This window comes from Lycium barbarum, chromosome 2 (assembly GCF_019175385.1).
Source record: "Lycium barbarum isolate Lr01 chromosome 2, ASM1917538v2, whole genome shotgun sequence".
Classification (NCBI taxonomy): Eukaryota; Viridiplantae; Streptophyta; class Magnoliopsida; order Solanales; family Solanaceae; genus Lycium; species Lycium barbarum.
Genome location: NC_083338.1, coordinates 21,641,456 through 21,713,544, shown reverse-complemented (window position 1 = coordinate 21,713,544; position 72,089 = coordinate 21,641,456). Strand labels below are relative to the sequence as shown.

Below are 72,089 nucleotides of genomic sequence, written 5' to 3'. Positions count from 1 at the left end.
CATTAAACGAATCAATTACCGAAATACTCTCGTAAGCACTTGGTAACTTCATCCCTTTGCTAGCCTAAAACGTCACTGCTTCATCGTTGACTCGGAACTTGATTTCATTTTTCTCCGAATCCATCAGAGTTCTCCCTGTAGCAAGGAAAGGTCTCCCTAGAATAATAGGAATGTCCCGATCGACATCACAGTCAAGAATCACAAAATCAGCGGGCAACATAAAGTCACCAACCCGCACAAGTACATCATCAACCACCCCAACAAGTCTTTTGATAGATCTATCAGCCATTTGTAACCTCATTGTAGTCGTCCTTGGCATTCTCAAACCTGATTGTTTGTATATATCAAGGGGCATCAAATTAATACTCGCCCCATTATCACACAAAGCACGAGCAAAATCATGGTGCCCAACAGAACAAGGAATGGTAAACGCCCCAGGATCTCCCTTTTTCTGAATAGTGGTAGTTGAAATGATGGAACTCACAGTGTGAGTCAAACTAACGGTTTCATGGTGAACCGTTTTCTTCTGGATCAACAGATCCTTCAAATATTTAGCAAAACCGGGCATCTCCTTGATAGCTTCCAAGAAGGGAAAATTTAGAGATAACTGCTTCAACTGATCATATAATTTCTCGAACTTAGCATCTTCCTTCTTCTTTACCAACCTCTGAGGAAAGGGAGGTTTAGATTTGAAAAGCTCTCTCAGAGGGCGGAGAACCCCTTTTACAGTCTGCTTGCTTGTGTTATCAGCTTCCTTCACCATCTCTGGAATATCAGCAACCTTCTTGTCAGTAGGATTCTCATCAACAATAATGGGTGCTTCAGACTGCACCTCATCCTCTTCATCTATCGGCTCAAGATCAATCACCTTCTCATCTGCCCCCTGGAGTATTTTAACAATCCTAGTAGTGATGGCAAACACACAGTCTACACCGCCTCCCCCATTCTTTGGATTTGGAATAGTGTCACTCGGAAGTCCTCCCTTTTTAGGAGGGTGCTGCTCTCTAGAAATATCCCTCATCTGTGACTCAAGTTTCTGAATAGCCACTGTATGGGAACCCACTGTTTCTGTCAGCCCAGATAAAGTCCTTTCAGACTTAGATTGATTGGCTAGAATCTTCTCAAGCATTGATTCAACCTTCGAACTACCTTACTCTGTTGACTTCCCTTTCGGTGGTATATAAGGATTGGAACTCTTGTTCCCGAAATTGTTACTGTTGTTGTATCTCCCTTGGTTCGCACCACCAAAATTATTGTTGTAGTTCTTAGAGTTATTATAAGCACCTTGACCTTGCTGAGGTCTCTATTGATTCTGATTCTGATAACCACCTTTGTAGTTCTGTCTTTGGTAACCCCCTTGAGAGTTATTAACATAATTAGCATCTTCAACCTGCATAGGTGGCCCATCATGAAACGGACCATCTTGAGTATGGTACATCCCTTTTGGAAAAACTGTATCATCCTCACAATCATTTGCCTTCTTTATCTGGGATTCATCAAACTTCTTCGTTAGCAAGGAAATATTTGTTGCAAGTTCTGCTAATGTTTGTTTGGTGTCTTGATTCTCCTTTACTATATTCTGGATCATAGCACTACCATACGGTACCACATCAGCATTGTTTGAGTGCCAAGCCTGATTATGAGTCGTCAGCTTGTTAAGTACGTTGGTAAATCGTCGATAAGTTTTGTTCATGAAACAGCCATCAGCTGTATTATTAGCAACTGACCGTGTCACTGGATCTAACCCTCGGTAGAACTTCTCCATTAATATGTGTTCCGGAAAACCATGATTCGGGCTCTTATACAAATACTCCATGAATCTCTCCCAGGATTCATATAGTTGTTCCCCCGATCGCTGCTTAAATTCATATATCTTGTCACGAATTTCAGCCTTCTTGCTAGGGGTACCATTTTGTGAGAAAAGCAGTCACCATCTTTGCCCATGAAGTAATCGAATTTCGAGGCAGCTTCTCAAATCATGTTCTTGCCTCCCCGGTTAAGGAATATTTGAATAACCTCAATGGAATAGCATCTTGTGGAACATTGTTCTGGAACTGATTAGCACACACATCCATAAAATTCTGCAAATGACGTTGAGGGTCATTCTCGGTAGAGTTCCGAAAGTATCCCTCAAGCTTCAACAACTGGTATAGAGAGGAGTCAATTTTCACGCTAGCAGCTGCAACTCGAGGCTGAACAATAGCAGATGCATAGTCCTCATCTGCAACAAGATCAGCGAAAATATTCTCATCATCTGATTCATTCGCCTGATTGTTCAACCGATTCCCCTGGTTGCCGGCACGTTGATTTTGCTGATTCTGATTCATGTTCACCTTGTTTATACATAGTAGCAAACAAGGTGTGATGGAATAAGCAAAAGACTTCAATATAGAAAACACTATTTAGTAATTTCAAAACTGTATTCCCCGGCAGCGGCGCCAAAATTTGATATGCTCAAATTACACCTATTAATGGTATAACGCGGACGTTGTCAAATATAGTAACCCAACAAGGTTGGGGTCGAATCCCCCAGGGAATATGGTGTGAAAAGGTTACTAAAGTCGTAGGATGCTAAGCTTAGGTCTAATGTCTTAATCCGATGATTTTGGTAATAGTTGGTTTTTCTATGACTAATTGCTATCTACTTGCTTTGGCGAAAATTTATGGTAAAAGAAACTATGGTTGTGTCCCCGTTAGATAGAGTGTATGATCATGAGTATTGATCTTCATATACTTATAATGGATCATCATATGAATGCACTTAATCTCTATATGAATCTCTACTATTTCCCAATAAATAAAGATTATCTCTTTCTATGATTTTTCCAAATATAAGAAAGTAACTATGAAGAACGATTAATCATGCCAAGTAAATTCTTCTTATTCCTAAGTGAATTTATTAAACAAATTTTAAAGCTTTGAGTCCTTGTTATTTATTCTTACCAACCCTAATTATTTTCCCAAATAAATCAAGGTTTATGGCTTTAATCAATGTTTGCAACTATTTATTATGAATGAAGAATGAAGAATAAATAAACCCTAATAATCCATTATGTGTATATCAATTACAACCCAATCACACAACACCCATCATTGGGTTCACAGCCCTAGTAATGGAATTTAGCTACTCATGACAAAGAACAAGAAATAAGAAATTGAAGAATTTATAATTGCTTTCTTTGTAAGAAAAAAGGAATTGATAATACTTGAATTGATGTTTGAATCTTAAAAAACTAGAGAGTATTTAATGTCCTAAGCCAAGAGTCAAAATATAATAACTGATAACTATTAAAACCCTACAATGACTATTTATAGGTTCTGAAAACGTGAAAGTTGCAGATTTGCACTTTGGTCCCCGTCGATACGAAATACGGTCCGTAAAGTGAAATACGGACCGTAAACCAGCTTACGACCAGGTCTTCCTTCCAATTTTGAGAAACTTTAATCTCTTGAAATACGGCCGTAAATTGGTTTACGGTTCGTAAATTGCCCAGTCGTCTTTCAACTTTCAAAACTTCGACTTTCTGCCAGATGCTCGAATGGTTAAATACGCTTTGAAATACGGACCGTAAAGTGGAATACGGTCCGTAAAAGTTGTTCGTAAATCACCATTTCCTCAGCCTGCCTTTATGGTTCTTATTATTCTTTAATACGCCCATGGAATACGGCCCGTGTTTGAGAATATGGACCGTAAACTGAGTTTACGACCACTTCTACACTTTTAACTGTTTTCATTCCGAATCTATTCCGTTTCCTGAAAAACACTAAAAACCACGTTAAATCACATAGACTTGTTTAAAAACAAGTAAAACTTATAGCAGAAAAGCATCGATTGTGGCGTAAAATCACGCCACATCAAGGGATGCGTAATATAAGATAAAGGTAGTAGCGGACTTCCAGATGTGAACCATTCCCTAGGTGCATCGCATTGTAGTAAGTAAAATTGGGTAGGTGAACTTTCTGGAAAATTAAGGGTAGGAATTAAAGGGTATGATAAGCATGGAGACGAAAGTTAATAGGTTGAATGAGAGGAAGAGAATGGTTGTGATTAAGTAGAATACCCGTAATTCTTGAAAATAAAAGGTGTGAACAGCTGAGAGTGGAAAGGTAAGTGGTGAGGGTATAATCATCTTTATTGAGAATCTTGAGGTTCATTGACTTACCTGTTTATCTTATTGATTTTATATTGTGTGGCATGAACTGAGATCAGTCGACCTATGATGCTTACCAGTATGTGTGGTGTACTAATACTACTCTTGCTACGCCTTTTTGTGGTGTAGATATGTTGCAGGTTTTAGTTAAAGTTTTGTCGTGTGGATTTATCAGGCATTCTCCTACAGCCTCGCTCATCTCACTCCAGGCAGAGGCTGTGTCAGTTATTTTATCTTTCTGTACTGTAGGAGCTCTCGTACCTGTCTAGACTAGATCCCGGAGATTTCTTTTTAGTTTTATTGTGTTTTAAAACAGAGTCTGTACAAAGCTTTTACTTTAATTTTATGATTTTTGAAAGATTGTTGTCGCAACTGTTTAATAGTTGGGTTTAGTTGGTAAGGGTTCGCCTTCTAGAGTAGTAATATGGTAGGTGCCCGTACGACCCGTGAGTTGGGTCGTGACAAGTTATTTGGTAATTGGGCTCTTCGATTCTTGCCATGTTTTTCTTGATTTCACTGACGAAGAGGATTGCAAAAACCTATACTACAGGGGATATATCCAATTTGGTACAGATGCAGTGATGAGACTTGAAAGATGGACGAAAGACTTTAAACCATCGAAGGAGACAACCCTTGCGCTGGTATAGGTGATCTTTCCAGGCCTAAATGACATTACTTTTATTGGGAGGCACTCTGCAGGTAGTCACACCAATTGGATACCCATTGGCACCGGATAAAGCTGCTATTGCAAAGACTAGACCAACCGTGGCCAAAGTAAGAGTAGAAATCGATTTAGCAAAACCTAGACTGGCTGAAATCAAGATTTCTACAATTAATCAAGAAACAAGGAAAAAAGAGGAAATTATACAACCTGTAGAGTATGAAGGGGTTCCAGTTTACTGCTTTAGGTGTATGATGCAAGGGCATAGGAATTGGAATTGTAGGAGGAATCAAATGGAATCTGGGAATGCCAAAAAAATGATACACCAGAAGGCTAATCCACAAGATGTTCCACAAAATGGCAAGAAGACAAGAGAAACAGGTCAAAATAACAACAATGGGAATAGAGCACAACAAAAGAATACAAGAACTGAAATTGGTACAAAAGAAAAGGATACAAGTAAGGCTAATACTCCAGATTTAGACAAGATGGACATAATTAAGGACAAAGCTGAAGAAGAGAAAATTTTAGAGTTGGGCAATACAGGAGAACCACAAGATATGCTAACAGAAAACTTAGGGCTAAAAGACCCAAACCAGAATGACAACAATGAGATTTGGGAAGACTGAAGAAACAAAATACAGAGATGGAAAGTGGAAAAGGGGGATCATGGCAAACAAAGTCAAGATTGTACAAACGTACACCTCCTGCCCCAACAAGAATGAGATCCCCTTATCATAAAAAGAAGAAGAAGAAGAAGAACCAAAAATCAAAGAATTAAAAAACAGTACACTTCCAACTGAACAATGAGGAGAAGCTTTGGCTCCAAACACAAAAAGAGATACAACGTTGACAGAAGTGACAATAGTAAATAAGTCACCAGCTATACAGGGGAGGAGAGCCAAAGAAAAAGATATTGAAACAAGCAATAAATTTGATATTCTTACTGATAACTCTCTTGTAGATGCAGGTGAAGGGAACACAGATGTCACGCCCCAATTCCATGGGACGTGATGGGCACCCGACCCCACATCCGGAGCCGAGCGAACCCACAGACTCCTTTCACGCAGATAATTTTTTTTTTTTCAAAATCTTTAATCCGAATAATCATGAAATACATATTAAAGTTCGTAAGTTAGACAAAATCTGTAATTATACAAAATTTAATACATAACACAAATTAACATATCGGTTGATGGAACCGCTGACAGACTGACATATCATACCCACGACACTGTCTGCAAAGTCTCTAACATAGATCCAGAAAACATATCATACCAACTCTGACTCGGCAACACTCCAGGAGCAAATGGAGCTGCCAATCCAACTGGAGCATCTTCAATCATAGCTACTAATCATCTGGGAGTACCTGCGCGGCATGAAACGCAGCCCCCGAAGAACAGGGGGTCAGTACGGAATGTGTACTGAGTATGTAAGGCATACAACATAAGTAACATAGCTATAACTGGAACAGACAGAACTAGCAGATAAATGCCCTACTTTGAATACCAGACACTTACCTTTCAGACTCAGCTCATACCTACCTGTCTCGTATACCAAAAGAGTACAGAAAGTAAGTCAGTCGGCCAGAGTACCCAAAAATACCTGTTTTGTAACCGCAGATCGCGTGTCCGAAGAGGTACAGAGAATACAGAGCGCACCGGTGATGTCACACGTCAGACGGAGTACAGCACATACAGAATATTCAGGTAAGATCATATATCGGACGAAAGGCCGAACGTACAGAGTAATCAGACGTCATCATACATCGAGCGGGATACAGAACGTACAGAATGTTCAGATACTGACATATATCGGACAGAGTACAGAGCGTACAGAAGGCTCAGAAGATGACATGTGTCGGACAGAATACAGAATACATGTCAAAATCATAAACCTCATATGTGTATGACGTGTCCCGGCCCTCCGATGAGGGACTCGGTGAATAGGATCATGTATAGCAGAATCAGATATCATATATGCAAATAGCGTGTCCTGGCCCTTTATTAAGGGACTCGGTAGATAAAATCATGCATCTCAGAATCATGTATACATAACGTGTCCCGGCCCTTTATTAAGGGACTCGGTAGATGAAATCATGCATCTCAGAACCATGTATACATAACGTGTCCCGGCCCTCTACTGCGGGTCTCGGTGAATAATAATCATGTGCCGTCCTGGCCACCATCCCCATATCATCACATCACAATCACATACAGATAACGTGTCCCGGCCCGCAAGTACGAGGGACTCGGTGAATAATGCAGAGAGGTTGCACGAGAACATGTCCTGGCCCGGGACTCAGTGAATCAGAATCGTATCGTGACGTACGCACGAGATCATAACGTGCCCTGGCCCGGGACTCAGTGAAAGATACATTGAGTCGCGCACGAGCAGAGTAGTGCAGAAACATATGCATGTGAAATCAGACTCGATGGATACATACGCTTACTATCCTAGGAAGATTCAGCACAAGTCTCGGATTCGTCCGAGTTAGTATTAGGAAGTCATGAACATTTAGAAAGCAGAAACCTCTTCGGACTTTTAAGCGATCCGAGATCGTACCAGAAGAACATTACTACTTACAGAACGTACTCATATCGGAATATTCGAATCAGAAAACACATATCCACACACTCATAGCAGAATGCTTATATCGGAATATTCGTATCAAAATACTTATATCAAACATTTATGTCAGAATGTTTATATCAAAATACTTATATTCGGGTACTTATTAGAACGCTTCCATCGAATTATTCAAACCAGATCATCCGTATCGGGTCACTTATATCGGACTAGTCAAATCAGAATACTCATATCGGAGTTACAGGATACTTATAGCAAACTCGAATAATTAGTCCAAAATTTCCATTGTTTAGCGAACAGAATTAATGCAAATAGTACTATACACTTAGGTCTTGAGGGATGCGGGCCCACCTCGGGTCGAGTCGGATAACGGACCTAAAAATGTGGTCATTATGTCCTAGTAGGTCATCCTTGAAGATTTCAAAACATTCTACTTTCGTTTTCAAAGGTTACGGACGCTTAACCATTTCTGGCACTGAAGTGTAACTAATTAGTTCAATTCTATTGAATGAATAGTAACTAAATCCGATCTCGGATTTCTAGATTTAGAGTGGCCCCCGAGGCACGTAATCAAGCCTAGTACATCTAAGACATGCCAAAGAAGGAAAAGGGAAGCCTTACATACCTTTTCTGCCGCTTACGCTACTCCAAATCCCCGTCCGAAGTTCGCCAAAATTTGTGATTTGGTCATGTTTACCAATTACTATTCATGAAGCTTTAAAACTCCAATCTTGAACTTGTTTTTGTCTGCCAAAATTTCGGCAGCACCTCCCCTGTAACTGCACCATCCCGAGAATATGGCTCGGCCCAAATCAACATCAACAACAATCCGGGAATTCAACCCGGCCAAACTATCATAAATAATGCCAATAACCAACCCAAATACATTCTAATATTCTCAATCTTTTATCATTTACATTCAATTCAATTCCAATGCTCATATATTCAATTTCTAATCCGCAACCATTCACACGTGATTTAGGAACTTTTCAAGTAACCCATACAATATTCAAAATAATCTATCCAATGTACAACACCACCCGACATCATCCAATTTTCATAGAAACATAATAGTATATTTCTTTCTTCCAAATTCACATACTACATCAATAATTCCATACGTTGATAACATTATTTTCATCAAAACAAAGAACTATATTCAAATTATGTTGGCTCCCAAAACAGCCCATAACCATTACAACTTCAACACGAATCCTTAAATATTCATTCTCATCATAGAATCTACAACGACAACCAACCAAAATGCTATATAATTTAGTTTACCATATTCTACCAAAACAGTCCCTACACACGGCCAACATCAACATGTGTAATTTCCTAAATTTCATTCATTTTCTACACATCACAACAACACACAAACATGTTACATTCAATTAATTCTCCATTCCTACACAACCACACACACTCACGGCCTCAACACCTCTCACACGGCCACACACCATATTTTACGAACTTCATTCACTTACACATTCCACAACATCCACAAAACATGCAAAACACCTATAAAATAAGGTGGAATCATACCTTTTCCTTCCACTTCTCCACACGGCTAGCATTGTTTCTTGCCAAACAATTAGTTTTCTTCTTCCAACAATCACTCCACGTCGACGAGGGCCTTCTAATTAGTAAGAAAACATGAAGCAACCAATTTTTCAAGATCAAATTGGAGGGGCTGGTTTCGGCCAGTCCCCTTGGCCGTCCCTCTCCTCTTTCTTTTCTTCACTTCTTTCTTTCTTTCTTTCCTCCCCTTTCTTAAAAGATGACAAGTATATATATATATATATATATATATATATGTAGCAAGCATGTGAGGGGCACATGCCCCTCTCTAGAATTTTCCTTTTCTTTTTCTTTATTTTTTTTTTCTAGAATTCTCTTGATTTCCTCCTTTCATAACTTTTTCTAGAGTTTTGTAAAATTACCATTTTGTCCCTCGTCTTTCCACAAAATTACCATAATGCCATTTTGCAAATTTCCCTTTTTGCCCTCAGTCTTTCTCAATATTTCCACACTACCAATGTCCATAAATATTATTCATAACCTACTTACACATTAAAATAATTGTGAAGATGGTCTCGCCCTTAACTTTCCGCGACGACCTCGAAATATCCGAAGGTATGAAATACGGGATATAACAACAGAGGAGACATAGAGAATGATCAATATACCATGAATAACAACAAGTAAACATAGGGAAAAAATTCAGCAATGGAGAGCCAAGACTATCATACTGCGGAACAGGACAACTTGACTCACAGTGACAATGGGATTGCCCCTGATGTAAATGTCACACCTCAAACCATGGCCTGGGAGTAACACAACACTCGATGCCTACTGCATGTGACCGAGCGAACCCATAGGTTGGTTGAATCAACATGTGATATCAAAACATACAAAAGAACAGAAATACTACACATGTGATATCAAAATATACAACAGTGCGAAAATAATGCTAACACATATTTATCTGCTAAAAGTCTAACTGCAATATCATAAATGCTAAAGTTCTGTAAAAATCTAAAATCTGAATAAATAGCTAATACATGAAAGACTGCTAACATCTGACTAATGGAACTATAGTCTATAAAGTCTGTAACGAATACTAAAAGGATAACTGTCTAATAGGGACAATGCCCCGGCATACCCAACTAATTGACATACTGTAATGGCTAAGATGTGATAAAGCCCCGAAGGAAATAGGGCTCGCCAAGCAGCTGATACGAGCTAGTCTTAGCTAGCATAATCGTCAACCTGTACGATGCAAGCCCCCAAGTAATAAAAGGGATGTCAGGACATTTGAATTGTATTGGTATATAAAGCAAACTGAAAGAAAGAACTGTAAATATTGAAACTGATACTGATATCTGATAACTGAACTAACATGAGAAGTAAAGATATGAATACTTCCCGTTTCTGTATGAAGAATCACCTATGTAGCTGATAATATAATCTATGGCCTGGGGCCCAATATATGTGCACAAAATCTGTGGCCTCGGGCCCAAGCCATAGTATGCGTAAACATGAACTGTCGCCTAGGGTCCATGATACAGATACAGGTGTTCAACATTAAGCAATTCATGATACTAAGACTGAGAGGTAACTAATAACATGATAGCTATTTCTGATTATAGAACATAAGCCAATACCTGATTATACACTGACTGAGACTCATGTGATGTCAATACTCAAGTATATAATGAGCATGTACTGGGTTCATAATATTCAAAATGATAACCATGAACGAATTATGAAACTACAACCCTAAAGGATAACAGTTCTACAATTATTCGTGAAACTAGGGCATAACTATGTTTAGAGTCAATTTACTGATAAACATGAAGAATGAGGTATAGGGAGAATCATGAACATTCCTTAACGTAGATATTTAGCCTCACATACCAGTATACGCTCCAAAACTTGTATCTATTAGTCTAAACTTGAGAAAAATCCCCAAAGCCTAAGTCTTGAACCCTTAGATGGGTTTTCTTGAAAACCCTAGGTTAAGAACAATGAATTCTTGCTTAACATACATTAATATATGTTAGAATCCACATGGAATAAGTTAGGATTACTTACCTTGATGTTCTTGGTGATTGGGGGAGGAGAAACTGTGTTCTAGGGCTTGGGAACTGTGAAAAGTGGGAAATAAAATTCAAGCCCCGTATTTATACTATTCACTAAAGCAGGAAAAGTACGGGCACAAAGTACATCCTGTAATTTGAAGTATGGTCATACTTGTAGCCCGTACCTGGATTGTCAAAATCTAGTAGCTAGGCTAGCTTGGAATGTATGGGATAAAAGTACGTCCCGCACAATTTGCCTATACCTCGATGGCAATAATGTCGTAGGAACATCATGAACCATAGGCTTCTAGTATTTATAGGAATAGGGACTTCATTGATATCATGTGAATGGGTGTGTATCAACAAGATCATGCTATAAGAAAGAAAGGGATAGCTTTACATACCTTGTTGCTTACTTAGCCACTCAAAGTCTACCTACTGAGCCTGCAAATCTACATCCAAGATGATTCATACAACAATCAGGCCATAGGAACACTTACACACTCAAACTTAGCTAGTTAATAAGTTAACAAAATTCAGACATCATTTCCCCTATATTATCTATGCCCAACCAATTCCAAAACTGCTCCCAAACACCAATAACAACATCAACAATAACATAATTAAGATACTACATGACAAACATATACAAATCCGTTCAGGACTTCCCTTCGAAAATCAGTCCATAAACCAACAACATCAACATATCAAACTACGACCTTTATACTATGTTTTCGTTCACTTTAAACCATTGAAATCCTCCAAAAACAACTTAATATCAAAGTAAAATGAAGAACATACCTTATACTTGAAGAAATTAGCTACACCAACTTATTTCAAAGCTTATTCATCACAACTTCATCTAGAAGCAAGAACCAACACTTTCTATGTACTAGTTTAGTGTAAATCTTGTTGAATTCTTGATCTAAAGGGCTATAAGTGATTAGGAGATGTATATGGAGGTTTCTAGAGCTCAAGAGAAGTGTAAATGATGATAAAACGGGGATACCCCTTGAAATTCTATTCCACCTCCTCACAATTGGCCTTTGCGATCGCGAGGCCTTTGGCTCGTGAATGGGAAGGTCTGCAAGCCTCTGGCAGTCTGTCTAGAAACTCCCATAACTTCCTACTCTGATGTCGTATCGATGAACGGTTTGTTGCGTTTGAAACTAGATTCAATGAAATTCAATTATATAGTTTATGCATTCCATAACTCCTCATATTCGAGGAGATACACCTGACTCAATTTGGACCAGAATTTCCTATCCAATATTCTGCCAAGTGTTTCCAAAATTTCAACAAACCTAATTTCTTATATTCGCTTGATCGCGAAACCTTTAGACATTTTCTTAGCACTTGTTAGAAGTATTTCTTAACCTTTATGTCAAAACCCAACAAGAGGGCCATGACAGGTACCCAGTATTACCTACTGAGCACCCCTTATCATACTATCTATCACTCGACCTGTGCAATTATAATTCCCAACATACTTGCGGTGAAATGCTCACTAAATATCTTCACAAAACATGCATATGTGCATAAGCTCTCGAGGTGTCAAAAGTGATATACAAAAATATACACTGAGGTGATCATAAGACATCTATTACCCACACATATGTATCTACGAGCCTCTATCTGGAATACTGAACATTAGGACGGGACAGGACCCCGCCGTGCCCCAAAATATGTACACAAAAGAATGTACCAATGTGCGGAAACTCCGGAGTAGTGGAGTGCTTCTGCAAAACTGCTGACAAGGCTCCTAGGGATCTGTACCGTCTTCCCGTCTACCTGTGGGCATGAACACAGCGTCCGCAAGAAGAGACGTCAGTACGAGTAATGTACCGAGTATGTAAGGCATGAACTATAATATAATAAGGGATACAAGTATGAATAATAACAGAATGGAAATATAGAGCATATCGTAAGATAAAAGAGTAACCTGTACATATGAGTGCCTCTTAGGGCGGATGCCATGCATGCTTAGCTTTCTTTGAAAAACATTTCTTGTTCATATATACAGAAAATATGCCGAGGCGTCGGTTCCGATCCATTTAGCCACATGTGTCCCGCGTCCGGGCATCTCGCGTTCGGGATCATATCATATTACGCCAACTGATCAGGTGGTCATGCGTCTATAGCGCCACTCTCTTTTTCCCATATTCCCCATATACATATACATATATCATATAACCAGCATGCAAGAGAGCCCAAGGAAAGTTATGTCTCTATCGAAGTGACGTAAGGTCGGTAACCTCCGATTATATTATGGAATAATCATCATGGCTTTGTTTCACCTTGAAGGAACAATTATTATAAGGTGAGACTATCAATGAAGAATAGCATTAACAGAACATAGAATAAGATCATAAATCCCATAAGGCGTCAATTCATATACTTTGGAATCTTTAAAAATAGTCATCATCCATGAATAAAATTGAGAAATCAAGAAATAGCTCAACATTCTTATATCGTCATTGAAATCGTAAACTTGGAACCTTTAAACCCGGAATCATCATCATCATAATCAAGTAGAAAAATATTCTCATCTTTGACATCATCATTATGATTGTGAAAACAGGTTCATCGTTGTTATCATAAGAGCTCACATAGCCATAAATCTCTGATTTAGAAAATACGAACATTTTGGAAAACAACTATGAATTATTAGGAAAGGAATTATGCCTTGGAGTCATAAACATCTAACTTTTGAAAATGAGGAAGATATGGAAACATTTATGTAGCCATAACATCGGAATCATGCCTTTGAAAGAAAGGGACGAGCCTTAACATACCTTTCGGTCGCCTTAGTCGTTCAACGTTTATCCTTCCAAGCTCGTAAATCTACATATAAACCATTCATACTATTATTAGGCTCAATGTCATACGCTCATCTTAAGCCTTCAATTTAATTCCGTTTAGAATCTGCCAAAATTCGGGCAGCACCTCCCTTGTTTATATGCCTAGCCCCAAATCACAATTCAGCAACCAACAACAACAACAACAATACCAACATCAATAACATCATTTCCAACACCAATATGTACCATAAAACAGCCCACACGCTGTTTTCCAACTTCCATAACTAACAAACTTACTACACGATTGTTTAGCGACTTTATTTCCGTAAATAAGCCTTAAATAATACCAAAAGAGAAAGATTCATACCTTTTTTTCTTGTTAAGACAGCAATATCCTCAATTTCCACACCAAAATCTCCCGCAAAACAATACTAGAATCACAACCATGCGTTACCCGGACCTAAACCACTACTTCGCGACTTAAAAATTGCACACTTTTGATTCCCTCACTTTCTCTCTTCCAATTTTCTAGAATTTTCTAGGAAAATCTGATGAAAAAAAGGGGGTCATTACCCTTTATATAGAGTCAAATTCGGGTCGGGTTCACTGTAGCATTTTACTGTAGCAATACTGTAGCAGTCGGTACTGCAGCAGTACTGTAGCACGCGTTTCTGCTCTGTCAGCCAAACTTGTAACGTCCATAATTCTCTACTCCGATGTCCTATCAACGAGCAGTTTGTTGCAATGGAAACTAGACTCGACGAACTTCATTTTAGGCTTTTGTTTCACCTTAAAACACTTCATATGCTCAGAGATATTCGTCCCCCAATTTGGACCAAAATTTTAACACAAAACATTACCCATCCTTTCTCCAAAGTCATACTACTTCATCTCTTCCACTCATTTCCTTATAAAACCTTCCGGTATACCTTATATACATCATTCACTCATTCCGTATACTTAATAATGCTTGTGCTCCTTATATTCCAAAGTGGTTTTACTTAACCCTCACTCAACGTACTTATGCTTCAAATTTGATAAGTGCTTCTTTGAAGATACGGGGTGTAACACTTTAAGAGTTCCATAATCTCTCCGGTATTACGTTAGTTTACGTATAACGCAAACGACGCAATTTTTTTTTATGGAGGTGTAACACAATTGGGGCCTAGCCACCACAATTTTGATTAAGCTTCAAGCATGAAAAGGTTAAAGGTTAAGAAAGACTTCCAAAACAGGTTTTGATGACCTAAGCTACGGGTTAAAGAGGGATTTGACTTGGAACCTACTTTGTTACACCTCTCGTTCTCGTCGTAGTAGAACCTATGGTTCTGTAGTCGGGTATGCCCTTAGAATTGAGACTCGTGTCCGAGTTTTGGACATAAAAAGTGCCTTACCCCGTGTACAAAGGTACCAGCAGGTATCCCTGGTGATTTACAGTGTTAGAAGTTGAACGGATCGAATCAACGCGATATGAGCTGAATCTGAGAATCCGCAGACACCAGTCCTCATCGACGGGTCGTCAACATGGTCGACGGACCGTCGTTGTGCAGCGTTGACAGGGTTACGCAGCCTGAAAAACTGCATGCGTAGGCCGACGGGAAAGTCGGCGGACCGTCGACACGTCAACGGGTCGTCGACTAGTCCGTCGAACCGTACCGCTCGGACTTTTTAATTCCAAGTACAAATATGTAATCGACAACCTTAATTCTCATTTTATCTCTTCCAAGTCAGAGAAAAGCCCTGGTATATCTACTCTCAACATTTTCTATCATTATGTGGTGATTTACCAAGATTCGAGCCCCGTGAACCCAAGCTTGTGAAGGAGAAGGTTATTTCTAGGGTTTCTTCAAGTTGTGGAGCTTAGGGAGTTGGAGTTGAAGTTGATGTTTGGAATCTTAGACCCCTCAAGGTATGTAAATGATTTCTACCCTTATATTTAAGTTGATTATCAAGAGTTTTAGTTGTTTTAAATGAAGAGAGGATACTTATGGAAGTGGTAAGTTGATGAAAGGCAAGATAGTGATTTGAGGCTATTTTTAAGAGATGATTGGGAGTGGATTTAAGTATATTTTGATATACAGATGTTGTCATTGTTGTTGTGTGTTTTGTGGTTGATATTGGATTGAATGGGAAGTCGAAGGGTTGTAAGCTTACAAGGAAGTTATTGCATACACTTTGTTAAACTCTCTATGTATTTAAAGATGGTTAGTAAGCGAGGTAAATAGTCTAATTAAGGCCTATGTTATCTTAATTGTAGACTTACAAGTTCGATAGGTAGAAGTTCGACGATTGGGTATACTTCAAGGTATGTTAAGGCTATCCTTTCTTTCTTTTAGCATGACCCTATGATATGAACTGAACGAGTAAGCGAGCTTCCATATTACTCTACTCTTAGAAGTATTAGGAGTTCTTCAGCCTTTGATGATCATGTACCTCGTTTATGATTGCTCCTTCTGTTCATGGGTCCAGTTTTATGTATACCATTATTCATGCATTGCATTCATTCATATATACATATATTGACTCGTGACTAGAAGGTGTTATATACGCAAGTATTATATGTATATGGGGTATGCAAAAATGGATAGGCGTTATATCCGCATTATCACCTGATCAGCTGGTGTATCATAATGATAAGATAAGTATCAGGCTGCACGTACCGCAGCAATGTATATGATGATGGCCACAGAAAGGCCCATATGATATGATGGGATGCCACAGAGGCTTGACAGGCGTTATATACGCATATACATATGTACGACCTATATTGATAGGCATGAGCATGCATATTATGCGCCCACAGAGGCATTGTTAGTTATACAAATTTATGCAGAGACATACAAATACTAGTTCATACAAGTACAGGCAGACAACTATTTCAGCTTATGAGTATAGATTTTATTCATGATTCTTACATATACATGATTGTTCTTACGCCTTTCATACTCAGTACATTATCCGTACTGACTCCCCGTTACTCGGGGGGGCCTGCGTACATGCCTGCATGTTCAGGTAGACCGACAGGTGGTCCAGCTTTGTGGGAGACATGGCGACGGGCTTCTATCTCTAATCGCAAGGTTTTCTGGTGGTCTCCGGGGAACCCCCGTCTCCTTAGCCTTCTTTGTTTTCTTACCCCTCTTTTCACCTGCCATCTATACAATAATATATGTAAGTATCGCAAATATAAATAAATAGAAAAGGGATTGCTTCAAAATTTGTTTAAATAATTCACCTATTTAACTAAAATCAATGAACTACGTAATACAGATTATTTGACAACATAGCAGTTACAAGTTTAATAATAATTCTATTAGAATTTACAAAGTGGAGCATTGCTTGGCAATGTTACAGATATTCTTGACCTGCATTTTCAATAGATTGTTACTTTAGGAAAACTTTAAAACTAGTTATGTTGGGTAACCAAGATGCAGTAAAAGTAATGTGCGAAATTTTAAGCAATACATCTGAAAGAGATGTGAATCCCTCTCATTATCCTCATCCACAAATCATATATCAAGGCAAGCAGATACAGAAAATTGTGCGTTAAAAACTCAGATATTTAACAATTCACATAGAGTAAATGTCATTGAAAGTAACCAAACATAATTTAGCAACTGATTGCTATAGCTAAAATGTGTGGCTAACCTACTGCCGATTGAAAGAAAGGATGGGGACATTAGAATTTTGCTTGGTAATTTCTGCAGTAGTTGTTTCTCCAACGGAAAGGATCGCATTGCTGACAAATTCTGCTACATCACTTGTAAGCATGGGACTCTCAAGTTTCCACCACTGATTGGTTAAATATAGACATGGTGCATAGCTTTTCATACAGGTTCTCAAGTCTAATGAATCAGTGCCCATGCTGAGATATTCAGCTGTTAAGCTTCATAGATCAGCAAGTGATAAAGAAAGATAGGTAGTAAGAGTATCAGTTTCTTTTGGGCTAAAAATAAAGTGGGGTGTTATATAACACAGCTTCTCTTAGCAAGCAAGCCATCTTTTTGGTTTATCTGCATGTCCTTTGCACTTATGCTAGAAGAATTACAAAGAATCCTTTCTTATGAAGTTTGTGTAGCGAAATTAAAAGTTATTATATTGACACTGCCCCAGAAAAAAAGGATGCAAACCACAGCAATTTGACCACTTGCACCTCAATATTTTTTCCTTATACTGTAATCTTTTATTTTTCTGGAATGGTTTATTTTTTATTAAAATTTATCATCACATATGGAATGGGGTTGCTAAGGGCAGAATAAACTAATGGAAGAATGGATTAGATATACACAACTTACATCTTGATTGTGGTGATATAGCCACGGCCTTTCAATACTTTGACAACAAGAGTGAGGGATCTGGTCTGCACACAAACAACAGATGGGATGGAAAATGGAAAGTTGCTTGTATCACTGATCTTACTATTGGAAATGATGTGTTACAAACTGTTCTCAACTCTACAAAAAAACTATGAGAATCAGCTTTGGGAAAGAAAAGGGAAAGACTTTGGTTGCTGGTTTTTAAGTGCTTGCAGGTGTGACAGAGATTAGGTGCAGCAGCAGATGGACTATACAAGGGAACTCACAAGGCAAAAGGTCACAAGTTTGAGGATCATTATTTCAGAAGACGCAGAGGTGCAATTGCTATTAACAAAAATTCTACTTGGTACTGCTTGATTAAATGCACATACGTCATTTATCTAAACCAGTTTCTTGGTTACTTCATGATCAACAATTGGTGTTTATCATTAGTTATAATTTCAGATTTCTACTTAGTTGGTTATTAACAATTTGTAGCATCAATTTAAGTAGTCATTTAAGGCTTAAATTGGTCACTAGTTTAATTTTTGCATTTTATTTGCTTTGTTTTGAGAAAAATAAATAAAATCAGCCCTAGGCCAAAAGCCTAGTGAACTTTATTTAAAAAAAAAAAATGAAAGTGGCAATCAAGTGGAAAACAGAATCCAAATCATCTTAGGACACAACAACAAAAGAGTAAGGTTGCTGCAGGGATTATGCAAAATGAGCCTAACAGCAATACAAACAAGCAACTTCCAATTGTACAAGGGCAGACAAATGCAGGAAATCAGCAAGCAGTTGTAGCAGATGATGATAGAAATAAAAAGATTATTGATGGGGATAAGCTGCCAGCAAAAACAGATGCTAATTCACAAGCAAATACTGGGTCTTACACTTCTGTCGAATATTCTTTGCTCGAGCGTCGCCGTTTTACACTTCGCCTCTTCTCGAACCATCAGTTCCTTTGTTCTTCTTAAATTCCTCTCTTCGACCCTCTTCCTTTCATATTCCCAAGATGTCCGAATCCACTTCCCATGATGCTCCACCGGTAGCGTCCCCGGGAGCCGAGCCTGCGTCCCCGGCTAAATTCGAGCCCAGAGCTTCGGATATCATACCGGCTAAATTTAATTTCAACAAAGACCTTGAGGTCGAAAAGCCTTCCTCCGTTTCAGACAGGGGGTTCGATGTGAGGCGGTATCCCTCGTCTATTACCGAGGAGAAGCTCGACATAGTCCAGGCCGATTGCGGGTGGGACACCCGTCCGGTTCAGATTTTCGCCCCCGGACCAGATGAATCCGTTACCGACCATTGTGAAGGGTTTATGTATGTTTACATGTACCCCTTCACCCTCAAACTCGACCCTCCGGTGGATCCGGTCATTCTCGACATGTGCCGTACTTACGGCGTCACGCTGGCTCAGATCGGCCCAAATGTTTGGAGGGTCGTAGCGTGTCTCTGATTGTTGGCCAACAACGCCGGGAAGGAGTTCACACTGGGCCATCTGATACGCCTATACTCCCCGAGGCTGTTCCGGGGCGGCGTAATGAAACTGGCCAAGCGCAGCCGGAATCCATTCTTCTCGAAAATGGATGAAGACAGAGACCGGGGATGGTTGGAGAGATACGTCCGGGTGAAGACTGAGGACATAATTCCAGTCGAGCACATGCCTTTCCCGGAGAAGTGGAATAACAAGCGTAAGTCCGAAGCCTCAAAAAATTACCTGAGTATTGCTTCGTCAAATTTTGATTCTGCTTCCTCACTGTTTCTTTCTTACATTTGCCAGCCAATGGGTACGTTCCTCCGGTCATCCAGAATCTGAATGACTGGGTCACTGTGCTCCTCGCCCAGCATACCTATGACGACCGGACATGGGCTCACCTGTCTCGTGGCCGATGGATCACCCAAAATCACGGTAGCCTCCTATTTTTATTCTGCTGCATTCTCCTTTACTTGTTCCGTCCTATGATCTGTGCTAACATCTTGTCTTTTTAGGTTTTCCTAAGAGCTCGGTAACCCTCAGATCGGAGTCGGGGACCGCCCCTCCAGCACCGGCGTCCGAATTTGACACAGCGGGTTCCTCCCGTGTCCTCACCGATGCCGCAAAAATAAAACGGCCCTCCGAAAAGGGGCAGACGCCAAAAAGGAAGAAAGCGAGGAGTGTTGCCCGTCCTTCGAGGGAAGAGACAGAGCCCGACATCATTGTTCGGAGAGTCGGCTCCATTCCCTCCGTGGCTCCAATACCGGAGAAGGCGGTCTCCGTTCCGCCCGTTCCTTCCATCGGCGAAGGTCTCTTGGTTCCCGCTCCACATTCAGGTGCGGAAGAAATACTTTCACCAGCTCCTCTTCGGTCGATTGACTTTGTCGACATTTCAGGTGAAACCTCTTCGGAAGACACCCCTCTGCAAAGGAAAAGGTCCGGGGAAGCGGCTGCTGTTGAAGCCGATAAAAGGACCGCCCCCGTACCAGAGGGCGGAGCCCCCGTAGGCACCCGTTCGTCTTCCGAGCATGAGCCTGTTGCAACTGTGGAGCCCACGGCCTTTGCCGAAAATATTAAGGCTATTCCAAGTTCATCTACCCCGGCTCTGCGGGTGGACGATTTTGACGACATGTTCTCGAGCACCCCCCTGCTACCTGCGAAGCAGCGGGCTTTGGTCATCTCCCTATTCCTCGGGCCACGAGGCCGGCCAGCCGGATCCCCGAATCAGGGGCCAGGGACAGTTTGGTAAATATCTTCCCGGCCCCGAGCGTGGAGCCAAGGAGAACCAGATCAGCCGTAGTCACCGTACCCGAGGACTGCAGCTTTCTATCGCGTCCGGTGGGCGTAGCGAGCTATTTTCGGCCCCTTATCTCTGACTCGGACAAGCGCAAAATGACCGGGCTCACTTGGCAGTGCCTCATTAACGAGGGTATACATGCAAGCAACCGGGTAAGCTCTTCTGTCATCCTTGTACGGTTTATCTGTGGATTTTATCCTTACTTCGCCTAAGCCTTCTGACTTGTTTCACCTATAGAGTGTGGTGCTGGTTAATGAAGCTTTCATCCGTGCCCAACATGAGATAGATGATCTCCGAGGCCAACTGGATGCCCAAGGTCGAGAAACGGAGAAATACCGGCATCTTCTTCAGGAGAAGGGGGAAGAGTTGAACCGGGCGGCTGTGTTGGCCAACCTCCGTCCTGAGCTCGATGCGGCTAAGGACGAGAACCGTCGCTTGAAGAGTGAACTGTCCGCTATGACCGATTATAACCGGAGCCTTAAGGCTGAAAAGATCGGCCTTAGCCGGGATAAAGCCCAGTTTTCCTCGAGGCTAGATGAGCTCGAGACCACGGTTTCCCGACTCTGGGGGGAGCTGGACTCAGTGAAGGCTGATGCAATGGGCCTGGCCGAGAGGAACCGGCAGCTCGAGTCCGAGGCCGCTTTGTCCAACGAGCGTAGGAGGGTGTTCGAAGAGAAAGCAGAGGAGCGATCTCGGATATGCCAAGGCCTAAGAACCGAGCTCGAGGAGGCGGTTATCGCCAACGACACCCTTAAGGCCGAGCTGGAGGCAGCCACTGGCAGGATAAGTGTCCTTGAGGAGTACCGGGCCAATCTGGAAGCGAAACTGGCCAAGGCTGAGGCCGAATTGGAGGAAACATGGAGAAGTGTTGAGGCGGCTGAGGCTCACACTGCTATTGTTGCCGAGTATGAGAAGTGGAAGTCTCGGCAGATCACCCTCGACCAAGCCGAGCATGGTCTTTCTGATCTTCCGGCCCTGATACTCGAGGCCAAGAGGATTGAGGAAGAATCCGATCGTGCCCTCGGGTCCGAGTCATACGACTCCGAGCGAACCGAGTCCGAGCACTCCTCCACCTCTAGTCATGCCGGATAGCATAGGGTTTGTGCCTTGCTTTCTGTTTTTTGTTTTTTGCCTTTGTAGGACTTTGTTTTTTCTTTTGATGTAAGAGACATTCGTTGTATAAATGAAAGGTGCATCTTTCTTTCTTCTTCGTTTGAATGTTTGTTTACTGCTTTTGCTATAATTGTTGGTCCGTTCTAGGACAAGTCGACTCGTAGTCGTTAATTAATCGTGCCCGTAGGTCTTATCCGATATTTGGGGCCGGTGGCTTATCAAATTTTGGGTTGGATCATTGTGATCTTGTTTCCTTTGTCGAATTTCGCCCAAGGTACGCGGCGTAGGGTATGCGAATGAGGCAGTATCGAGATACGATGGTTATCAACTGGGTATATTTAACCGAAAGTTGTTATCCCAACTTTTGATAACTTTGTGTTTGCAAAATGTTTGTACATATGAGAATTTTAACTCTTTCTTCCTTAGCCGTAGTAAATGAAAAATGGGACACGATTCATTATGATCGTTTGGTCCTTACATCGGAGGCTATGGCCGGTGGCCGGGCCTTAGTTTTGCCGTAGCAAATGTTGAATGGGACACGATTCATTATGATCGTTTGGTCCTTACATCGGAGGCTGTGGCCAGTGGTCGGGCCTCAGTTTTGCCATGGCAAATGTTGAGCTTCTCCGTCTGCTTTAATCGGGGTCATCTTCGGTGTGGCATAGTACTCCCCTAGCACTTATTCGATCTCTGAGGTCGGGTGAGTGCTATTATGTCCCCAATCGGAGGATGCGACACCGGGTATCCGGGTACTCGCCCTTCATATTTGTTAAGTAACACGTTGTACTCGTTGCCTCATTAAAAACCTTGTCGGAAAACCCATTTTGGGACAAAACCGTACTAAGGAAAAGAGTGCTACACGTGTTTTCAGATTTAGGTTCTAATTTTGTCCCGCTCTTGACTTCCTGCAAAAAAGAAAAGTTAACAAGAGGATACGGGGAGACCATACCTTAGCAGTAGTATCTCTTTAGATGGGCCACGTTCCAGTTATTACGCAGATGTTGCCCGTCTATGGACTCCAATTGATACGATCCTTTGCCCGTTATACCGGTTACCTTGTACGGACCTTCCCAGTTCGGACCCAGCTTTCCCTCGTTAGGGTTCTTGGTGTGCAAGGTAACTTTTCGAAGCACTAAATCCCCAACTTGGAAATGCCGAAAGTTGGCTCTTCGGTTGTAGTATCTTTCCATCCTCTGTTTTTGGGCCGCTATGCGGACCGACGCGTTTTCGCGTAGTTCATCTGCGAGGTCGAGCTTCATGGCCATGGCCTCCCCGTTTGACTCTCCGGTGGTATACCTGAAGCGGAGGGTCGGTTCACCGACTTCCACGGGGATAAGGGCTTCGGCTCCGTAAACCAATGAGAACGGGGTTTCCCCCGTGCTCGATCTGGATATGGTTCTGTAAGCCCACAACACCTCCGGCAATATCTCCCTCCAATGGTGCTTCGATGCTTCAAGCCTTTCCTCAGATTTTGGATTATCGTTTTGTTCGTGGATTCTGCCTGTCCGTTCGCGCATGGGTGATACGGGGTTGACACGATTTTCTTGATCTTCAATCCCTCGAGGAAATTGTTGACCTTGCCACCCACGAACTGAGGACCATTATCACAAGTTATCTCGGAGGGGATGCCGAAACGGCAGATGATGTGATCCCATATGAAGTCGATGACTTCCTTCTCTCTTATCTTTTCGAAGGCCTGTGCTTCAACCCATTTAGAAAAATAGTCAGTTCATAAACAAAATGAAACGGGCCTTACCTGGTGCCTGAGGTAACGGACCCACAATGTCCATTCCCTACTTCATGAAAGGCCAAGGTGAGATCACCGAATGCAGCAACTCCCCGGGCTGGTGAATCATCGGAGCATGCTTCTGACATCCGTCGCATTTTCGGACAAAACTTTTAGCGTCTTCATCCATCCGATTCCAGTAATAACCGGCCCTGATGATTTTTCGAACCAGAGCTTCCGCACCGGAGTGGTTGCCACAGGTTCCTTCGTGTACCTCTCTCATCACGTATTCCGTTTCTCCGGGGCCCAAACACTTAGCCAGGGGGGCGAGGAAAAAGCGTCGATACAATTGGCCGTCCACTAAGCAAAAACTGGCGGCCTTGGTCCGTAGTGACCGTGATTCCTTCGAGTCATTCGGGAGCTTTCCGTCACGCAAGTAGTCGATGTACTTATTGCGCCAATCCCAAGTTAAGCCCATTGTGTATATTTCGCATGTCCGCTTTCTATGGCCATGTTTGATAAGTGCATCGTTGCCCCGGGGTCAATTTCCTCCCCCTCGACCGAGGATCCCAAATTTGCCAATGCGTCGGCCTCACTGTTCTGCTCCCTCGGTATGTGCTGCAAGGTCCATTCTTTAAATAGATGAAGCACCACTTGGGTTTTTTCGAGGTACCTCTGCATCCGTTCGTCCTTTACTTCGAACACGCCGTTCACCTGGTTTGCGACCAAAAGCGAATCGCACTTTGCCTCGATTATCTCGGCTCCCATGCTTCGAGCCAATTCCAAACCTGCAATCATAGCCTCATACTCGGCTTCATTGTTAGTCAATTTAGTAGTTTTAACGGATTGTCGAATGACATCCCCGGCCGGGGTCCTAAGGACAATCCCTAGTCCGGAACCTCTAAGGTTCGAGGCCCCGTCCGTGTGTAGAGACCAAATGCCCGTGGTCTTTCCCGAGGTCAGCAAAAGTTTCTTTTCGACCTCGGGGACCATAGCCGGGGTAAAGTCTGCTACAAAATCGGCCAAGATTTGGGATTTGATGGTCGTTCGAGGTTTATACTCGATATCGTAACCGCTAATCTCTACAGTCCATTTTGTTAATCTACCTGACAACTCAGGTTTATGCATGATGTTTTTTAAAGGGTAAGTGGTTACTACACATATGGGGTGGCATTGGAAATAAGGTTTGAGCTTTCTGGAAGCGCTTACCAGTGCTAATGCCAACTTTTACAAATGGGGGTAACGGGTCTCTCTGCATCCCCCAAAGTTCTACTTACATAATAGATAGGGAATTGCGTACCTGATTCTTCTCGGACCAAAACTCCACTTACCGCCATTTCGGAGACAGCTAGGTAGAGGAAAAGTGGTTCATCGGCCTTTGGTGTGTGCAGCAACGGAGGGCTAGACAAGTACCTCTTCAACTCTCGTAGGGCTTCTTGGCACTCCGGTGTCCAAACGAAGTCGTTCTTCTTTCTGAGCATAGAGAAGAAACGATGACTCTTGTCCGAGGACCTCGATATGAAGCGACTCAGCGCCGCTACCCTCCCGGTGAGCTTCTGTACCCCCTTTATGTTGTTCACGACCACGATGGTTCCGCCTTGGGCCTTCTCTTTTGCTTCACCGGGGGAAACTTCCTGTCCAAGCTGAGTTTGTGTGATGCTATTTCTGGTGATATACCTGTCATATCTATATGCGACCATGCAAAGCAATCGGCGTTAGCTCGAAGAAACTCAATTAATTTTCTCCTGAGCTCCAGGGTAAGGCCCGTGCCCAGGTATACCTTTTTGTCCGGTAAGAACTCGAACAGGATGATCTGCTCCAGCTCCTCTACGGTTGATTTGGTCGCGTCCGAGTCATCCGGCATGACAAAGGATCTGGGTATCCCGAAGTCATCTTCTTCATGCACTGGATCTGGCCCGGTATACTTTGGTTGCTATTTGGGGACCTCCCCTCCGGTTACACCCTTCTTTTCCTGAGCCGGCTCCCTGGGCCGCGGCGCCGCCTCCTCTACTGCGAACATTTCCTTTGCTGCGGGCTGCTCACCTCGGATGCTCTTAACCCCCTCCGGGGTGGGGAATTTCAGCAACTGATGCAATGTTGAGGGAACTGCCCTCATGCTATGTATCCAAGGCCTGCCCAATAACGCATTATACTTCATGTCGCCTTCGATCACATAGAACACCGTTTGCTGAATGGTTCCATCCGTGTTCACGGGCAACGAGATCTCCCCCTTCGTAGTTTCGCTAGCCATATTGAACCCACTGAGTACCCGAGCAACCGATACAATCCGATCTAGCAGCCCTAGCTGTTCGACCACTCTCCATCGGATGATGTTGGCCGAGCTACCTGGGTCAACCAAAATACGTTTAACCTTAGTCTTAAAGATGAGTATAGAAATTACCAGTGCATCATTGTGCGGTTGAATGATGCCGTCCGCGTCTTCTTCATCGAAGGAAATAGAGCCCCGGGTTGAATGGTCTCGGATGCGTTTTTCGCGAAAAATAGAGACCTTGGTCCGTTTCATTATCGGCCCCCGGGGAATGTCAATACCCCCCACTATCATGTTGATTATATGCTGGTGCTCAACCGGTTCGACCCTTCGATGAGCTTCCCTTTCCTTGTAGTGATTTTTGGCTCGCTCGCTCAATAGATCTCGGAGGTGGCCGTTTTTCAATAACCGGGCTACCTCTTCTCTCAACTGGCGGCAATCCTTAGTTTTGTGACCATGGGTTCCGTGATATTCACACACCACGTCCGGATCCCGTTGTCCCGGATCTGACCTTAGTGGTTTCGGCCATCGCACATCCGGGACGCGGCCGATGGCCGAGACAAGGCCCGAGGTATTGATGTTGAAGTTGTACTCCGAAATCTTCGGTGGACCCTTATTGCTGGCAGAACTTCCGGCATCGCTCCTGAACGAGAGTCCCCGGCTGTTTGACGGGCGCTCGACCCGCTTGCTGCCTTGGCCTGAGAAGTGACTCGGGCTTTCCCTTGGCCCTTCCGACCTGAAATTTGATCTCTCCGAGTGGGAGTATGGCCGAAACCTTTCTTTTGATGATTCGGACATCGTTTCATAACCTTTCTTCGATTTCTCGGAACTTCTATTCACTTTTAACTTTACCGAAGAGAGCTCGAACTGATCATCCTCCACCCGAATCTTCGACTCATACTGATTGTGGACATCGGCCCATGTCACGGCCTCGTATTCCAGCAAATTTTCTTTCAATTTGGCCAAGGCAACTGAACTTAGCATGTTGAGCCCCTTTGTGAAAGCTTGCGCGGCCCATTCTTCTGGCACCGGGGGGAGTTCCATCTGTTCCCTCTGGAACCGGGTGACGAACTCCCATAGTAGCTCATCGTCCCTTTGAGTTATTCGGAATATATCGGCCTTACGGGCCTGCACCTTTATGGCACCGGCATGTGCCTTCACGAAGGCATCGGCGAGCATTTCGAAAGAAGTGATCGAATGCTCGGGTAGGTGGTCATACCACGTCAACGCTCCCTTCGACAGAGTTTCCCCAAATTTTTTCAGCAACACCGACTCGATCTCGTCTTCCTCCATATCATTACCCTTTACGGCATAGGTATATGAGGTCACGTGCTCGTGCGGGTCCGTTGTGCCGTCATACTTCTGTATATCGAGCATTTTGAACCTCTTCGGGATCAGTTTCGGGGCTGCACTCGGTGGAAAAGGCCTTTGAATGTACCTTTTCGAGTTCGGCCCCTTCAGCAAAGGTGGAGCCCCTGGTATCTGGTCCACCCGAGAATTATATGTCTCGACCCTCTTTTCGGTTGAATCTACCCGTTTTGCCAAAGTTTCGAGCATCTTCAGAACCTCGGTAGAGGAGCCGGCCCCTGAGCCGTCGCTCTCGACCATTCGTGCCTCATTTTTTCCGGTTTCAGCAATACCCTTTGCCTTTTCCAGCCCTGCTTCACCCTTTCCGTTCTGCAGCTGTGCAATTTCCATTCCTTGCTCGGCGATTGCCGCTCTTTGTTCCTGCAACATTTCAAAAATTAAACGTAAGTTAACACCGTCGTTTGGTGCGTCCGGTTCTCTCCGGCCCCGATCCCGGGACAATGTAACGGAATTGTGAGTATTTAGAGGATCAGTGGCCGGTAGGGCAGCATTCTCTTGATCCACAGTATTTTGCCGGTTGAGTCCCTCCTTTGAATCGACGGGGTTCGGGTCAGCGGGGTTCAGTAATGCCCATAGTCCGCTTCCTTCGTTTTCCGCCACAATCTCGGTGTTATTGACATGACCGGATTGTTCGATGTCAGCCATTTATCCTGTTTTCGCAGAGACGGGCAGGGACGTTTTTTATTTTGATGAATATAATAGAAATCAAGGCCAAAGACAACTATTATCCTAGTCCCACGGTGGGCGCCAAACTGTTTACCCCGGAATCGGATAATCAATTAAATTTGTATGTGGGTATAGGATATGTGCTTGGATCTTGATGTATGTTAGATAGGGAAAATGTATAGGTGGGGGTTCCTCAATAAAATGGCTAATGATGGCGATTCGCTATGAATACAAACGCTCATAAACAATGTGGGATAATTGATGGAATAAACACAACATGAATATAAATAAACGGCCTTGGCCGAATCAGATGTTGAAAGAGAGATTATATGTATGAACTCTTTTATTATAAATGTTCTTGGAAAGTAAAGGAGCCAACCCCCACAAAGGAGGAGGATATGCCCTATTTATAGTGTCACCTCCATGGGTCTCATACAATGGGAAACAATAAAATAATAATAACAAGGACAGCTCTGCACGGATTTGGTGGGATTAGACTGACGGCGCCGTCTGACACACGCATGGTAGGTAGTTGACTGTGGCAGGACGCTACTGGCGCGTGGCCCGCATGCAACGGCCACATGGACCAACGGCTACTCGGACAAACGGCCATGAATGCTTGGTCCTCGGGAAAATTAAGCATCTGCCAACTCTCACACCCACAGCAACAACATACCGACTAAAATCCCACAAAGTGAGGATCTGGGGAGGATAGAGTGTATGCAGACCTTACCCCTACCCCCAAGCAAATCAAAGCATTATAAAAAGTCATAGAAAAATACAATAAAAGCATAATAAAGCAGTCTGAAAATTCCTTTTGACCAAAAAAAAAACCCAGTAAACAATCATGTTTATACCTCAGATCTCTTACATGTCGAAATGGCTCGAAGAATGTCCTCGTTGAGGTATCTGAAAGGAAACCAAAGAGAAACAATCAACATAAGGATGTTTTTAAAAGGTTGAAGAGGAAGAGTAAAGACATACAAAAATGTAATTTCATAAAAGGAAGGAAACAATCAGCTACTAATTTCAAACATGTAAAGAAAATATGTAAGTATAAAACAAAAAACTTACTAATTGTTGTTAATCCTCATCCCCATCCCCATTTCCCTCTTCTGACCATTCTTCCTTATCAGTTGTTTCGTTTTCATTATTAGATTCATTCACCTCTGCATTAATTTCTTCTGTATTTATTTCTTCCAATATGTGTTCTGCATGCTCTAAATCATCTTCTAACTCATTTTCAACTGTTTGGTGAACAATTGATATGTCATCATCCTGGAATGCAACAGGCAACACATTCTCCACTTCCACTCTACCCATAGGCTTGACTTTAATTACCACCCACTAAGCAGACTGTTATATCCCGTATTTTTGCATATTCGGAAAATTCGAAATAATTTTGACTTGTAAGAAATAAGGCCATATTTTGATTTTATTTAACATATATGTGTTGTTCATGAAATGTTGATGTGGAAACATGGAGGAAGGCCAAGGGCAAAATTGGGAATTTTTGAATTAGTTTCGGGAATTACAAATAAGACCCATAAGTGAATTGGGCTAGAAAAAAAAGGCCCAATCTATGTAAGGTGGCCGGCCATATAGATCTATGGCCCAAGCCCATTGGACTTAAATTCAAGAAAAATAAATAGATAAGGGCCACCATTTGTCTTCATTCTAGAACAATCAAGAAAAACAAATTGAGAGCAAGAACAAAAGGAGGGGTTCGGCCAAAGGAGAAAGAAAAGAGAAAAAAATTTAAGCCATCAATCTTGGATCCAAAAATTATAAATTTCTAGTATTCCTACTAAGCTCAAGACCCCCTTCAACGTGGTACAATTATTTTAGCAAGAAAATCACTTTGGTGGCAAGTGAAGAATTTGAAGAAAAAGGTAAAAATTCTATCCTTTTTGTCATGGAAGAACTATATATATATTGTAGTTTATGGAAATGAATGTAAAGTATGAAATTTGTGTGTTGTGGGTGTGTGGCCGTGTGTGGGTGTAGTGAAGGGAGAGGAATGAAATTTATTTAGTATGTTAAATTATGTTGTTGTGGCCTTGTGATGTAAATAGAAGAATAATGGTTCAAGATTGGTTATGAAAATTAGTTGTAAGTTGTTGTAGGAAATTATGTGATATTATTGTAGTTTTATGTAATTATGGAAATGGAATTGCTAAAATATGAATTGTTGTTGTTGTTGATGAAATTGAAAGAAGAAAATGTGGCGTTGTGACCTTGTCGCATTTGTGGAGATTTCGAATGGGATACGGTGATAGTGGGATTGTAGAATATTTGGTAGAATTGTATGAAATGCTTTTGAATTGTAATTGGTTGATCTTGAATTAGTAATGAATATGTGAGCATTGGAATCGGCTTGAAAATACGTAGTTGAATTGAATAATGATGAACTATGTAGAAAGGGAGGTTACTAGTGTTGGAATGCGTTTTAAATTGGTTTTTGATGTTATTTGTATGGTTGTTGGTATTGTTGGTATGGTTGTTGATGAATTTGGCCGAGTTAAATTCTCGGGTATGTTGAATTTACAGGGGAGATGCTGCCAAAATTTTTGTAGACAAGTATTAAATAGAATCGGATTTCTAAGTACTTGTAGCTAATGTTTGGTAACTAATAACGTTATTGTAGATATTGGAGAGCCCGAGACTTGAGTCGGGATTTGGTTAGCGAGCGATCGAGGTATGTAAAGCTTACTTTTCCTTCTTTTGGCATGACCTTTTTGGAATGAACAAATAACGTATAAGTATGCCCCTAAAGAAAATCCTATTCTTAGAGCCACTAGGATGGCTAACATCTTTGACCTCCATAAGTTATTCCATATGGCTGGATACATATTTTATGATGTTCAAAGATTCTATTTGTTATGCTCCGAATGTTGTTCGAAAGAAAAACGAGAAGACTAAAGTCTTTGATGAATACTTCGATATGAAAATATGGTCTTAACGTCCCCATTTGATTTGATCCATAATGTTATCCGCAAGTTTCCTAATATGAAAATGTGATCCATAATGATGTTCGATAGTCTTCTAATATGAATGATACTTGAATTTCCAAGTTTGACTTATGAAATATTTTCGGAAGGTTTCGTACTTCGAAAGTTCGTAACTTTCTCATACTAATTCCGAATGACCCGAATCTTATTTTTGAGCCTTCAGATGTATGTATATATATTTGGCTCTCGAGTTTGAAATTTATTTATGTACTTATATGCATATGTTTCCGCACTACTCCGCTCGTATATGCATATGGTTTTCGCACTACTCCGCTCGTATATGCATATGGTTTCCGCACTACTCCGCTCGTGCATACTACTATTACATCGTTCGCCGGATCCCGGGCCGGTTTTGTAATCGTGCGCACTATGTTATATTCGGCAGTATGATGTGTTACGGTTCCCGAGACCTCGCCATAGGGCCGGGTACCGCTTATATACGGCGTTATGATGTGATATAGCATATGATATGTTCTGGTGTTGTGATATGTTATGGTGATACGATATGTTCGGGGATTGTACGGAGATATGAAACCTTCTGGAGTATGATGTGTTGTGGCGCCAGCGTCGGAGTGGCGACCACGTTCATATGTTTGTATATGTATGTATATTTGGGCGATGTGTATTCTGCCAGCCTACCGGTTTTGGTATGATATGTCTGTACAGGTGACCGCTTAAGATGATGTCTGTTTTCAGTATCTGTTCAGAATAACGTATGCTAAATTTGAATGAGTCTTTGATATGTCGATCTGGTAAGTAAGTTTGTATGGGTGTCCAGCTAGGGCACCAGTCGTGGCCCACGGGGCTGGGTCGTGACACAGACTTATCTGGACGCAAGGGTAAAGAGCATACTACACTTGTCTAACATTTTGTGCAATAATGAAAGGATCATAAGCCGCATACACCCTTGTATGGTTTACTTCTATGATGTTATACTGGTTGAGTACCCTTGTACCTCTATTTGGGGTTGGATCAAACTACTTGCACCGAAAAAGTACAATTCTTTTTTTGCCACCACCAGAATACTCTAGTTCTAGGATCTCCTTGATTACACCATAGTAATCGACCCCTGCTTGGTTTCCATCCCCACTTTAAACCAAACCCCGCTGTTGTTAGCTTTCATATGCTTAGATCGTTCTTCGGTAGTAAATTTGAAACCATTTACCACATATTTGTCCATAGAATAGACCATACAGGGTCCCTAAGATATGTCCTTTAAAAGTTGGTCATGGTAACCATATTCTGTACTGTAAACCTATTTAAGAAATCGTAAGTTAGCAATAACATAATGTGCACTTTTTAAATTATGTTAGCCTTGTGAAAAGGTTATAACACTTACATAATCGTTAAACCACTTCCCAAACTAGTCGTACACTTTTTCAACGCCATTTAAATGCACAAAGTAACTGTCCGATAAAATGGAGTTTGAGTTAGTTGTTATGCCTTGTACTTGGATATTTAGTGCAAAATAATAACAACTTACTCATAATATCGTTGAACTTCCGGGCAATTCAGCAAGACATGTATCGATGTAGATTTAGACTCCATATCATTAAATTCTCTTGTACGTTTTTTTGAACCCGAACCCGGTCGATTGAAGATTGATATCTGCTTCGCTAAAGCATCATTCTCACCTCCTTCAAAATGTCGATTGGGTCTGTTTCGCAAGCATGGCACAGCATCCCCAAAGTAGTAAGAACAGAAATGAGTTGTTTCCTTAGCAAGATAGGCTTCGCAAATTGAGCCTTCAACTCTATGTTTCTGCTTAATACCCCGTTTAGACTTGCTAATAGTTCTGCATAATATTATGTTAAGCGTGAATTTTTTTAAATAAATTGGTAGAGAGAAATAAATAAAAATTTACACCTATTACCTCTCGAAGGGATACATCCAACGACAATGAACTGGGCCTCCGAGTCGGGCTTCCTCCGCAAGGTGAATTGGAAGATGTTCCATCACATCGAAGAACTCCGGTGGAAGAATTTTCTCCAACTTACTTGTTATTACAGGAATATTCTGATGCATCCGATCCAGGTTGCCTACCCTCAACATGCTGGAACACAAGTCTTTAAAGAACAAACTAATTTCTGTCATAGGCTTCCAGATTCGGGTAGGCAAGCCACTAAATGCAATGGGGAGTAAAGTTTCCATGAAAACATGAAAATCATGGCTTTTCATCCCATGTAACTTTCCTTGCGTCATATCAACACGTTTTTCCAAATTTGATGCATACCCATCAGGCATCTTCATGTTCTGAACCCATTCACAAATCTTTCGCTTCTGATCCATTGTGAATGAATAACTAGCCTTAGGCTTGAAGACCCCGTTCCGTTTGTCTTGCAACTATAACTCTTTACGCCTACAATATTCCTGTAAGTCCAATCTAGCTTTTGGATTATCTTTTGTCTTGCCCTTGACATCCATCACTGTGTAGAACAAATTATCAAAGTATTTTTTGGCCATATTCATGACATCAAGATTATGCCGGAGAAGATTATCCTTCTAATATGGTAACTCCCAAAATATGCTCTATTTGGTCCAGTTATGTGCAAGCCCATACTCATCGAACTTGTACGGTGGTTCTTCAGTAACTTTCGGAAAATTCTCAACCCTCTCCCAAATTTCCTCTCCTGAAAGTCTTGGAGGTGGATAGTTTTGTTCAATTGTGTTCTTCCTAAATGCATTTTTCATACTCCTAAACTCATGATCCATTAGCAAGAACTAACGGTGACAATCAAACCATGAATTTTTTTTGTCGTGTTTTAAAGCGAACGATTTAGTATTCTCCATGTAGTAAGGACAGGCTAACTTTCCAGCAGTCATCCACCCAGACAACATCTCGTAGGCAGGAAAATCATTAATAGTCCACATTAAAGTGGCTCGCAAATTAAAATTCTGCTTAAGAGAAACGTTAAACGTCTCAACCCCTTCAACCACAACATTTTCAACTCATCAATCAAAGGTTGCAATTATACATCAATCAAAACTTTTGGATTACGTGGGCCAGGAATGATGCAATTAAGGAATATATATGGATTAGTCATACACAACTCAGGTGGAAGATTATATGGTGTTAATAAAACAGGCCAGCAAGAATATGGTGCAGCAGAAACAGAATGTGGAGTGAATCCATCTGAACATAAACCCAACCTAATGTTCTGTGGTTCAGCCACAAAGTCTGGATATGTTGTGTCAAAATGCTTCTAAGCCTCTCCGTCTGATGGATGGCACATAACACTAGGCGGCCTTCTATTTTCACTGTGCCATCTCATATGAGGAGCGGAGCTATTTGATGCGTACAACCTCTTTAACCTTGGTGTAAGAGGTAAGTAATGCATCACCTTAACAGCAACCCTCTTCCCTCTACGAGTCCGCTTAAAACGAGCTCTTTCACAAAGCTTACGAGATTCTAGACCTTCGTCATCTTATAGTATAACATGCATCCATTTTCACAACAATCAATTCTCATCAACAAGAGTCCTAACTTAGACACTAATCTTTTTGTCTTATAGTAATTTTCAGGTATCTCTAAATTCGGGTCAACTAATTCATGTATAAGGCCAATCACAGCATCCATTGCACCTTGAGGAACATTCCAATATGCTTTGATGCTTAATAATCTAACAGCAATAGATAATTGAGAGTGGGGACTCCGGTCATATAAAGGCCGACTAGCATTTTTCAACTGTTCAAAAAAAACGACTAGCTTCCTCATTTGGAGCTTCTTCATCATCATTACCGGATTCAAAATTGGAATGCATCCCTTAAGCATCTTGAACCATGTCGTGCATTCTAGAATTTTGGACATTAGGTTCCACCGCCCTACTACTTTCACCAACAATAAAGTCTTGAAATCTACCAAAACTACTATCCGTTTCTCCATGACTAATCCACACTGTGTAATCTTTTTCAAAGCCGTCTTTATAGAGATGAAGCCTAACAATCTCTGGTGTCTCATAATTCCTACATTTACATTTCACACAAGGGCACCTAACCAAACCATGACTTAGAAAAGTTTCAAGTGTCATTGCATAGTCAACAAAAGCATCGACACCATCTACAAATTCTTGCCTCATCCCCCCTCGGCCGTCATTTGTCCTATTATACATCCAACTACGAGATTCCATCTACACAAATAACACAAACTCATCAATGCTTAATAATTCATTTTTTGCTAATAAATACAAATCACTAGGTTTTTTTAGAGAACCAGTAGGTTTCTTAATAATTCTAGCTATTAGCACAATTTAATCTAAGAAAATTTCAAAATTAATTATCATTTATTTACGTTTTCCATTCTTTACTGACTAACCTTTTTGGAATAGTAAAGAACGTCATGATTCAGGACTTATTTTTGACTTTTCATAAAGAAAAGAATCATAGTCTGTAGACTACTTCAGTACTCCATTATTTTCTTTACAATTCAATAACTTTAATATCCTTCATTAATTATTTTATTTTTATATTTTATTTTTGTCAAAGTCCTACACCAACTTTACTAATATGACAAAAGGGTCTACTGTTTTGGCCAGTTAATGACACATAAATTCCAACGTACTATATAGTAAAGTGACAAATATTATGAGCCAAATGTAGACTTTATCATGTTATGAATTTTAGCAGCCTCATTGTTGACGGGCAGGAATTCAAGTACAGGTAATTTTATTCAAGATTTCACTTTGTAAAACTAAAACAATTACAGGAATGCAAACATCACAAGTACAGGAATTCACTTTACAAATCAGAAACAATATTAGGCAAACTTTTTTTAGATTGTCAAATCTGAAATAAGCTTTTTTCAGCTGGGCCTCCTACCAAATTTCTTAGCCAAGAAAAGAAAGAAATCGTACCTCAGATTGTCAGATAGGCCGGCGACGGCAATGGCAGATGGCGGCGACGGTGACTGGCAGGTGACGACGGTGACAGGCAACGCCGTTAATAGGTTTAGAGAAAGAAGGGGAAGATAGAGAAGGTGAGAGGAAAAGAGAGAGAAAGGGGAAAGATGAAGGGTCTGTATTTTTATTTTATTTGACTAATTACACCGACCTCACGAGGTCGGTATTCCTTTCAATTAAAAATAAAATTATAATATTTAGCATCAAATGAATTTCCGACCTACAGAGGTCGGTACTTTATTTTTTAAAATTTTGGTACAATATTACTGATCTCATGAGGTCGGTTTATTTTTAAAAATATCGAAAAATAAATATTACGACTTTACCGACCTCATGAGATCGGTTATTTTCCGACCTCAACTGAGGTCAGGTTTTTGAGGTCGGAAAATATTATTTTTTTAGTAGTGTTTTTAACCAAAATTACTTCTGACGCTTATGATTGCTTCTTCTAAAGCCGTAATTTTGGTGCAAAAATATTGCTCCAATTTATCTATTGGAGAAGCCTCCGGTGTTTCTCAACTAAAATAGTAAGTTACTATTCACATTCTTATTGCATGTGTGTTGACGTTGTTTATGATTGCTTCTTCTAAAGACGTAATATTTGTGCTGGAATCTTGCTCTAATTTATCTATTGGAGAAGTCTCTGACTTTTTCGAACAAAATAGTAAGTTATTGTTTACATCTTATTGCATGTATGTTGACGATGTTTATGATTGCTTCTTCGAAAGCCATAATTTTTGTGCATGAATCTTGATCCAATTTATCTATTGGTGAAGTCTATGGCGTTTATTAACCAAAATGGTAAGTTATTTTTCATATTCTTATAATTGCATGTATTTTTATAAATTTGCATCTTTTTTCCCCTTTAATTAATACATCTACAATTTCGGTAAAATTTAATTATAACGCATGAAGACCCTTAGCGTTCGTCTTTTTTATTTTTTAAAAATAGATTTGGTATGTTTTTTTCTTCTTTCTTTTACAAAATTGATTAAACAAAAGTCTATATTGTCATGTAATGTCAAATTGCTATTTCTTCACATTAATGATCATAAATTGGTTAAAACAAATCTTTTATAAAAACGTTTTTATATTTCTTATAAACTTTATCCACCTAATTAAAGCTTATAGATCTCAAGACATTTTCTCACCACCATAATAAAAGGACAGTAAAAGATTCTAAGTTGGCAACGAATGAAAAATTCTTTTTTAATTGTAGGAAGAAAAAAAGAGAGAAATAAAATTAAGTAAATATCAAAGCTTAAAAGTGTCATAAAAATCTGAACAATCACAGAATTTGGACATAAAATATAAAGCTTTAAATATAAAAATTCGTTTCTTGAATATGTTTAAATTTAATTTCTTAGGTATGTATTTTCATTAATGGAAATTATAACTCAAAATTACATATTTAAAGCGATCAGAAGAAAAATCTAAATACTTATCGCATATAATTCGACAACTAAGTCAATGTAGTAATACTATTTTGATATTTAAATGAATGTTGCATATATTTTAAAGGTCATTACTATTTTACATAATTTGTTATTTTTGTATAAAATTCTAAATTTATTGACACGTGCAGCGCACGTAGTCTAATACTAGTTTCCATAAAATCCTTTTGTATTTATTACCACAATCCTGTTAAAAAACAATCACTTTGTTACGATGACAGAGGAGACACAACCACCACTCTCCAGTCTCAACCATGGCAGAAAACTCCACACACCTGCCCATAATCACACTTTAATCTGAATATGGAAAAAAAAATCCGTCAACATTTTAATTACTCCTCTATCTAGTCTATATTATAAAGTGTTTTTAACTTCTTACAAAATTTAATAATTTCTAGAAAGTAAGAGATATTTTTATTTAATTATTCTTAATTAAATAATACTATTTATTTAATTTTATTTATTTTTGCATAGCAAAAATCCACTTATCTAAATAAGAAAAGAATTGAAAGAAAAATATTACTAACAACATCTTGATTATGTAGAAAAATTTATTACGAAATTAATTAAATTTAAAAGCTAAAACCATCATGTAATACGGATAGAAGGAGTATAACTATTTATGTAATTATTAACAAGTGAAGATAATTAGTATAAAATCCTTGTATTTATTGCCTTGCCAGAATCATTGGACGAAAAAAGATAACTATTGCCAGAAAACCCTCTTTGTATTTATTACCACAATCCCGTTCATAAACAATCATTTTGTTACAATGACAGAAGAGAAACAACCACCAGTCTCCACGATGGCAGCAAACTCCACACAACTGCCCATAACCACAACAAAAACTACCAAAAAGAGCAAAAACCTAAGCCTTATACCTCTAATATTCCTCATATACTTTGAAGTTGCTGGTGGTCCTTATGGTGAAGAACCAGCAGTTCAATCAGCAGGTCCACTTTTCGCGATTCTTGGTTTCTTGATTTTCCCATTTATTTGGAGTGTACCTGAAGCATTGATCACTGCTGAATTATCCACAACTTTTCCTGGTAATGGTGGTTTTGTTGTTTGGACTGATAGAGCTTTTGGACCTTTTTGGGGTTCAATTATGGGTACATGGAAATTCCTAAGTGGTGTGATCAACATTGCTTCTTTTCCAGTACTTAGTATTAGTTATATGGAAAAGCTTTTTCCTGTTTTCTCATCTGGTGTTCTAAGATATATGTCAATCTTGGTGTCTACATTGTTGTTGTCTTTTTTGAACTATACTGGTTTGACAATTGTGGGGTATGCAGCAGTGGTTCTTGGTGTTGTTTCACTTGCACCTTTTATTATAATGTCGTTGATCGCGATTCCCAAGATTCATGTTCATAGATGGATAAGTTTAGGACAAAGGGGTGTGAAAAAAGATTGGAACTTGTTCTTTAATTCCCTGTTTTGGAATTTGAACTTTTGGGATAATGTGAGTACTTTGGCGGGTGAAGTTGAGAACCCACAAAAGACTTTTCCTTTAGCACTTTTTTCATCAGTTATTTTCACTTGTTTGGGATACATTATTCCGCTTTTGGCAGTGACTGGAGCTGTATCAGTTGATCAAAAAGAGTGGGAAACAGGGTTTATGGCTATTGCTGTTGAGATGATTTGTGGTAAATGGTTGAAATTGGTGTTGTTTTGTCCGCTATTGGATTATTTGAGGCTCAGTTAAGTAGTTCTGCTTTTCAGCTTTTGGGTATGGCTGAATTAGCATTTTTGCCTAATTTCTTTAGTTTAAGGTCAAAATGGTTTAATACACCATGGGTTGGGATATTATTGTCAACAGCAATTTCACTAGGTATGTCTTATATGAACTTTACTGATATAATATCTTCAGCTAATTTCTTGTATAGTTTAGGTGTGTTGTTGGAATTTGCATCATTTGTTTGGTTGAGAAGGAAGTTTCCCAAGATTAATAGGCCATATAGAGTGCCAATGAAGCTGCCCGGATTGGTGATTGTGTGCTTGATTCCTTGTGTTTTCCTGGTGTTTATAATGGCTATTGCAACCAAGATTGTGTTTCTTATCAGTGGATTGATGACTGTTGGAGGGATTGGATGGTACTTTTTTATGAAGTTATGTAAATCCAAGAAGTGGCTTAAATTTCATGATGCTGATAGTTATGTGGAAGAGCCAATAGCGGGATGAGAGCTATGTTGCGCGACATCTTCAAAAATATCGACGGGTGCGTAGCTGATATTCCAAGATTAGTGAGTTTTTGAAGGATCAACACAGGTACGACGTGGCGGATTTAGAATTTATTACTTCCAATTATGTATATATATTAAAAAAATTAGAAAATTATTGTTGCTAAGGAAGTTACTTTGGGAAGAACTTTTTTAAGTTTATAGTATATCAAAAGATTAACTACATGTCCTTTATTTGATGTTTGTTTATTTTGCTTTCTGTTTCCTCACTCTATCGTGTATGCTCGCTCTTATATAGAAATCAAGGATAAAATAATTTGGGAATGTTTTAATGTTCTGAATAAATTTTAAAATCCAATAAATTTCCACTTTAGGAGAAACGGAATTAATTCGAGTTGATTTGGTATAACTTTTCAGGCAATGATTCGATTTTTGTCAAGACTTCAAAAACTAACTATTTTTATGCACTTATGCTATATATTGCTTAACAGTCTTTTATCGTGTGATGCTAAAAGAGTACATGTTTGTGGAAAGTTATCTGAAACTAGGATACCTTTGATAGGAACACTTCGGCGCAAATCTAAATTAATAGCCATATCTAGGTCGGATATAGATAGTTGTATCAAAAACTAATTATACCAAAAGAAGAAAACACGCAATTGCCATTAGTCAATTTGAAATTATCATCATTTAACCTTAATTTAGAGGCGATTAACTTTTCATTTCCTAATATTTTTGAGGTTGCAACTTAATAGATTAATATTTTTGAGGTTGCAACTTAATAGATTACCTGTTTCGGCCGCAGAACTTAATATTAATAAATTACTACTATAGGATCGAACTCTTGGAATAAAATTGAAACTGGAAGGTCTAGATTTTTATCTATGTAATATTTTCATAACTTGCCAAAGTTTCAAGAAATTGATATTTTACCATTAATATTCTATTGTACAACGCCCGTGGAGAAAGATTATAATTACATAAAAAGATTAAATGCATTGTGGTTTCAAATGCGATACGATTGTGGAACATTTTAGTAACTAGGTTTACATCGACAAGTCTCTCAGAGTCTTTCATGTACTCAACATTATTCTGAATTGGTTTTGATCAACTAATTTGTTCCCCGATTATGTCGAAATAAACGACATCATGGAAATACATACTTATAAAATAACATCATATAATAACGGACATTTTTTATTGATTTAAGCGTACGTGTATGCCAATACTTGGGGATCGTTTGGTAAGCGGGATGGGATAAACAAGGATATCACAAGTATTGGGATATCTACAACCAAATACGGGATAAAATAATCCAGCAACTTATCTCGAGATTATTATCTTCATCCCGCAGACCAAATAACCCCTTAATGTGCTAAGAAGCATTAGATTATGAAAACCAGAAATCAATTATTTTCTTGTGGAGATCTAGGAGGAGTTTGATATTCTTCTAAATGCCTCTGCTCATGTGTGGCAAAGGAGACTGAATCTCTAATACGCAAGAAATCACCTTTCTCATGTGCTCTGTTGTCCTTTGCTCGAGCGTGCTTCTTTCTTTTTTTCATTTATTTTTCCCATTTCCAACTCTAGAGAGACGTGTATACTCACAATCTATTTCTTTTAGTTTCTGCTCATAAGCCTTTAACGTAATAAGGTCCAAATGCGTGCCCAACGTAATTTAGGATTTCAATTTTAATATTATAAACAGGGTATGAGGATTACTAGTACTGGTGGGGGTACTCGTGTAAAGGAGTTGGCAAATTCGTCTAAATTTTTATCTTGCCAATCCTCTAAGAGTTACTTTGACATCAGTATTAAATGAACATTACTAGAGTTTGAGGCTATTTCTGTAAATAAGCTTACTCTTACCCATTTTCTAAAATTTACTTTGGCATCAAGTTGTACAATCCAGTTCGTTGCATAATCTTATTCCTCCAACGACTCAGATGTCAAATGACAACCGTCCTGAGCCTATCCCGTCGAGTAAACATCTCACTAGTTTTTCAGCATTGAACATCTCACTACTTTGAAAAGAACTCGATCCTTCTTATTTTTCAAAGTAGTTAGCCAATAAAAGGAACAACTTTTAACAAATGCAATCGAGGATACGAATAAGCAGATTTTTCTTTTAAAGTAAATTTTAACATCACATGGCTACTTTTTGTTATTGCTCCTGCATTGGTCCTTTGTTTTCTTTTAACAACTAATTATTAGCCAGACGAGCTAAAACTTAGATGCTGATGTTTAAAGCGAGCATCCCGCATTTCCCAGAATAGAAGATAGTAGAAAGCAAGTTTGCCTAAGCGTGGTAATTGACATAATAATATATTTACATTTATTCTTTTCAAGAATATACATGCACATCCTTAAAACACGGCCAATACTAACCTAATACACACACAAATATCATGCTATGAATAACATTAGACACAGTGATACCAGATCAGCTGCTTCTTCATGCTGATCGCTTGAAGCAGTGACCTCTGTGCTTGGCAATCCCAACAACTAAAGGATATTAAAACAACAATAGGATACCTATAAGTTTACTCACAGCAATCGTTAACTAACCAACTTGTTAAGATGGCCTCATGATTCAGTAGGATTCAGTTAAATCTGGGCATTGAGCTCCAGATTGGCCTCCGACATCATCCACCTATCACAGGAAAGGTTTGTTGGCATCTATTTATCCTTTGCAGGTAAGAAATAACGAGTAATACCCAAATCCCTTTTCACTGTATTAGATCGCTTCTGAGGCCTGAGCCATGCCTGTGCCTCTTCTTGAATTTGTTGTGGTAACTCGTTCAACACATCCTGGTCAATCTCATCAATGTCATAACTCCAGGAAGGCCTTTTCAGTTTATTCTGGCTACAAAGACGAGCATCGACGCTAGACTCACCTCTTGCAAGTGAATTTTGTTGAAGTAGTTCACTTTGACGGTCTGCACAAATATAAATACAAGTAAGAGGCCTAATACTCCCTGCTCTAGATATATCTGACATCCTTTTCCATTTTAGGACGTCCCACAATGTTTTGACTACATTTCACAAATAGTATTTATCTGATATTTTCTCCATTTCATCTTATATGATGGTATTTGATTGAACGAATTTTAAGATATTAGGTTGAGTTTTACATTAACTTAGTGATGGTAATAATGAAGTAATGGTTGAAAAGTTCGTTTGATACAGAAACATCACACCAAAGTTCAAAAGTTAAATAATTTAATTATTTGAATTCAAAAATGTGAAAGACGTATAAAATGGAACGACGTCCAAAAAGTGTCATAATTTGAACTGAGGGAGTACAACTCTTAAAGCTTCAAATTCATTTAATTATTCAGATTTAATATTTGGTGTGATATGCTAATTATTCGACTATTACTTGAATATATTCTACCACTACCACTAAGTCAAATAACATCTTAAACACCATGTTAAGCCAAACACGAGAACACGATCATGTAAAACGACAGGGGAGAGTAAAATGGAAAGAGAACGGAAAAAGATCACACTAGCTGGTGAATCTGTTACCTGACAAGCAGGATGATTCGCTTAGCTTACTAGTGCTAGCATGATCTCCTGTTAAGAGAGTCCCAGAATGTTGACTTTGAAAATATCGTGAGATTGTCAACATTCCCTGATATAGCAATAGCAAAAGAAGCTTAAAAACAGTTTTCTGAAGCAATCAAAACAAAGATTACTTATCAATATTTGTATGCTGGACATTTACTCCAAGACAATTTTGAGGCATCAACTCCAAACATGGTGCCTCACAATCTGAAAGGGGTATAGGTGAAACTGATACCACTGATTCAGTGGCTGAGATCATTGATGACTTCTTTCCAGTGCAGCAAAGGTGTGCATACCTTATATGACCTCTTTTTATATGTGAAGCATTTGCATAGCAAGGTATAGAAGGAGAGGAAAGATCTGTTTGATAACCTTTTTTGATAAAGTAAGATCTCTTTGATAAACATTCTGATGCTTATGTTCTCTAACTTGACCTAATGTTTAGATTATAGAAATTTCTAACTTGACCTAATGTTTAGATTATAGAAATATGATCTCTATCAACCAAAAGAGATCTATCAACCTCATGAAGATAAATCTATTAGATGTTCTTAGGCAGTTGCATATTGAGTCTTCTCCTTCATACATATTGTTGAAGGTATAAATAATTAAAAAACCTAAATCTTAGTACCCAAGTAATAAGCTTTACTACGACATATATACTACAGTAAAGTAAAACATACTTGAACAAGGAAAGTGCAGAGAGGAAACCTAAATCTGACTACTCAAACAATCTGTCATCGTAAAGTCATGGAATAGAAAAATGCACAGTTCATACAAAAAGTAAAAGAGCAACAATATTGAAAAGGACAATACAACAACAACAAGCCCAGTATAATCTCACTATGTGGGGTCTGGGGAGGGTAGAGCGTACGCAGACCTAACCCTCACCTTGAAAGGTAGGGCGGCTGTTTCCGAAAGACCCTCGGCTCAAGAGAGGAGAGAAAGAAAGACAAGACAAGACAAAAGGTTAGATATGCTCAAGCGTATCGAAAACAATATGAAAGCAAGGAATAACAAAGCAAGAAAGTCATGGTAAAAGGAGAATTAACTGCTATAAATAATTATGAAAATGAAAACAATGAAGGTAAATAAGTCATTATAAACCAACAGATACTCGCAGAAATCAAGAGACAAGGAACTATACAACAACATAACTACCCTCAAGGGAGGATAAACGCGACTACCTACTATCCTTCTACCCTAATATGAGTCCTCCATACCCTCCTATCTAAGGTCATGTCCTCCGTAAGCAGGAAATGTGCCATGTCCTGTCTAATCACTTCCCCCCAATACTTCTTCGGCCTACCTCTACCTCTTCTGAAGCCATCACTGGCCAACCTCTCGCACCTCCGCACTGGGGCATTTTCATCTCTCCGCATCACATGCCCAAACCATCTCAGCCTCGCTTCCCGCATCTTGTCTTCCACTGAGGCTATTCCAACCTTGTCTCGGATGACTTCATTCCTAATCCTATCACTCCTAGTGTGCCCACACATCCATCGCAACATTCTCATTTCCGCCACTTTCATCTTCTGAACATGAGATTTCTTGAGTGGCCAACACTCCGCCCCATACAACATAGTTGGTCTAACCACCACTTTGTAGAACTTGCCTTTAAGTTTCGGTGGCACCTTCTTGTCACACAACACTCCAGAGGCAAGCCTCCATTTCATCCATCCTGCACCAATACGATGTGTGACGTCATCATCAATCTCCCCATTTCCTTGTATAATAGACCCAAGATACTTGAAACTATCTTTCTTCTGTATGACCTGGGTGTCAAGCTTCACTTCCACGTCAGCCTCATGTACTTTATCACTGAACTTGCACTCCAAGTACTTTGTCTTGGTCCTACTCAACTTGAACCCTTTAGACTCCAGAGTTTGTCTCCAAACCTCCAGCTTAGCGTTAACCTCGCTGCGAGACTCGTCAATCAGGACTATGTCATCTGCAAATAACATACACCATGGCACCTCACCTTGAATTTGCCGCGTCAATCCATCGATCACCAAGGAGAAAAAATGGGCTAAGAGTTGATCCCTGATGCAACCCCATCACCACTGGGAAGTGCTCTGAGTCTCCTCCCAAAGTCCTTACCCTGGTCTTGGCCCCATCATACATGCCCTTGATCACCCTAATGTACGCCACAGGTACACCTCTAGCCTCCAAGCATCTCCATAGAACCTCTCTCGGCACTTTGTCGTATGCTTTTTCTAGGTCAATGAAAAGGACAATGGGGAATAAAAAAAGCCTACGCATTTAAAGAAAGCTAAATGGGTAAGGAGAAACTGGAAATACAGTCAATACACAGCTAGGATCCATGAGATAAGTACTTATACCAATGAAATAACAGAATGGATTTTGGAACCTTTCCTTTGTTTGACTTCTTCCCTTCCTCCGACTCTAAAGTATCTCTAATCTTTTCAGTAAGATAGTCTCCGCTTGATTCAGTCTGATCTTTCTCCCATCCCCGATACACTTCAGCATCTAAAGTAGCATTGAAAAGTAATAGTAAAACCAAAACGGGGAAGAAGCAAAAGATAAGGAAATATTTACCGAAATTTTAGCTATTAGAACGAATAGGAAGAAGTACCTGGTGAAGAGCATATCGAAGTCTCTTTATCTGGCAGCTGCTCAGATGGCCAAAAAAAAAAAAAAAAACAAAGCCCTGGTCAAGATGACCCTAGATTGTAACTGTGTTGCACCATAGAAGACCATCAAAATGGAAAATACAGAAAGCATGCATATCACTGTATCACTGAATGTTGAAAGACCAGGTCTATTAAGTAATTTATTATAGCATAAAATGGATTATGTCTGAATCAGGATTTGGAAACATTATGTTGTATGGATGATGTTCTTGTATTAAACCAACACAGATTCAAATAAATAAGAATGACATCAGACCTTTTCTTTATTCATCTCCTTGTCCTCTTCCTGCCTGTCCAGTGGCAAGGAATGTTTAGTCTCTGTATCTTCCTCACAATGTGCTATCCATGGCTCCGTTGACCGCAATGTCGCATGACCTCCACTTCCTAGACAGTTCTCTTGTAAATTTCAGTTCCAAAAGGTAATCAATTAAAAAAAGAAGGCCAACAGACAAATAAAGGTAATAACTAGCATCACGGCATACAACCTGAAGGTGACAAAAGCGGAGCATCTTGGATAAGCTTTTCGCCGGATAGTTTAACTTGAGGGCAGGTATCCTCTTGGTTATGAAAATAATTCATAATAGATCGTGTACCCTGCCAAAAGATTTAACTAGCAGAATTTAATACCATTACACTAAGCATTTGCAAGAAGTACTACACCAACCAAGAAATGTAATGAAAAAGAAATCTCAGTTAAAGCTAAACAACAGGAAAACTTAAGCAAGATTTGGGGTGTCGTAAGACATTTCAAGAAATTGTTTATCTGATTCACTTTCATGGGTCCAAGCTTTCTTAACTGAACTGTCAAATAACTAGAGGCAGAAACAACCGGCGAAAGAGAAAAATTGGAACAACCGGCGGGGATAAGAAGTTGTACAGAGTAGCCAAGAGGGAGAGGGAGGGCACGTGACCTAGATCAAGTGAAGTGCATCAAGGACGAGGACGGCAAAGTACTGGTGGATGAAGCTCTCATTAGACGAAGATGGCAGTCATACTTCCATAAACTCTTGAACGAAGAAGGAGACAGAGATATAGTGTTGGGAGAGTTGGAGCACTCCGAGAAGCACCGCGATTTTGGGTATTATAGGTGTATAAAGGTTGAGGAGGTTAAGGGTTAGGCTCGTAGGATGCGCAGCGGAAGAGTGACATGGCCAGATGAGATTCCGGGGGAATTTTGGAAGAGCGCAGGCAGGGCAAGTTTGGAGTGGCTGACTGGGCTGTTTAATGTCATTTTTAAGACGGTGAGGATGCCCGAAGAATGGAGAGGGAGTACGATGATTCCGTTGTACAAGAATAAGGGTGATATTCAGAGTTGCAATAACTATAGGGGTATCAAACTGCTAAGCCACACTATGAAAGTTTGGGAGAGAGTTGTGGAGATGAGGGTGAGGAAAGGCGTGTCTATTTTCGAGAATCAATTCGGATTCATGCCGGGGCGCTCAACTACAGAAGCAATCCATCTTGTAAAGAGACTAGTGGAGCAGTATAGGGAGAGGAAGCGGGACTTGCAAATGGTGTTCATTGACCTAGAAAAGTCATACGACAAAGTGCCAAGGGAGGTTCTTTGGACATGTTTGGAGCGTAGAGACGTTCCTGTGGGGTAAATTTGGGCAATCAAGGACATGTATGAAGGTGCCCAGACAAGGGTTCGAACAGTGGGAGGGGACTCGGAGCACTTTCCAGTTTTGATGGGGTTGCACAAGGGATCAGCTCTTAGCCCGTTTTTATTTGCTTTGGTGATGGATGGATTGACGCGGCAAATCCAAGGTCAAGTGCCATGGTGTAGGTTATTTGTGGACGACATAGTTCTGATTGACGAGACTCGCAACGGAGTTAATGCTAAGCTGGAGTTTGGAGACAAATCCTGAAGTCTAAAGGGTTCAAGTTGACTCACACCAAGACCGAGTACTTGGAGTGCAAGTTTAGTGGCGAGACGTCCGATGTTGGAGTCGAGTTGAAGCTCGGCACCCAGGCCATCCAAAAGAAAGGAAGTTTCAATTATCTTAGGTCTATTATTCAAGGAAATGGGGAGATTGATGATGATGTCACACATCGTATTAGTGCAGGGTGAATGAAGTGGAGACTAGCATCAGGAGTCTTATGTGACAAGAAGGTGCCACCGAAACTTAAAGGCAAGTTCTACAAAGTGGTGATTAGACCAACTATGTTATGGGGCAGAGTGTTGGCCAGTCAAGAATTATCACGTTCAGAAGATTAAAGTAGCGGAAATGAGGATGTTGCGATGGATGGGTGGCCATACTAGGAGGGATAGGATTAGAAATGATGATATTTGGAACAAGGTAGAAGTGGCATCGGTGGAGGACAAGGTGCAGGAAGTGGGATTGAGGTGGTTCGAACATGTGAAGAAGAGATGTCTGGATGCCCCAGTAAGGAAGTGTGAGAGGTTGGCTATGGAAGGTTTCAGGAAAGGTAGAGGTAGACCGAAACAGTACTGGGGAGAGGTGATTAGACAGGACTTGGCGCAGTCCCAGCTTACCGAGGACATGACATTAGATAGCGGGTTTTGGAGGCACGGATTAGAGTAGAAGATTAGTAGGTAGTTGAGTATGTCACACTTATCCTTCTATGCTAGTAGTCGTAGTATTACTCTTGTAGTTTCTTGCTCGTCGATTTCTGTTACTATTTGTTATTTCTTCTACTTTGACTATTGTATTACTCTGTTTTCATGATTGTTCGTTATTCCTTTATCATCTGGCTTTGAATTGCTTGTTCCTATGCCGAGGGTCTACCGGAAACAGCCTCTCTACCTTGGTAGAGATAAGGTCTGCGTACATTTTACCCTCCCCAGACCCCACTTTGTGGGATTTCACTGGGTATGTTGTTGTTGTCTTCTTCATTAGTAGCACCACTCAGCTGCACTTGACCCACTTAAACTACCTTATTTAGCAACAAAGAAACTAAGTTTTTCATCCTTTCCTCTTCAAATAAGCTTGAACTAAGTAAACTCCTTAGGTCATTTGGACGTTTCTTTTGGATTCTAATTCACCATAAATAGATTTCATGGCACTTCCTCTTGTTTATTTGATCCTCATAGGCTTTAATCCAAGATTATCTTTTTGTTTATCTTTGCTTCCGCACAACAACATTTATAGGTAACTCAGCCAGTACATGTAATACAGTTCACCTTAAAGGAACTTCTAGCACAGAAGATATAACTCATTGCATGAATATTCATTCTTTCAAGGTTATGTTTTAATAATAGTGCAATTTCACCCCATAGCTGCTTCAAAGATCTGAACATATTCAAACTGGGAAATAAACAACAAAAATAGAATATATATGGAAAATATAAAAGGCTGCTTCGAGTTAGAATAGAGTTTCATATTCACTTTCAACAAAGTAACCACCGTAATGTTATCAGCAGTCATAAACGTAATCCAGATTTGAAAAGCAAAAAAAAAAAACTCTATGAGGCATATACACCGCGATAGGATTTTTTTCAGCAACAACAACACTGCCATTATGCTGGAAACTCATTTGACCAAGTTTATTAACTCAAAAATAATTGCTTTTTGATATGATTCTCATTGGCTCGAGTGCATTTATAGAGCCTATGATTCGTGGTGGAGCTCAACTTAGAGTCTATGATCTTCATTGGAGTTTATTCACCACATTTGGAGCGTTTCAAAGGGTCTCAAGTGTGTATTTCCACACTACACACTTGATGATGATCATTGATGAGAGCCAAGTCTCTACGAGCTTCATAGAGGTGGAATCCTACAAGGTTTGGGAGATTGCTTGGTTGGGAGATTTAGAGCTCGAGGTGGCTATTTGCGCAAAGGGCTATTTGTGCAAGTGGCGACTTGGCGCAAGAAGGGTTATGCTTGCAAGAAGGCCATGCATGCAAGGTTGATTAGAGGGTCATCTATGCAAGGAGGGACGTGTTTGGCCATTGAAGGTCAATCCTTGAATTGAAGACTACACTAAGAAGACTAGCCAAACAAGGCCCTTGCCTCATTAATGGCATTTTTGTAATAACTTAGTCTTCTTTAGTCTAGGAGTATAAATACTAGATTTAGACATTTCATTACTCTGATGATGTTGAATGATGAATTGAGAAACTCCTTTGGAGATAGACTGTTTAGTTTAGTAGCTTTAATGGTGGATTCCATTGTTGGTCTTTGAACCTTTAATTCCATTGATTTCACGAAGGGTTGTTCATTTGTGGATTTCAATTGAATTTCTCTTGCCTTGATTTCAAATAGCTTAGGTTCTATTGATTGAATCCGATTGGAAGGGTCTAGGTTTCATAAACTTAGGTTTGTCCATAGATTCATTATCATTAGGGTCTAGTTTCTATCCCTCTATTTCTCATCCCTTTTCTTCAATTCTCATCCCCAATTTCTTGTTATCTTTAATTCCGCGTTTTTGTGATTGATTTGGTGTTTTCCCCAAATCGATTCGTATCACTTTTTGAAGCAGAGACCAGTTAAGAACCTATAAGACAAGTAGCAAAAATGTGATCAACAAGTTAATCCAATTTGAATGGAATCGCGGAGTTCAGGACAATCAATTAGAGAAAGAAAAGCATCACAGAATAAGCTGTAATAAGAAGTTAAGGCATTATTGATTATATCCAAACTGCAACCTGAAAGAGGCAATCAAGAAAAGGGATTTATCATATCAAGTATTAAGTAGCTGTGCAATCCCTTTCTCATATATCTTCTTGAGACAAACCAAAACCATCGCAATTAGCTTCCATTTGTTTGTCGGGTTTAACATCTCAGAGGCTTATACTGTTTCAGACGGGAAAAATAGTCCATGGAGATGTAAACATTGGATATATGTGAATAGTAAAGGATGAATGAAATACATTATAGTTACAAGCAACTTAGAACTTACTGATTGTATAGCTACTATTTTACTGGCTGAAACAGAAAGACCAGTTATTCCCCACCCACTGTTTTGATTTCCGGAAGTCTTCACATTGTACAGGCCAAGATATTCACGCAATCCTGCTTGAAACAGGCTTAGGGCATCTTCCTTAATCTTGGAAGTCCCGTACCTTAATGGACATGATTTTGATGGAAATTTCTTGAACGAATCTGCATCATTTGACTGCACGATAGCACAGATTTAAGTATGCAAGTTCAGGAAACTCTAAATTGCTTACATAAGGGACTTGCAAATAGTCATGTCATCGTGCTGGAGATATGACAAGAAAAGCCAACCTTGTATGCGTGAGCATGTAGAGTAAGAGTATGTGCAATGCGCTTATTCTGTTCTAAATCAGACTGAAGACGCTCACTAAGTTCTTCACATAGTTCACTAAGCCACTTTTCAACCTGGAAAAGGAATAGAGTAGAAGGGAAACATTTAGTAACTCAAAACGAAACTCCGATATAATATAAACAAATAAAGTATGTAAAAATCAGAACATCATTGCTTCTAATTTTTCCCTAGATAAGTTATTTCTAACTGATAAGAGTAAGATAGATCAGTGATCATGCAGAAGATAGGTGTTCAGTTTGAATAAAACTTACAGAAGCAACAGTTTTAAGAGCTCAAGGTCCAGGAAACGTCTTTCCTGAACCATGACTGTTGGGAAGAAGGCGTCCCTTGACCTCTTCCCCATTAATGCCCCTTGCTATATTCCATAACCAGGAACTGTGCAAGTTAAGCATAACAAAGTCAGTAGGTTACAGAGGGTTATCTGATAAGACTAACAGCAAAAGAATTAAATCAGAAGACCAAAACCTGTTGTCATTGGACACTTCAAATTTTAGTCAACCAATTGTAAGGGGAAATCTAAGTTGATCAATCGTAAACTAAATATTTTAGTTCACATTGTTGGAATCTTATAATTGAATACAAAATTGATTTATAGTTATTTTAGGTCACACGAGACTTATTATTTGGTACTCCTCCATTCAAAAAGAATGGCAGGTTCAAAGAAAAGTGTCATTCACCATATGTAATAAGCTAGACCATAATTTTAAAAAATATACATATATCAAAAGAACTACATAAAAACCATTCATTTCTTAATATTTTTGCAAAAAAGTATAAAAACCTATGTATTATGATTTTTATCGTTAAGAAATGTTTTTAAGATGTTAGAAAAATTATATTAAAAAAAGTAGTTTGACTCTACAAATAATAATAGAGGCATCCTCATTGGGATGGAGCGAGTAATATATAATTTCAACTAACGTCAAATGCTTACAGAAAAACTAACCTCTTGTACAACTCTTTTCTATTGGTGTGCATGTTATTAATATTTAATATCAAGCCTGTTCAACTTGTTAGTGGTAGAATCAATTTCTTTGACTTGCCATAGAATTTTAAACGGGACTTAATGTATTACTCTATCATTTTTCTATCTTATTAAACATCCAAATATCTGGTCTCTCAATAATTTTAATTTCGATGACTGAATAAGGTTATCGAGAAATGACATTTGCAGTATGATTTTCAATCAACTTCACTAGCTTTTATCAAGATATAAGAAGTACCTTATTGAAGAAATAAGAACTATTTTCAGGACAAAACATACTTGACCAATCTGATCACGAGTGTCCTACCCGTTTTCTACACACATCAAACAATTTAAGAAAAAGAATCAAAATTATAAAACTGAAGTAGGCGCATATATCAGCTCAGGAACAGAACAGAAGAAGAAGTAACAGAAATAATGATGGATTTAATTGGGAAAACGCAAAAGCAAGGTTATCAGTACAGCCGTGTTTCATTTTATCTTTACCATTCCAAAAAAGTATAGTTGTATTTCCTGTTTAACTTTATTGAGTTTTTTTGGTAAACTTTATTGAGTTATTCCATTAGAAGAGAGAGAGAACAATCTAAGAGGGTATTTGGGTTAGCTTAAAAACTGACCCAACTAGCTTTCAATTACTTTTTGATTTAACAGCTAGTTTGACCAGCTTTTAAGACCCGAACACCCTATAAGACCATATAAATAAATAATTCCACTTAAATTATAAGAATATTACTAAAGTATAGTGAGTTCAGCTATCTTGAGACGAATTGGTCATCAAATTCCTTAGTTTCTTTCTTTTTTTAATTCACAGTTGTAGTAATTCAACTAGTGGACTTTTTTCCTAAGACGAGTCATCCCCAACATTGCCAATGAGAGACGGACAAAGATTTACAAAGACTAACAACACATCTAAGACTGAGAATAGATTATAACCCAGTATTCACTCCATAATAGTCTGGTAGCTTTTCTTCTGAAAACTGGAGCAGATCCCCAACAGTGTTCACACCTAAGTCAATTTGCAAAGAAGTTCCAAGCTTTCCTCCAAGCTGTTTCCTGTGAACAAATTGTGCCCCAAGCCATTGTAAAAGGAATAAAGAAGCCAAAAACACCATTTACATTATAGAAACCATGTGCCACATCACCATAGAGCAGTCAACGGAAAAGACTGAGAATAAACATATAAAAAGTATAGAAAACAACCTCAATAAAATTAAGACATAACTAAGCATCCAACATACTATTAACTGCTCAATAGATGGTAACAAGGTGTCAACAAAGGATTTCTGTGCAAACCCCTACATTTTCTTTATAGGCAAAGTTCCAAGTAATTTGCTGATGGATGAGAAAGGCACCACAGTTTGCTGAGCAGGTTTATTCATTCCACTTGCAAGTTTGGCCAGCATCTGCTCACAATTTCATACTCAAGTTACTAAAAACATTCTTCCAAAACAAATCATCAAATATATATTTATGCATTTCTCATTTAACCGGAGAATTATATCCACCTTATTTTTGTTACAAAATATTAAATATTTCCACCTTATTATGAGCAAGTCTCTTCTAATACTTGCAGCCGAAGTTCTGCAACAATAAAGGCTCCACATGCTAATAACTTATCACGGCGAGTAGCGTCACATATTTTTTGTATGTAAAGTTCATATTAAGTTTCTAGAAAATAATACAACTACAACAATATTGTAACAACTTTCATAAAATATTCAAGGCTTAAAGTTTTCGCTCACAATTTTGTGTGTGAAAATTATATTAAACATTTTGTTCACACATACACATTTCATACATTTTTCATACAACTTTCATATACAAAAATTTGAGGTAATTTTTTAAGCCTTAGAGCAAAAAAAAAAAATTAAAAAATATATATATAATTTTTTTAAAAAAAATATTTAAAAATTATTTTTAAGAAAAATTAAAATATAGAATGGAAATTTTGTTTGCTATTTTACTAGTTATAACTCTCTTCATTTTGTTTTATGTAGCATTATTTTTTATTCATTTGTTTTAAAACAAAGTTATTTTATCTGTTGGGGATTAGAGTCCACTCATAACGGATGCTCTAAAGGTCCACTATAAAAAATAGGGCAAAAATGTTTGTCAAAATAATAAACAAGAGAACCCACAGTATTGTTGCTAACACTTTCACGATTAATGTACAATGTTCTAGACTAGGAATTGAAAAGTATGTGTGTCAAGTAGCTGCTTGTCTTGTATTTTTGCTAGGCCAGTCAATATGTATATATGAATATTAAGAACTGTCAAATAGTTGAAGATTAATACTTAGTTTTAGAAAGATGCATGTAGATGTTGACTGCTCGACTCCAAGACGTGTTGATTAAGTCCAGAGGACTTTAGCAAGCCTTCCCCACAACTTTATTTAGTGTCCCACATTGATAAACTTGTCCTTATAAACTTGGGGAAAGATCACGAATGCCCCTCAAATAAAAAAAATTATCCACCAATATCTCAGAAAAAATTAAAAATATTTACTCGAAATGTCCCCCAATTATAATACCAACATGGTATATAAATATATTGAGATGGTATCATGGAAGATGCTTCAGCCCTTCTCTTAGTCCTCCATGATACAATCTTAGTATATTTATATACCATGATGGTATCATGGAAGATGCTTCAGTTCTTCTCTTAGTCCTCCATGATATCATTATGGTATATAAATATATTGAGATGGTATTATGAATGATCATATTCATTTATTAAAAATGACACTTTTTTCGAAAAAAAACCTCTATCATACCATCATCTTATAAATATATATATTGTGATAGTATCATGAAGGACTGCTTCAGTCCTTCAATGAGACACTCCTCATGGTATATAAATATACTGAGATGGTATCATGGAGGACTGTTTCAGTCCTTCTCTTAGTCCTCCATGATACCATCATGGTTTATAAATATACTGCAATGGTATCACGGAGAGGAAGGGGTTTGGCCGAGGGGTATGCGGGGTAAATATTTTTAGCCGGTGGGGGTAGAAGCGAAAATAGTTTGGAAGGGCGCATGGGTAGGTAAATATTTTATATTTTGGGGGCAATTAGTGATGTTTTCCCTCTAAATTTTGCAGTAGTAAAAACACGGCCCCAACAGAGGCGGATCCAAGATGTGAAATTTACGGGTTCTTATGCAATTTTAAATTTGATATGTACTCCCTCCATCTCAATTTATATGAGGGTTTTACTATTTGGGGAGTCAAACAGCTCTTTTTTTTTACTACAGTATTCTGCGATTCTTTTCATATATTGTGAATTGCTCCCCTCGTCCCAATTTAAGTGTCTTAGTTTGACTAGACATGAAGTTTATGAAATAAAGAGTGATTTCTGAATTTTGTGGTCCTAAACTAAAGATGTGTATAATGTACTAAAATATCCTTTGAATCTTGTGGTTATAAATTTATCATGTAGGATGTTTAAATTGTCAAATGGAAGGTAAGCCACTTAAATTGGGACGGAGAGAATACTAATTATGCAGACTTATAGTACCTTTTATTCAGTTTTCAAATATATAAATTTTATTATTATATTATACGGGCAAACTTACCGTGTTGTGTCTTTGGGTGAAGAGATAAGCAAAGTAGATTCTCTTTGTTTGTCTAAGTTTCGATGTCTTTGTAATTTATTTTACTTATATATTATATGGCATGCATCACAGTCAAACCCCCACTCAAAGACTTGTTGATTTTAAAGAGTTTTTTCTCTTCCTTTTAAACTATATATATTAATTAATTAGTCAAGAGGACTCCAAGGCTTCCCGACAACTTTATCAAGTGTCTCCATTTGGGCCATGCCTGTACACCGCCCATATGAAGTAATTGACGGTTTGCCCTTCAAATGGGGCTGGTCTTTATCTTTTGCCTTTTAAAATCGAATTTATCTGCACATCAATTTGGGGGAAGAACGCGCGTGCCTCCCAGTTGCCCATCTATATCTCCATTACTTTCATACCCCCATAAAAAATTAAAACTATTTACCTAAGATACCCCTAAATTATGATACCAACATGGTATATAAATCAAAGACTGCTTCAGTTCTTCTCTTAGTCCTCCATAAAACCATCATGGTATATAAATATACTGAGATGGTATTATGGATGATTATGTTCATTCATTTAAAAAGAGACACTTTTCTAAAAAAAATCTCTATATCATCGTCTTATATACATATACTATGATTGTGTCATGGAGGACTGCTTTAGTCCTTCAATGAGACAGTCCTCAGGACCATGGTACTATCGTGGTATATAAATATATTGAGATGTTATTATGGAGGACTGCTTTAATGCTTCTCTTAGTCCTCTATGATACCATCATGATTTATGAATATACTCCGATGATATCATGGAGGAAGGGGTTTGGGCGAGGGGACACGTCAGGTAATTAGTTTGGGCTAGGCTAGGCAAAAGCGAAAATAGTTTGGGAGGGGGCATGGGCGTGAAATTAGTTTGTGTTGGGGGGAAATTAGTGATGTTTTCCCTAAATTTTTAGGGCGCGGGACATAATTTGTGGAATAATGTGAGATATAACCCATATGTTCAAACAAGACCCCACTAGAAACAAATCCAATTACAAAAAAAATAAATTTTCCTGCTAAACTTAGCCTATGTAGAAATACTAAGCAGTCAAAGACACATTAACATTTACCAGACACCTAATTACAACTATTAGACTTTTGTGTTTTCGCTTTTCATAGTATAGAATATATTTTGCCTAGATTAGGGGATTTCTTGTGACGGTCATCAGTATTAACGATCCCCAAAATCAATAAATTGCACAGGCAAATGTATAGTATAGTGGCCTTTATTGGAGGGGTAAGCAGAGTAAACAAACGAAGAGAAGCACGAAGGAAAAAGAAGGAATCATTAGCCATTTGCCAAAAAAATTAAGAAAATTAATACTCCCTCTGTTTCAATATATGTGAACCTATTTTCTTATTAGTCTGTGCAAAAAAGAATGACCTCTTTCTATATTTGAAAATAATTTACCTTTATGCCATGATTTATAGCCACACAAAATATATGTGACTCATTTATCACCACAAGTTTAAAAGTCTTCTCTACTTTCTTAAACTCCGTGCCCAGTCAAATGGATTCACATAAATTGAAACAGAGGGAGTAGTAATTTATGAGTAGTATTTAGTTTACTTTGAGCTGTCAAATTGAATAGTTTTCTCAACCAAAAACAAATACGCTAAAAATAGCAAACCCACTTAATACGCTAAGGTGTAGTCTTTCTGCGAAGTTTCTTGGCCCATCCATCCCTCTAATAACTTCATTTAGGCTGTCACACTCGTCCTTCAATTTGGTTTGATGAAAGAACTCTGGTGTCCTATTCTTTACGTACAATTGGCTTGTTATTATCCACTTATATTTGGATGTAAGTAGTAGTTGGAATGGAAATTTTGTTCACTATTTGACTAATTATAACTCTCTTAATTTTATTTTATGTAGCATTATTTTTTATTGATTTGTTTTAAAAATAAAAAAAAACGTTGTTTTATCTGTTGGGAATTAGAGTCCACTCATAACGGATGCTCTAAAAGTCCACTATTAAAATAGGGCAAAAATGTTTGTCAAAATAATAAACAAGAGAACCCACAGTATTATTGCTAATACTTTCACGATTAATGTACAATGTTTTAGACTAGGAATTGAAAAGTATATGTGTCAGGTAGCTACTTGTCTTATATTTTTGCTAGGCCAGTCAATATGTATATATGGATATTAAGAACTGTATAATAGTTGAAGATTAATGCTTAGTTTTAGAAAGATGATACATGTAGTTGTTGACTGCTTGACTCTAAGACGTGTTGGTTAAGTCCAGAGGACTCTAGCAAGTCTTCCACACAACTTTATTTAGCATCCCACGTTGATAAACTTTTCCTCGTAAACTTGGGGAAAAGATCATGCGTGCCACTCAAATAAAACAATTATCCGCACATACTCCAGAAAAAATTAAAAATATTTACCCGAAATGCCCCAGTTATGATACCAACATAGTATATAAATATACTGAGATGGTATTACGAAAAATGATTCATCCCTTCTCTTAGTCCTCCAGGATACCATCTCAGTATATTTATATACCATGATGGTATCATGAAAGATGCTTCGGTCCTTCTCTTAGACCTCCATGATACCATCAGGGTATATAAATATACCGAGACGGTATTATGAATGATCATGTTCATTTATTAAAAATGACACACTTTTTTAGAAAAAAACCTCTATGATACTATATATATATATATATATATATATATATATAATCTCTATCTCAGTCTTTTAATGAGACACTCCTCAGGACCACAATAGCATCATGGTATATAAATATATTGAGATGGCATCATGGAGGACTGTTTTAGTCCTTCTCTTAGTACTCCATGATACCATCATGATATATAAATATACTGCGATGGCAGTATTATTGCTAACACTTTCACGATTAATGTACAATGTTTTAGACTAGGAATGGAAAAGTATGTGTGTCAAGTAGCTACTTGTCTTATATTTTTGCTAGGCCAGTCAATATGTATATATGGATATTAAGAACTGTATAATAGTTGAAGATTAATGCTTAGTTTTAGAAAGATGATACATGTAGATGTTGACTGCTTGACTCCAAGGCGTGTTGATTAAGTCCAGAGGACTCTAGGATGTCTTCCCCACAACTTTATTTAGTGTCCCACGTTGATAAACCTGTCCTTGTAAACTTGGGGAAAGATCAGGCATGCCCCTCAAATAAAAAAAATTACCTGCCCATGCTCCAAAAAAAATTAAAAATATTTATCCGAAATGCCCCAATTATGATACCAACATGGTATATAAATATATTGAGATGGTATTATGGAAAATGCTTTAGCCTTTCTCTTAGTCCTCCATGATACTATCTCAGTATATTTATATACCATGATGGTATCATGGAAGATGCTTCGGTCCTTCTCTTAGTCCTCCATTATACCATCATAGTATAAATATACCGAGACGGCGTTATGAATGATCATGTTCATTTATTAAAAAATGACACACTTTTTTAGAAAAAAAATCTCTATAATACCACCATCTTATATATATATATATATATATATATATATATATATATATATATCAATCCTTCAATGAGATACTCCTCAGGATCATGATACCATCATGGTATATAAATATATTGAGATGGTATCATGGAGGACTGTTTCAGTCCTTCTCTTAGTCCTCCATGATACCATCATGGCATATAAATATACTGCAATGGCAGTATTATTGCTAACACTTTCACGGTTAATGTACAATGTTTTAGACTAGGAATTGAAAAGTATGCGTGTCAAGTAGTTGTTTGTCTTATATTTTTGCTAGGCCAGTCAATATGTATATATGGATATTAAGAACTGTATAATAGTTGAAGATTAATGCTTAGTTCTAGAAAGATGATACATGTAGATGTTGACTGCTTGACTCCAAGGAAAGTTGATTATGTCCAGAGGACTCTAGGAAGTCTTCCCCACAATTTTATTTAGTGTCCCACGTTGATAAACCTGTCCTTGTAAACTTGGGGAAAGATCATGCATGCCCCTCAAATAAAAAACATTACCTGCCCATGCTCCAAAAAAAAAATTAAAAATATTTATTTGAAATGTCTCAGTTATGATACCAACATGGTATATAAATATATTGAGATGGTATTATGAAAAATGCTTCAGCCCTTCTCTTAGTCCTCCATGATACCATCTTAGTATATTTATATACTATGATGGTATCATGGAAGATGCTTTAGTCCTTCTCTTAGTACTCCATGATACCATCATGGTATATGTATGTATATATATATATATATATATATATATATCTCAGTCCTTCAATGAGATACTCCTCAAGACCATAATATTATTATGATATATAAATATATTGAGATGGTACAATGGAGGACTGTTTCAGTCCTTCTCTTAGTCCTTCATGATACAATCATGATATATAAATATACTGCGATGGCAGTATTATTGCTAACACTTTCACGATAAATGTACAATCTTTTAGACCAGGAATTGAAAAGTATGTGTGTCAAGTAGCTGCTTGTCTTATATTTTTGCTAGGCCTGTCAATATGTATAAATGGATATTAAGAACGGTATAATAGTTGAAGATTAATGCTTAGTTTTAGAAAGATGATACATGTAGATGTTGACTACTTGACTCCAAGACGTGTTGATTAAGTCCAGAGAACTCTAGCAAGTCTTCCCCAACTTTATTTAGTGTCCCACACTAATAAACTTGTCCTTGTAAACTTGGGGAAAGATCGAGCATGCCCCTCAAATAAAATAAAAATTCACCTGCTCATACTCCGAAAAAAAAAATTAAAAATATTTATCTGAAATGCCCTCAGTTATGATACCAACATGGTATATAAATATACTGAGATGGTATTATAGAAAATGCTTCAGCCCTTTTCTTAGTCCTCCATGATACCATATTAGTTTATTTATATACCATGATGGTATCATGGAAGATGCTTCAGTTTTTCTCTTAATCCTCCATGATACCATCATGGTATATAAATTTACCGAGACGGTATTATGAATGATCATATTTATTTATTAAAAATGACACACCTTTTTAGGAAAAAATCTCTATGATACCGTCATCTTTTATATATATATATATATATATATATATATATATATATATATATATATATTGGACCATGATACCATTATGATATATAAATATACTGTGATGGTAGTATTATTGCTAACACATTCACGATTAATGTACAATGTTTTAGACTAGGAATTGAAAAGTATGTGTGTCAAGTAGCTGCTTGTCTTATATTTTTGCTAGGCCAGTCAATATATATATATATAGGACCATGATACCATTATGATATATAAATATACTGTGATGGCAGTATTATTGCTAACACTTTCACAATTAATGTACAATGTTTTAGACTAGGAATTGAAAAGTATGTGTGTCAAGTAGCTGCTTGTCTTATATTTTTGCTAGGCCAGTCAATATGTATATATGGATATTCAGAACTGTATAATAGTTGAAGATTAATGCTTAGTTTTAGAAAGATGATACATGTAGATGTTGACTGCTTGACTCCAAGGCGTGTTGATTAAGTCCAGAGGACTTTAGCAAGTCTTCCCCACAACTTTATTTAGTGTCCCACATTGATAAACTTGTCCATGTAAACTTGGGGAAAGACCATGCATGCCCCTCAAATAAAAAAAATTACCCGCCCATACTCCGGAAAAAATTAAAAATATTTACCAGAAATGCCTCCAGTTATGATACCAACATGGTATATAAATATACTAAGATGGTATTATGAAAAATGTTTCACCCCTCTCTTAGTCCTCCATGATACCATCTCAGTATATTTATATGCTATGATGGTATCATGGAAGATGCTTCAGTCCTTCTCTTAGTCCTCCATGATACCATCATGGTATATAAATATACCGAGACGGTATTATGAATGATCATGTTCATTTATTAAAAAATGACACACTTTTTTTGAAAAACAATCTCTATGATACCATCGTTTTATATATATATATATATATATATATATATATATATATATTCAGTCCTTCAATGAGACACTTCTCAGGATCATAATACCATCATGGTATATAAATATATTGAGATGGTGTCGTGGAGGACTGTTTCAGGCTTTCTCTTAGTTCTCCATGATACCATCATGGTATATAAATATACTGCGATGGTATCACGGGGAGGAAGGGGTTTGGCTGAGGGGTATGTTCGGTAAATATTTTCAGCCAGTGGGGGTAGAAGCGAAAATAGTTTTGGAGGGGGCATGAGCGGGTAAATATTTAGTATTTTGGGGGCAATTAGTGATGTTTTCCCTATAAACTTTGCAGTAGTAAAAACACGTCCCCAATAGAGGTGGATTCAAGATGTGAAGTTTACGGGTTCTTATGCAATTTTAAATTTGATATGTACTCCCTCCATCCCAATTTATATGTGGGTTTTACTATTTGGAAAGTCAAACAGCTCTTTTTTTTTACTTCAGTTTTCTGCGATTCTTTCAATATATTGTGAATTACTCCCCTCATCCCAATTTAAGTGTCTTAGTTTGACTAGACACGAAGTTTAAGAAATAAAGAGAGACTTTTGAATCTTGTGGTCCTAAATTAAAGATGTGCATAATGTACTAAAATGTCCGTTGAATCTTGTGGTTATAAATTTATCATGTAGGACGTTTATATTGTCAAATGGAAGGTAAGCCACTCAAATTGGGACGGAGAGAATACTAATTATGCAGACTTATAGTTCTTTTTATCTAGTTTTCAAATATATAAATTTTATTATTATATTACACGGGCGAACGTACCGTGTGGTGTCTTTGGTTGAAGAGATAAGCAAAGTAGATTCTCTTCGTTTGTGTAAGTTTCGATGTCTTTGTAAGTTATTTTACTTATATACTAAATGGTAGGCACCAAAGTCAAACCCCCCACACGTTAGGCTCACAATCTAATGATGATGGTTTAAAAAAATAGAAAAGGATCCATTAGCCATTTTGTAGTAAAAAGAGATTTTGGGCTAATATTAATAGCATTTTATGAGTTTGGTTAGGATTAATAATTTTTTTTTTAATGTTTTGTGCTGTCAAATTGAATGGTTTTCTCAACCAAAAAAAAAAAAACTTAAATTAGCAACTCTAGATCTTTTTTTCTTCATGGTTGTTAATTAGTAGGAGTTTGTTACCTTATTAATATTGATAAGGTAAGATCTAATCCTCCATGTTGAGGATTTTTTAATTTTATTATTAACAAAACACAGCTAGACGTTCTGTCTATTGGTTTATATTCGCCATGAAAAACTTATTAGGCCAAGGTCTGGTCTTTCTACGATGTCTTTCGGCCCATCCGTCCCTCTCATAACTTTATTTAGGTTGTCACACTCATCCTTCAATTCGGTTTGGTCAAAGAACTTTGGTGCGTTTCTTGTCATGTACAATTTGACTTGTTGCTATTCACTTAAATTTTGACCGTGAGTAGTAGTTAGAATCGAAATTTTGTTCGTTATTTGACTAGTTATAACTCCAGTCATTTCATTTTATGTAGCATTATTTTTGTTAATTTGTTGTTATTTTATCTGTTCGGAATTAGAGGCCACTCATAAGGGGTTCTCTAAAAGTCCACTATAAAATATTTTAATTTTTGTAATTACGATTAATCCTCATTTCTTTTATATATGTATACTTACAATATACAATTAGATATACTAGAGACAAAATTCTCAGTATTTTTCAATGGTTTCTTCTCTATCGCATTTAACTAGGAGTTAGACTGTTCTATAGGGCATTCATCCAACCGTGAGGACCACCGTCGACCAGTGATTCCAGTCGCAGTTCGTTCCAGTCTTTACGATTTATGTGCTATCTAATTAATTCATATTAACGTGTTTCTTCATTATCCGTTGCAGAAAATCTACACTTTGAAATATTCATGTTTTGACACTTAATGCTTTTACTCTTATAATGCTACTCATTCTATGTTCCTACAAAAGCTATTGAGAGAACATATATAAGAGTTTTTTGAAACTTTTATTTAAGTGCATGATAGAAGATCTTTTGTGATTCTTTATATCTTTGAAGTAGGATGTTACTTTATTATTGCACCAAAGTAGCTACGAAAATCTAGCCCGAAGACAACACCTTTAATAATGCACCTTGTACCGAATTTTACATCTAAAACTCTTTCTTGACCTTTTAAAGATAGTTGTCGCCTCTAATTCATTTGTCAATTAAGATTAATTCTAATTGGTGTTTTTATATGTAATAATCTCCAACAATTACTCATCTCCTTCAAATTGTGGTGCACGTATTTAATGTGTTTTTTTTTTTTTTGCATCTTGTTGGTTAAATAAATATTTAATTACGCACAAATACAATTGAAATAACAATGCTATCAAAATTGACTTATATTTTAAAATGGAAAAATTACGTGGTATAACTTCTTTTAAGAGGTAATTATGGATAATAACTACTATTTGCAACAATTACATTTCGTAGCTACATGATACAATATCAAGCGGATGTGCTGGAGTGGTTTTTTAGGTGTTGTCTATGCCCGCACAGGTTCGAACCCAGCCGCACACATTATTTTTCTTACATATTTTTCACAGCTTCTTCTCCTTTGTATGAGTGTATCTGAGTGTATTTTGTCATATGCATGTCATAAGTATTTGGCTCATATGTCTTGTATCTCATTTGTATTTGGCTTCTTGTCTTGTATCTGAATGTATTTGCTTCTTGTCTTGTATATGAATATATTTGGCTTCATGTGTAATTTGAATGTACACGGTGTATTTTGAAATACATTTGAATACAGTGAATACATTCAACTTCGCGCCAACTCGAATATATTCAAATACATGTGACATCATTTAGGGTTGGATACAACTGAACAGTGTATTAAAATACAGTGAAAATGTCTAATGGTAGCTACGAATTATAAATAGGAAAAGGGTAGTTTTGGATGGTTAATTGCTCCTAAAAGGTAGTTATTTATGTAAGTTGCCCTTTTAAAATCCTGTGCAAATTGGCTCACAGAAGAAGTGCCTCCTCCTCTCATTGTCTAGTTTTTTTACCATTGTCCCCTTTTCCCATTTTCTGTCAAGCTCCACCACCATGGAGCTACTAAATCAAACGCGGCCAGATCCCACAACTAGTTACAAGTTTTACAGGAGTTGAAAACTTAAGCGTGAAGTACTTTGAAGTAGATTTAAGTTAAATTCCAAATTTGGGTTTTTCAAGTTTGTTAGTTATTTGATTGAGTATTGTTCCAATTGATTCTAAAACGTTAAGAGGATTTCAAAGCTTAAATTTGAAGTGATATGGAGTAGATTCGAGTTAAATTTCAGAAGAGGCGCAGGGAACAAGACTAGTGAGTGTTGTATAATAGTGTATAATATTGCATAATAGTGTATATGGGTGTAGAAACACCTCTTATAGTTTGATAAAATATTTGTTCACTGGTGTATAATGTTGTACATCGAGTTTTAAAACATTATTGTGAGAAAGAAAATTATAGTTTTGTATAATGTTGTAAAACGGGTGTATAATGTTGTATACTGGATTTTTGATGTCATGCCCCATTTCAGGGGCTGTGCGGGCACCTACCAATCCCACCCGGTAGGCGAACCCTTTCCCAAGGACTACTTAAATAAAATAACTTAAGAAATTTCATTGACCATTCATTTAAAACATTACTTTAAGAGAAACATAAATACTCAAATGCATCCTTTATTAACAACATTTTTTTCCAAAACCTGGTCTATACAGGTACACTACCTTCTATAACCATCAACTCAAGGAAAATAAACTCAAAGAAATAATTGTAGCTTCAGTCTAGGATGAGAATCAACAGAAAGCTCTGGATTGGACATCGTGAGTTCTTCAGAGGCTATATGGATCTCGATCGTATCCTGCAACAACTCTACACACAAAAAGGGTGTAGCAAGAGTAGTATCAGTACACACACGTATTGGTAAGCATCATAGGTCGACAACAATTAGGAAAAGGCATATAATAAATAGAATTTAATAGATAAGAATGAGCAGGCAATCAACACAACTAATAGGCAAGTTTAGAATAAGATCTGCGACCATTGGTTCCGCTATAGCCTTAATGTCAATCGAAAGCCTAAGTACAACCTTCTATTCCTCTATTCCAGTAATTCTACCAAGTGGATGCCCGCACCACTTACCTTATATCGATTATGAAGTAGGACAGAGAAATCTGACTATGTTATTTTCACCTACTAGGCCAATCTTTCTAGTCCTTATTACATCCCTTTCCTTCCATGGACTTCTATATATTCTAACTAACCATCGTTTAAGAGGCACAAAACAACCAAAACAGACAAGAAGGAAATCACGAATCAACGACCCCATAAGCGGCTCAACTAACATCAATACCATGACCAAAATCAACCATATAAGTAAATGAGTAATGATTTCTTATACAAATGCAATGTAGTGAGATGATGTGCAATAGTCATAATGTTTGTCAACGTACATACATGCTACGGACGGAAATCCTCCACGTCTCGATAGTCATGACCCATGGAGGACCCGCGAAGTCCATGTACCAGTCACTCCGCAAACAGCCCAGAGATGACTTCCATATTATTGTATGTAATCATTCTTTCCATATCAATCTCAGGTGTTTCCTTACTCACTTCCATCATCAGTGCCAAATCACGATCCGCATCAAGGTACCATGCAAATGAATATGAATGCCATGCATGATATCAATGCAAGTATGAATCACAGTCCAAAGCTCATTGTGGCCTTTCACAACACTAGTCACAATTCACAACTAGATCACTATTCTTTCCCCTTCCGATGATAAGTACAAGATAAATGAGATATGAATGTTCTACGTAGCACAACATAGTAAAAGAGGCGACAAGCCCAACATAACAATCATGACAACAATCCAAATCATAGTAACAAGGCGACAAGCCCACAAAGTGTCAACAACAATACCAACCTAAGAATGTCCATCCCGACTTCATACCCAAAGGCTTAACACGATCTCTTCAACAATGATTAACTCCTACATATGCCTCGCTAACTGAAGTCTAATAAGAGAGTAATAGTACATCAAGTTCATCAATTATATCCCTAACTCGTATATCAAATCTCATGAACAAGCCACGAACTCCTCATACAACATAACTACAAGCCTAAACGACATAGAATAGTGACAAGCCTCACATAAAAAGTACCAACCTAGAGTTTCCATCCTAACACCGTATCTGAATACTTAAGCATGCCTTCTCCATCAATCTCTACTAATTACATGTGAAATAAAAAACGGAGTCTAACTCAAGTAAGCTGTAACCTACCTCGAGGCCCAGCAGGTCCCACGAACATCCTTCTTGAACTTCATCTTCCATCCCCGGAGTTTGCCGCGACGAGAGGGGATAGGAATGCAAGTTTAGATTAAGCAATGCACTACGAATATCTATTTAACACGACTCTAGAAAGATTCTAGAACATCTAAGAATTTTCCCCGTCCCACAAGAGTAGAAGTCAGAACTTTCCCCTTTTAAAAAGGCTTACTAAGTTTTCCCTAATTAAGGGCTCTATTGACATGGTTATCTAAATCTAAATAACTCATCCTTCCTTTATTAACAAAACCCCCTAATTTCAAGAAAGGCCCTTCCTTTACCCAATTAGGAAATCTAGTTAATGATTTGAGAATGGTGAGAAGAGTGTTTTCCCCCAAGGTGAATCCTACTTAAAATGTTTAACCTATTTTATTTATTGAAGAAACCATGTCGATAGCTAGGGTTTATTACTCCCGAGAGTTCTTTCCTAAATCCCCAAGGGCTCCTAAATACTAGAAATAGAGAAATATAATCACAAGGATGATGATAGATGAGGTGGAGTTTGAGGTTTACCTTCCCCAATGACAATGGAGTCATTCTAGATGTGCCTCCTAACCAACTCCATAAGTGTAAAGGCTGAAAATGAGTGTCCAATCTCGAGATGGAGCATTAAATACTAGGTTAGGCTCAGCGATTCTCGCGGGGAGGAATGAGGCTCGCTGGCGCGACCTCGCTCCAGCAGAGAATTGTTCCGCTGGGGCGGATTAACTTAAAAATGTCACCTTCCGCTGAAGCAGATGAAGTACAGCGATGGCAGGCTTGCCAGCGCGGCCCGACTTTTGCAAGGGTGAACCACTGAACCCGAAAATCCCGAGTGTGATTTGGGAATTGAGTAAGGAAAGTCCGTAACGACAAAATGGGTCGTTACATTTGAACATTTTGTAAGAAAATACTGCGCAATGCGACTGAAAACTTAAAAACTTGGATATGTAGGTGTAATGAAGTGTTGAGGGTTGTACTTTCATAATATTGTATATTAATTGGGTCCCAATTACAACCAAAATTGGGCCCATATTGGAGGCTTTTTTCCGGAATGGCCCACTTTCTATGTAATCTTAAGAATACTTTGTATCTGTTAGTAATCTTAAAAATACTTTGTAGCTGTTAGTCCATTAAATTTAATCGTATCTTTTCTCTTCATCGTCAAACCCCTTTATTTTCTCTACTGTTTTAACTGCTTTCTTCTTCTTCTTCTTCCCTATATATATATATACTGTAGACTGAATACAAGTCCACCATTGAAGGCTGATTGAAGCTTCGATTTTTGAAATTATGTTGTTTCAAATTCTTTAGTTGTTTAGAATTTGGATTGGGTGTTGTTCCAATTGACGGGAAACATCAAGAGGAGTTGAAAACTTAAATTTGAAGTGATTTGGAAAAGATTTGAGTTAAATTTTCAGAAGAGGCTCAAGGAAGAGGAAGAATTGGGGGTCTCGTCCTATTTATTAAATTTCACCAATGTTGATTAATATTGGCAAAATTGTTTGGGTGAAGCTAAAAATTGTTGGGAAAGCTTGTAGTAACTTGAATCTATAGTGCTAGGTTGATTCAGTTTGATTAACGTTAGCTTTGGGAATTATACTAGTTGAAAAAGAAAGTTGAAGGTGAAACTCAGATTTCATATACCGTATAATACATCAATACAAGATTATAGTATGTGTATAATGTTGTATATTGGGTGTGTGAACACAATTATACAACATTGCTATACAAAATTATAAACAAGTGTATATTCACGATATATGTTCAACTTTGGTGTAATAGTTCTTCTTTTATCAGTATAGGAACGAAGATTTTGCTTGACTTCGATGGAATGTTCACAGATATGAAATTTGAGATTACTTTCAAAATAAGTATTTATTGGGTTTGATTGGAAACATCATTGGATGTTGTTCCTATTAATTGGAAACATCAAGAGGAGTTGAAAACTTATAGTAATTTCAAGTGATTTCGAGCAGAATTTGAGTTAAATTTTAAAAGAGGAGAACCTGTGAAGCTCCATTGATAGGACTTCTTTCTTCTTCTTCTTCTTCTTCTTCTTCTTCTTCTTCTTATAGTAATTTCAAGTGATTTCGAGCAGAATTTGAGTTAAATTTTAGAAGAGGAGAACCTGTGAAGCTCCATTAATAGGACTTCTTCAATATGGTAAATTTAATGTTGAAATTGAGGTGTAATGGTGACTAAAAGGTATTTTCTCCTGTAAATGTGTATTATCCTTGTTTATACACATTTATACAATGGAGATACATTATTTAAATATTTGATAAACAAGTCTATATATATTGTATAAATTTGTATCAGTGTGTATAATTGTGTATATTATTAAAAACAATTGGCATGTAATGGAAATGGGAATCCAAGGATTGGAGACTTTGTTTATGGTGAATATTGACGAATTTTTTGGAGACTGATAAAGGGATTAGAAAAAGGTAGAATTTTTAGTAGGAAAAGAAAATGGAAATGGAAAACTCATATCTGTTAGGATTATGGCGTCTTGTGTTTAGTTAATTTTTAATTAGTGGTATACGAACAGAGATTAGACCGACTTTATTGTACGGGATAGAGTGTTGGTTAGTCAAGAACTCTCACGTTCAGAAGATGAAAGTCGGAAATGCGAATGCTGCGGTGGATGTGTGGGCACACTAGGAGGGATAGGATTAAGAATGAAGATATCCAGGACGGGAGTGGCATCGGTGGAGGACAAGATGCGGGAAGCGAGGCTGAGATGGTTTGGGCATGTGAAAAGCAGAGATACAGATGCCCCAGTGTGGAGGTGTGACAAGTTGGCTTTGGACGGTTTCAAGAGAGGTAGAAGTGGGCCAAAGAAGTATTGGGGAGAGGGATTAGATAGGACATGGCATGTTTTCATCTTACCGAGGACATAATCTAAGATAGGAGGTTGTGGAGGACCCAGATTAGGATAGAAGGTTAGGAGGTTGTCCCGCTTTTTCTCTCGTCCTAGTAGTTGTAGTTTTGCTCATTCGTGTATTGTCATTTGATCTCTGCATATAATTGTTGGGTCTTGCACTTCGATTATCTTATTTATCTATGGTAGTTACTGCTCCTTTCTTTCCAGACTGCTTTATCATGACTTTCTCGCTTTAATTCTCGTTTTCATATTGTTTTGATATGCTTGTCCCTATCTGACCTTTTGTCTTGTTCTCTCTTAAGCCAAGGGTCTTTCGGAAACAACCTCCCTATCTTTCAAGATGGGGGTAAGGTCTGCGTACACTATACTCTCCCCAGACTCCACATTGTGAAATTTTACTGGGTATGTTGTTGTTGGTGGTGGTGTACGAACAGAGATTACAAACGTCCACTTTTTTTCTTTTTCTTTTTTAAATCTTGCCATGTTGTATTTGGGTCATTATGCTGCAATATATATTTATGGGTTGTATCATGATGAAATCATCCCTAAATTCTATTTGTAGAATTTGTTAACGAGTAAAGGTAGGTCATGGTTTTATCGCCCTTGTGAGCCGGGTGGTTCCCACGTAAAAATCATCGTGTCACACTTTTATTTCTTTTTTTAGTCAACCATACTCTGCTCTCAAAGTCCCCGTTGTTGAAGAACCAACATATGAGTTGTTGCTAAGAGTGAAATGCATTATGCGAGATGTTAAAAAGGGTTGGTTGCCCTGCTATAACAGGGCCAATATGTTTTCATTGTGATTCCTCTGAGCTATCCCATCGAACTTTCTTGATTAAAAGCCTCGGTTGTCACCCTCGTAATCAAAAGACTTAACTTCAATTTCCTAATAAAGACATCGGCATGACATCGTAGTAATATAATATTGAGTTGGGATAGTATTAGGGTATGGGACAAACTAGTTCACCTGTTTACTTGTTTTGCTGTTTCGATTTGAAATATGGCCTTTCAATATGCAATATGTAAACTTTGAACATGGAAGGAACCATTTGAAAGCAAGACAATTACTACAAATAATCTACTTTTGTAAGTGAACTCTAACATGAACTTACTGGTATTTGAAAAGACTCTAACAAAGCAGAATTCCTGCATCTTTCTCGAAACATAAATACACTCGATCCGTCAAAATTGACGCCTTGCGTCAGCTCGATTACAAGTTTAGAACTCATAATTCTATGACAAAGCCCGGCTGCAAGAATTACATTCTTATCTCAGTTAAAAAAATGACTACAGGATACCAACCGAAGCAAAATATGTGGAACTTTTCCATCAAGTGCTAAACGTTTAGACTACGACACATTGAACCATTGACCAATAGGAAACAACATGGCTAAGATGAGCTTCCTTAAGGTTACAAAAAGTAACGCCTGCTTCTTGATTCACAAGCCCGTGATGTAGAAATGTCCTGTTTCAGGAATCAAGCGGTTTTTACTTTCCGTGATGGGGGACAACGGAATAGACTAATAAGATCGTCAAGACCCTGTCGAACAATACCATCAGATTGGCTAGATGAGTTCATTATATTTTGATTGGTAGACAAATCAAGGACGTTTTAGTCTCAGTTTGGTATAAATTGGTAGTGTTTGGGAACGGTAGAATTTGTAAACCAAAATAAGGGAATCAGGATTGTAAACCGGAAGACATACCCTGGGGGTGATAAAAAGAAAACTGAAAAGTATAATCAAGTATGATCCTAGAACCAACAACAAAAGCAGGTCGAATGTCACGCTGGCAACCTGCAAAGAAAACATTTTAAGCAGTTAATTACACAGGTAAATAAATGGAGAAAGATTTAACTGCATATAATTAACAAGCAAATGCAGTTGACAATATAAATATAAATATTGGCTTAAAACAAAAGTAATGGGCCACTCAAGCTTAAATCAGTAAGCAGTGAAAGAGGAAAACTTTAGTTACAAAATAGGTTTGAAATGTTGAAATCACAGTGGTCAGAGATACTTTTTTCTTTCTTTTCTTTTTTTCTCATGAAAATAAGTGGTCGGAAATTCTCATATTCATCACCCATGAGATATGGTACGACCCCTTCTGTCCATATAATAAATTTTTTATGTCTGAAAATATAGAGTGAACTATTCAAACATGTGTGTACTACTGTAACAACTGGCTCCACTAAAACCAAGCTTCACAACTGTTCCTGCATTCCCTGGTCTTTCTGCATGCCAGCTGAAGAGATCTCATGGTAAGGTCAGGTTT

The 72,089-nt window shown here is 38.3% G+C and overlaps 2 protein-coding genes, 1 non-coding gene and 2 pseudogenes across 3 annotated transcripts in view; 2 read left to right on the top strand and 3 right to left on the bottom strand.

Annotated features, from left to right (window-relative positions):
• The first annotated feature begins 1,781 nt into the window (after positions 1-1,781).
• Positions 1,782-1,887, top strand: LOC132629594 (small nucleolar RNA R71). Its single transcript, XR_009578361.1, has one exon. It is a non-coding gene; the product is annotated as a small nucleolar RNA R71 (small nucleolar RNA).
• A 26,824-nt stretch (positions 1,888-28,711) lies between these two features.
• On the bottom strand, positions 28,712-33,849 carry LOC132626338 (uncharacterized). The gene is made up of 3 exons (XM_060341176.1): positions 32,879-33,849; positions 32,489-32,800; positions 28,712-28,903 (listed from the first exon to the last, which is right to left on the bottom strand). The coding sequence occupies exons 1-3, from the start codon at positions 33,292-33,294 to the stop codon at positions 28,846-28,848; spliced, it is 786 nt and encodes a 261-aa protein (XP_060197159.1). The 5' UTR covers positions 33,295-33,849; the 3' UTR covers positions 28,712-28,845.
• A 4,212-nt stretch (positions 33,850-38,061) lies between these two features.
• On the top strand, positions 38,062-39,758 carry LOC132626337 (probable polyamine transporter At3g13620; annotated as a pseudogene).
• Positions 39,759-41,847: 2,089 nt separating this feature from the next.
• LOC132626336 (DNA polymerase eta-like) lies at positions 41,848-53,551 on the bottom strand (annotated as a pseudogene).
• Positions 53,552-70,863: 17,312 nt separating this feature from the next.
• LOC132626335 (uncharacterized) overlaps positions 70,864-72,089 on the bottom strand; it is a 7,614-nt gene continuing 6,388 nt past the window's right edge. Inside the window, 2 exon segments of the mRNA XM_060341174.1 lie at positions 70,864-71,355; positions 71,522-71,611. Coding sequence (XP_060197157.1) covers positions 71,293-71,355; positions 71,522-71,611 — 153 coding nt within the window. The 3' untranslated portion in view covers positions 70,864-71,292.

Excerpts from the sequence above, each read along its gene's own strand:
- LOC132626338 (XM_060341176.1), bottom strand. The coding sequence starts at position 33,294 with ATGGATCAGAAGCGAAAGATTTGTGAATGGGTTCAGAACATGAAGATG. Across the intron at positions 32,801-32,878 it reads TGGATGTATCCCTTCGAGAG|AACTATTAGCAAGTCTAAAC; the intron begins GTAATAGGTGTA and ends AATATTATGCAG. Across the intron at positions 28,904-32,488 it reads GAAGTTCAACGATATTATGA|ATACCTCAACGAGGACATTC; the intron begins GTAAGTTGTTAT and ends GTTTCCTTTCAG.